This window comes from Hypanus sabinus, assembly GCF_030144855.1.
Source record: "Hypanus sabinus isolate sHypSab1 chromosome X2 unlocalized genomic scaffold, sHypSab1.hap1 SUPER_X2_unloc_12, whole genome shotgun sequence".
NCBI classification, from domain to species: Eukaryota; Metazoa; Chordata; class Chondrichthyes; order Myliobatiformes; family Dasyatidae; genus Hypanus; species Hypanus sabinus.
The window spans coordinates 97,483-169,571 of NW_026778982.1; the positions used below are offsets into that span (position 1 = coordinate 97,483).

Genomic DNA, 72,089 nt, shown 5'->3' on the forward strand with positions numbered 1-72,089 from the left:
AAAATGGGATTCCCTGGGTAAATCACAATATACAGATGACTTAGCTTTATGGATTAGAGGTATTAACTGCAATTTACAATTAATAGATCAAACAGTGGGCAGATTGATGAGGATTGCAAGCTTTCAGTCGTTAAAACACCCTACGTGGTTTACAAACAGCATTAATAGACTTGCGCTTGATTTTAACTTATAGGATTAATGTCTCGAGGAAGTGTCAGTGGTAAGATTTCTCAGTATGTGGATGGATAATAAGCTGACGGGGAAGCACCCATCAGTAAAATAATTGATAAATGTAAAGGAGCTTTAAATCCCCTCAGATATCTATGTGGGTATTCTTGGGTGCAGAACGAAAATCTTTGTTGACAAATTATATTTGTTTAATTTGATCTGTTCTTGATTATGTCTGTGTGGCTTGTGGATCACCTTCATCTTCAAATTAAAAGTGTTTGTATGTGATACAATTACAGACTTTTAGATTGTCTTCTGGTGCGGTAATGTTGTCTCCTGTTTTGGCGTTACTGATTGCAATGGGACAATTGCCCTCAAAGTAACAGAGGTTCAAGTTGTTGTCAACATACTGGATTAATTTGCGGGTCAAGGAAATGATCATCCTGTTAAAGGTGCGCTGGAGGACGGTTGGGGACATCACTAGAAGAGTGTTTTTTGTTTTGGGTGGCTGGGTTCTTACCACGCTGCGAATATGGGTGTATTTGATGATACAACATGTCCCACTGTAGCGTACTCTGTAACCCCACATTGCTTTTTCCAATGACTTCAGTTGATTTTAGTTTTTACACGATCAGATTCGGTTCTGCCTGAGAGTCTGTTGGTCATCAGTATATTAATGAAAGTTATTATCATACAGTAACCATTTTTACAGATGAATCAAAAGATAATTTAATTGGGGATGTTGGTGTGGCTGTTTTTGTGTGCCTGAATTGCAGGTAATGATAAAGAAATTACTTATAGCCATTTATCAGCATAGAAGGCTGAATTCTTTGCCAACAGTTTAGGCTTACAGTGGATGGAAGAAATTGGTCCTTATAATTTGCTCAGAATATATTTTGGTTTTGATGAGTCTTAAACAGGTCATTCTGGCAGTAGGTCAGATTGACTGTTGGAAACTTGTCAAACGGTATTTCATATATAAAGTTTGATTTATATGTCTGCACATGATGGGCCCTTCATATCACACTGTTGAGGGAAATGATGATGTTGACTGTTTAGCTCCAAAAGCTGTTAAATGTTAAGCTGTGGATATAGACCTTCCACATAGCAAATTAGAAGCTAAAAGGTTGGTAGTGTTAAGAATTAGGGGCTTATGGCAAGACGTAGGATAATGGACGTAAAGACAGACACCTTTCCAGAATACATAAACCTGTTGGGTTTATAGAAGAAGGGCTTAAAACAAGTGAAGGAATGATATTCACATGACAGAAATATCCACACTATGCTTACTTATGCCTTGTAACTAATTGGAAAACTTCATTCTGTGTCGTGTACATTTTGTCATTATGAAACCGTCGAAACACATACTATTTCAATGTGAAGCGTACAAGGCTGAAGAAAAATCAAATGCAGTCTTCAGTACAATCTTTGCGAGGGTAGATAGTTTTCAAATAAAAGCTATTAAATTATGGGACTGACTTTAAATCAATTCACAGTTTGAGCTGGAAAAGGCACGTAATAATTGTGTTAAACGTAAGGAAATAACATAAAGGGTAGCAAAGGTGAGTGGGCTGTTGGATTACTGAGATGCTCTTTTTATTTATTTATTATTTTTTTAGAAAATTACAAAGAATAAACGTAATGAAAAATTAGTAAGTAAAAGAAAAATAATATTAATCCTCCCCCTCCCCACCTTAACCCTTATCTAAAGAAAGAAATAAAGAAGAAAATTGTCTCGATATTGGAGGATACCCTCATGATCCATGGAGTTCAAAATAATTTTAATATTTATTCTTACTTTCCCCAATTGCATTATAATTTTATCTTCAAAGGACCTATATATTTAATCCCATCTTTTGTAAATATGGGAGCCAAATTTTGAAAAATATATCATATTCATTTCTTAGATTATATGTAATTTTTTCAAGTGGAATACAACTATATTTCATTATTCCAATAATCCATAGTTAAATATAACTCAGATTTCCAAGCAATTGCGATAACTTTTTTAGCTACTGCCAATGCAATATTTATAAACTTTTTCTGATACTTATTCAATTTAATTTTCGGTATTGTCCCTTCAATATCTCCTAATAAAAATAATATTGGACTATTTGGGAGTTGAACTCCAGTACTTTGTTCCAATAAAAGTCAGATATATCGAAAATGGTTGAATTTTAAAACAAGACCAAGTAGAATGTAAAAAAGTACCAATTTCTTGATTACATCGAAAGCATTGGTCAGACATATTTGAATTTAATCTATTTATTTTCTGTGGTGTTATATATAATTGATGTAAAAATTATATTGTATTAATCTAATTAGAACATTTATTGTATTTATCATACTATCAGAACATAATCTTGACCATCTTTTTCCAACAATTTTAACATTCAAATCGGTTTCCCATTTTTGTCTTGATTTATGAATTCCAGATTCAGTCTGTTTTTGAATCAAATTGTACATACAAGATGTATTTTTTAAAATTTTTCCTTTTTGAATTAATATTTCTATTTCACTTGGTTTTGGCATCAACATTGTTTGACCCAGCTTTTCTCGTAAATTGACCTTTAATTGAAAATAAGAGAAAAGAGTGTTGTTTGATATTTTATATTTATTTTTTCATTGATCAAACGACATCAATATACCTCCTTCAAAACAATTACGTATATATTTAATCCCCTTTTGGAACCAATTATGTAAAAGTTTATTATCCATTGTAAAAGGAATAAGCCTATTTTAAATTAAAGTTTGTTTTTGCTAATAAAGATCTCTTTATCTTATCATCCATATTTACCTTATTCCATAAATCAATCAAGTGTCTTAATATAGGAGATTCTTTTTTTTTCCCGTATCAATTTGGATTCCCATTTATATGTAAAATCTTCTGGTATGTTTTCTCCTATCTTATCTAATTTTATTCTAATCCATGCCAGTTTTTTTTTCATCAAAAAAAGATGCAATAAATCTAAGTTCATTTGCTTTATCATAATTCCTAAAATTTGGAAGTTGTAACCCTCCTAAATCAAATTTACATCTCAATTTTTCCAATGATATTCTTGACATCTTTCCTTTCCAAAGAAATTTCCTTACATATTTATTTAGTTCTTGAAAAAACTTCTGCGGTAATTGTATTGGTTAGGTTTGGAATAAATATTGCAATCTATGGAATATATTCATTTTTAAAGCATTAGCTCTACCTATTAATGTTATTGGTAACATCATCCATTTATCAAGATCCTCTTTTATTTTTTTTAATAAGGGCAAATAATGTTATTTATATAAATTTTTTACATCATTGTCAACTCTGATACCTAAATATTTTATCCCATTTATTGAGCATCGAAATTGAGTTACTAATCGACATTGATTATAATTTCCTTTGGTAAGGGGTAAAATTTCACTTTTATCCCAATTTAATTTATACCCTGATACTTTCCCGTATTCTTCCAATTTAAAAGATAATCTTTGCAAAGATTGTAATGGGTTTGTTAAATAAATCAAAACATCATCAGCAAATAAATTAATCTTATATACTTCTTGATTAACTCTAAAACCGCCAATATCTGAATCTGTTCTAATTAATTCAGCTAATGGTTCTTTTGCCAATACAAATAAAGCAGGTGATAACGGGCAGCCTTGTCTAGTTGACCTCGTTAAGCAAAATGGTGTTGAAATCTGAGCATTTGTAACTACTTTAGCTTGAGGATTAGTATTTAAGGTTTTAATCCATTGTATAAAAGATTTTCCCAGCTCATATTTTTCCAATACCTTAAACAAAAAATCCCATTCCAATTTATCAAATGCTTTTTCTGCATCCAAAGCAAATGCCACACTCATTTCCTCTCTTTTTTGTGCCAGATGAATTATACTAAGTAAGCAGGTTAGATTATCCATTGATTGTCTGTTTTTAATAAAATCTGTTTGATCCATATGTATTAATTTTGGTAAACATTTAGATATTCTATTAGATAAAATTTTTGCTATTATCTTATAATCTGTATTCAACAAAGAAATAGGCCTATATGATGTTGGTTTTAGAGGATCTCTTTTTTTGGCAATACAGTTATGATCGCTGTTAAAAAAGATTGTGGGAGTTTATGCATTCTTTCCACTTGGTAGATTAATTCCATAAAGGGAGGAATTAATATATCTTTAAATTTTTTTTATAAAATTCAGGAGGAAAACCATCTTCTTCTGGGGATTTGTTACTCTGAAGTGATCCTAAAGCTTCTTCAACCTCTTTTAATGTAAGGGGCATATCTAATCCTTTCTGTTCTTCCAAATTAAATTTTGGAAGGGTTATTTGTGATAAAAATTTATCTATCTCAGTAATCTTATTTTGTGATTCTGATTGATATAGTTCAGTATAAAAAAAATTAAAGTTTCATTAATTTCTAAAGGTTTATCAGCAACCTTATTTACACTTGTTCTAATTGCATTTATTGTTTTAAAAGCCTGTTCTGTTTTCAACTGCAAAGCAAGAATTTTATGTGATCTTTCACCTAATTCGTAATATTTCTGTTTAGTTCTCATAATTACATTTTTGTACGATACGTCTGGAGGGTATTATATTGTAGTTTTTTATTAACAAGTTGTCTTTGTTTTTCTTCTGTCATATATCTTTGAGATTCTTTTTCTAACTTTATGATATCTTTTCCCAATTTTCCTTCTTAATTTTAGATGTATAACTTATAATCTGACCCCTTAAATATGCTTTCATCGCTTCCTATAATACAATTTTATCCTCAACTGAATGTAAATTTGTATCCAAAAAAAATTGAATCTGTTTTTTCATAAAATCACAAAAATCTTGACGTTTTAATAAAATTGTATTAAATCTCCATCTAAGTTTTATGTCTATTTGAATAAAATGAATAATCTCTTTCTCTTGGATTAATTTTTCTCCATATATCAATCAGGTTTAAATCTTTCATTAATGATAAAGTTAGTTTTATTACTTTTAATTTTGTAACATCTGTAGTTGACCTTTCCAAAACTGGATCTTAACAAAAATTAAAATCTCCGCCTATTAATATTTTATCATTTGCGTCAGCCAAGTTCAAAAAATCTTCTTGTATGAATTTTGCATCATTTTCATTTGGTGCATCAATATTCATAAAAGTCCATAATTCTGAAAAAAATTCACAATGTAAAATCACATATCTCCCCACAGAATCAATTATTACATTTTGTATTTTAATTGGTAAAGATTTATTAACCGAAATTGCAACTCCTCTCGATTTTGAATTAAATGAAGTTGCTATAACATTTCCAACCCAATCTCTATTTAATTTCTTATGCCTGTGAACTTACTGAACACATCCTTGCCAGAAAAAAAACTTATCCCAATCCACTCTTCCTGGATCCTTTTTCATTTCCACAAAATTGGCCGTTCTCCAATTTTACCAGAACATTAAGCTGCCAGTTCTGCCCCTCACTAATAGCAGTAATGACGTTATCCCACGTGTCAACCCAAGCCCTAAACTCATCTGTTTTACCGACAATACTCCGTGCATTGAAATAGATGTACCTGAGAATATGTATATCATCCGCTTTTTTTTCATTTCCGTTTATACATGCAGTCCTCTCATGTTCCTTATCCTCCTGCACCTCACTATCTGCTCTAACACTCTGGTTCCCCTCCCTCTGCAAATCTAGATTAAATTCCCCGGAGCAGCACTGGCAAATCTACCCGCAAGAATGTTATTACCCCCCCCCCCCCCGCCCAGTTTAGGGGCAAACCGTCCCGTCTGAACAGGCCCCACCTTCCCGGGAACAAAGCCCAATTGTCCTCCTGCACCATCCCCTTAGCCACGTATTTAGCTGCACTCTCCGCACATTTATATTTACAGGGACTTTACTCCTGGCGCCGGTCCCGGGACCCGACCCGTTTACAGACCTGGAGCGGAACCGGAGCAGATTCTCAGCCACTGATTTACACCCCAGGTCCGGAAGAAAGGATAAAGTTTCCCCGTGAATTTATTCCCAGTGAATGTGTGGAGATGGGACTTGGTCTCCGCGTTGTAAAATGAAACTGTCCCGTACTCGTAACTGAGATAAACTCCCACCCTCCCGGGGATGGGACCGGCAGCGAGACGGGACTCGGGGGAGGGGGGACCACCGAACACGTCACAATCCCGATATAACACGTCATAATCCCGCCCGATAACCCAGAATCCGGTCTCCGGTCTCAGTCTGACCGGTCCCTTCCTCTCCACAGACTCTGCGGCGACTCCCAGACACCAGCGCCGAATCCCCGTCACCTCCACCTCCCAGTAATGTCTCCCCGATGTGAATCCCTCCGATCCCAGCACACAAGGCCAGTCTGTGAATCTCTTCCCGGTGTCAGGGAGATCCCTCCGGTTCCGGGTCCGTCTCACACTCTTCCGATCCTCAGACACCTCGAGCCGAGGATTCGCCGTTTCCACATCCAGGGTGACAGAGACTGGGGGGGGGGGGAGAAGCAGAGAATTAGAGAGACCCCGGGGATCGGGGGGAGAAGCAAAGAATTAGAGATTCCCCGGGGATCGGGGGGAGACTCGGACAGCGCGGCCCCGGGGATCGGGGGGAGACTGGGACAGCGCGACCCCGGGGATCGGGGGAGACTCGGACAGCGCGGTCCCGGGGATCGGGGGAGACTCGGACAGCGCGGTCCCGGGGATCGGGGGAGACTCGGACAGCGCGGTCCCGGGGATCGGGGGAGACTCGGACAGCGCGGTCCCGGGGATCGGGGGAGACTCGGACAGCGCGGTCCCGGGGATCGGGGGGAGACTCGGACAGCGCGGTCCCGGGGATCGGGGGGAGACTCGGGCAGCGGGGCCCCGGGGATCAGGGGAGACTCGGACAGCGCGACACCGGGGAGCGGGGGGAGACTCGGACAGCGCGTCCCCGGGGATCGGGGGTGGGGGCGGACTCGGACAGCGCGGCCCCGGGGATCGGGGGGAGACTCGGACAGCGCGACCCCGGGGATCGGGGGGAGACTCGGACCGCGCGGCCCCGGGGATCAGGGGAGACTCGGACAGCGCGACACCGGGGAGCGGGGGGAGACTCGGACAGCGCGGCCCCGGGGATCGGGGGAGACTCGGACAGCGCGTCCCCGGGGATCGGGGGTGGGGGCGGACTCGGACAGCGCGGCCCCGGGGATCGGGGGGAGACTCGGACAGCGCGACCCCGGGGATCGGGGGGAGACTCGGACCGCGCGGCCCCGGGGATCAGGGGAGACTCAGACAGCGCGACACCGGGGAGCGGGGGGAGACTCGGACAGCGCGGCCCCGGGGATCGGGGGAGACTCGGACAGCGCGACCCCGGGGATCGGGGGGAGACTCGGGCAGCGCGGCCTCGGGGATCAGGGGGAGACTCGGGCAGCGCGGCCCCGGGGATCGGGGGGAGACTCGGACTGCGGGGCCCCGGGGATCCGGTGGAGACTCGGGCAGCGCGGTCCCCGGGGATCGGGGGGAGAGTCGGATAGCGCGGTCCCGGGGATCGGGGGGAGACTTGGACAGCGCGGCCACGGGGATCAGGGGGAGACTCGGGCAGCGCGGCCCCGGGGATCGGGGGGAGACTCGGACAGCGCGGCCCCGGGGATCGGGTGAGACTCGGACAGCGCGGCCCCGGGGATCGGGGGGAGACTCGGAAAGCGCGGCCACGGGGATCGGGGGGAGACTCGGACAGCGGGGTCCCGGGGATCGGGGGGAGACTCGGACAGAGGGGTCGCGGGGATCGGGGGGAGACTCGGACAGCGGGGCCCCGGGGATCGGGGGAGTCTCGGACAGCGGGGCCCCGGGGATCGGGGGGGGGGGGAGACGCGGACAGCGCGGCCCCGGGGATCGGGGGGAGACTCGGTCAGCGCGGCCCCGGGGATCGGTGGTAGACTCGGACAGCGCGGCCCCGGGGATCGGGGGGAGACTCGGACAGCGCGACCCCAGGGTTCGGGGGGAGACTCGGACAGCGCTGCCCCGGGGATCGGGGGAGACTCGGACAGAGGGGCCCCGGGGATCGGGGGGAGACTCGGACAGCGCGTCCCCGGGGATCGGGGGTGGGGGCGGACTCGGACAGCGCGGCCCCGGGGATCGGGGGGAGACTCGGACAGCGCGACCCCGGGGATCGGGGGGAGACTCGGACCGCGCGGCCCCGGGGATCGGGTGGAGACTCGGACAGCGCGGCCCCGGTGATCGGGGGGGGAGACTCGGACAGCGCGGTCCCGGGGATCGGGGGGAGACTCGGACAGCGCGGTCCCGGGGATCGGGGGGAGACTCGGGCAGCGGGGCCCCGGGGATCAGGGGAGACTCGGACAGCGCGACACCGGGGAGCGGGGGGAGACTCGGGCAGCGCGGTCCCCGGGGATCGGGGGGAGAGTCGGACAGCGCGGTCCCGGGGATCGGGGGGAGACTCGGACAGCGCGACAACGGGGATCAGGGGGAGACTCGGGCAGCGCGGCCCCGGGGATCGGGGGGAGACTCGGACATCGGGGCCCCGGGGATCGGGGGGAGACACGGACAGCGCGGCCCCGGGGGGTCGGGGGAGTCTCGGACAGCGCGGCCCCGGGGATCGGGGGGAGACTCGGTCAGCGCGGCCCCGGGGATCGGGGGTAGACTCGGACAGCGCGGCCCCGGGGATCGGGGGGAGACTCGGACAGCGCGACCCCAGGGTTCGGGGGGAGACTCGGACAGCGCGACCGCGGGGATCGGGGGGAGACTCGGACAGCGCGGCCTCAGAGATCGGGGGGAGACTCGGGCAGCGCGGCCCCGGGGATCGGGGTGGAGACTCGGGCAGCGCGGCCCCGGGTATCGTGCGGAGACTCGAGCAACGCGGCACCGGGGATCGGGGGGGAGATTCTGACCGCGCGGCCCCGGGGATCAGGGGAGACTCGGACAGCGCGACACCGGGGAGCGGGGGGAGACTCGGACAGCGCGGCCCCGGGGATCGGGGGAGACTCGGACAGCGCGACCCCGGGGATCGGGGGGAGACTCGGGCAGCGCGGCCTCGGGGATCAGGGGGAGACTCGGGCAGCGCGGCCCCGGGGATCGGGGGGAGACTCGGACTGCGGGGCCCCGGGGATCCGGTGGAGACTCGGGCAGCGCGGTCCCCGGGGATCGGGGGGAGAGTCGGACAGCGCGGTCCCGGGGATCGGGGGGAGACTTGGACAGCGCGGCCACGGGGATCAGGGGGAGACTCGGGCAGCGCGGCCCCGGGGATCGGGGGGAGACTCGGACAGCGCGGCCCCGGGGTGGAGACTCGGGCAGCGCGGCCCCGGGGATCGGGGGGAGACTCGGACAGCGCGGCCCCGGGTATCGTGCGGAGACTCGGACAGCGCGACCCCGGGGATCGGGGGGAGACTCGGACCGCGCGGCCCCGGGGATCAGGGGAGACTCGGACAGCGCGACACCGGGGAGCGGGGGGAGACTCGGACAGCGCGGCCCCGGGGATCGGGGGAGACTCGGACAGCGCGACCCCGGGGATCGGGTGGAGACTCGGGCAGCGCGGCCTCGGGGATCAGGGGGAGACTCGGGCAGCGCGGCCCCGGGGATCGGGGGGAGACTCGGGCAGTGCGGCCCCGGGGATAATAAATCAGCCATTCTTCTGAACTCCGGTGAGTACAGGCCCAGAACCATCAAACACCCCTCATATGTTAACTCTTTCATTCCTGGAATTATTCTTGTGAATCATCTGCACCCCCTCCAATGCCAGCACATGATTTCCGATAGAAGGGACCCAAAACTGCTCACAATACTCCCAGTGTGGTCTGACCAACGCCTTATAAAACCTCAGAATTACATCCTTGCTCTTGTACTCTAATCCTCTCGAAATGAAAGCAAACATTGAGTTTGCCAATCTTACCACTGACACAAACAGCAAGTTAACCTTCAGGGAATCCTGCACAAGGACACCCAAGTCCGTTTGCACCTCTGATTTTTGTATTTCGCCCTGTTTACAGAATTGTCTATGCCTTTATTCCTTCGATCAAAGTCGTACCTGCCTATGTTTGTACCTGTCAAACTCTACCTGTACTACAAGATCCCTATTCCGTATACTGGTGCATTCAAATAAGACCATAAGACAAAGCAGCAGAAGCCGGCCATTCGGCCCTTCGAATCTCCTCCGCCATTTTATCATAAGCTGATCCATTCTCTCATTTAGTGCCACTCCCCCACCCACTCACCATGACCTTTGATGCCCTGGCTACACAGATACTGATCAATCTCTGCCTTAAATACACCCAATGACCTGGACTCCACTGCCGCAACAAATTCACAGATTCACCACCCTCTGGCTAAAAAAATTTCTTTGCATCTCCGTTCTGAGTGGGCGCCCTTCAATCCTTAAGTCATGCTCTCTCGTACTAGACTCCCCCACCATGGGAAACAACTTTGCCACATCCACTCTGTCCATGCCTTTTAAAATTCGACATGTTTCCGTGAGGTTCCTCCTCATTCTTCTAAACTGCATGGAGTTCAGTCCAAGAGTGATCAAATGTTCCTCACATGTTAACCCTCTCATTCCCGGAATCATTCTGGTGAATCTGCTCTGAACCCTCTCCAATGTCAGAACATCCCTTCTTAAATAAGGAGCCCAAATCTGCACACAGTATTCCAAGTGAGGTCTTACCACTGCCTTATAGAGCCTCAACATCACATCCCTGCTCTTATATTTTATTCCTCTAGAAATGAATGTCAACATTGTATTCACCTTCTTCACCACCGACTCAACCTGGAGGTTAACCTTAAGGGTATCCTGCACGAGCACCCTCAAGTCCCGTTGCATCTCAGAACTTTGAATTCTCTCTCCACTTAAATAATAATCTGCCCGTTTATTTCTTCTGCCAACGTGCATGACCATACACTTTTCAACATTGTATTTCATTTGCCACTTCTTTGACCATTCTCCAAATCTATCCAAGTCTCTCTGCAAACTCTCTGTTTCCTCAGGTGGGGGAGTTTCCACCTACCTTTGTATCATCAGCAAACTTAGCCACAAAGCCATCTTTTCCATAATCCAAATCGTTGATATACAACGTAAAAAGAAGTGGCCCCAACACGGACCCCTCTGGAACACCACTTTTAACTGGCAGACAACCAGAATGGGATCCATTATTCCCACTCTCTGTTTCCTCCCAATCAGCCAACGCTCTATCGACATATGTAACTTTCCCGTAATTCCATGGGCTCTTATCTTGTTTAGTAACCTCATGTGTGGCACCTTGTCAAAGGCCTTCTGAAAATCCAAATACACAACATCCACTGCATCTCCCTTGTCCAGCCTAATTGTAATCTCCTCAAAAGATTTCCATGGGTTTGTCAGGCAGGATTTTCCTTTAAGGCAACCATGCTGAGTTTGGCCTATCTTGCCATATGCCTCCAGGTACTCCGTAACCTCATCCTTGACAATTGACTCCCACCGATGTCAAGCTCACAGGTCTATAATTTACTTTTTGCTTCCTTGCCCCTTTCTTAAATACCAGAGTGGCATTTACAATCTTCCACTCCTCCGGAACCATGTCAGAATCTATTGACTTTTGAAAGATCATTGCTAATGCCTCTGCGATCTCCACAGCTACTTCCTTCAAAACACAAGGGTGAATTCCATCTGGTCCTGGAGATTTATCTACCCTGAGACTATCCAGCTTCCTGAGTACTTTCTCTGTCGTAATTGTGACTGCGCACACTTCTCTTCCCTGACACCCTTGAGTGTCCGGTATACTGCTGATATCTTCCTCAGTGAGGACTGATGAAAATACTCGTTCAGTTCCTCAGCCATCTCCTTATCTCCCATTACTTTTTCTCCAGCATCATTTTCTATCAGTCCTATATCCACTCTCACCGGTTTTTTACTCTTTATATACTTGAAAAAGCTTTTGGTATCTTCTTTGATATTATTTGCTAGCTTTCTTTCATAGTTCATCTTTTCCCTCTTAATGGCCTTCTTAGTTTCCTTTTGTAAGCTTTTAAAAACTTTCCAATACTCTGTCTTCCCAGTAATTTTTGCTTCCTTGAATGCCCTCTCCTTTGCTTTTACTTTGGCTTTCACTTCTCTTGTCAGCCACGGTTGCATCTTTTTCCATTCGAAAATTACTTCTTTTTTGGAATATATCTGTCTTGCACCTTCCTCACTTCTCGCATAAACTCCAGCCACTGCTGCTCTGCTGTCCTTCCGCTAGTGTCCCTTTCCAGTCAAATTTGGCCAGTTCCTCTCTCATGCCACTGTATTTTCCTTTACTCCACTGCAATACCGACACATCGGATTTCTGCTTCTCTTTCTCAAATTTCACAGTGCACTCAATCATGTTACGATCACTGCCTCCTAACAGTTCCTTCACCTCAATCTCTCTAATTACCTCTGGGTCATTACACAATATCCAATCCAGTTCCTCTGATCTCCTAGTGGGCTCAACAACAAACTGTTCTGAAAAGTCATCTCGCAGACATTCTTCAAATTCTCTGTCTTGAGATCCAGTGTCGATCTGATTTTCCCAATCCACTCGCATGTTAAAATCCCCCACAATTATCATAACACTGCCCTTCTGGCAAGCCTTTTCTATTTCCTGTTGTAATTTGTAATCCACATCGCTGCAGCTGTTAGGAGGTTGGTAGATAACTGCCATCAGGGTCCTTTTACCCCTGCGATTTCTTAGCTCAACCCATAAAGATTCTGCACCTTCCGATCCTATGTCACCTTTTTCCCATCCCCCTGCCAAATTAGTTTAAACCCTCCCTAACAACTCTGTTAAACATTTCTGCTATGATATTGATCCCCTTCGGGTTCAGGTGTAACCCATCCTTTTTGAACAGTTAATACTTCCCCCAGAAGAGATCCCAATGATCCAAGAATCTGAAGCCCTGCCCCCTGCACCAGTCTCTCAGCCACACATTCATCAGCCTGATCCTACTATTCTTGCCCTCGCTAGCACGTGGCACAGGTAGCAATTCTGAGATTACTACCCTGGAGGTCCTGCTTCTCAGCTTCATTCCTAACTCCCAGACATCTCTCTTCAGGACCTCCTCCCTTTTCCTCTCTATGTCATTGGTACCGACATGTACCAAGACAGATGGCTGCTCGCCCTCTCCCTTCAGAATATTCTGGACCCGATCCGAGACATCCCGTACCCTGGCACCTGGGAGGCAGCACACCATGCGGGTATCTCTACCAGGCAAACAGAATCTCCTGTCTGTTCCCCTGACTATGGAATCCCCTATGACTACCGCATTCCTCTTCTCCCTCCTTCCCTCCTGCACAACAGCGCCAGGCTCAGTGTCAGAGACCCGGTCATTGTGGCCGTCCCCTGTCAGGTCATCCACCTCAACAGCATCCAAAACGATATACTTGTTGCTGAGGGGGGCAGACACAGGGTGCTCTCCACTACCCTGCCATTTCCCTTCCCTCTCCTGACAGTCACCCAGTTTTCTGACCCCTGTAGCCTAGGGATGACTACCTCTCTGTAGCTCCCGTCTATCACCACTTCATTTTCTCTAATACGCAGTAGGTCATCAAGCTGCTGCTCCAGATCCCTAACACGGTCTCCGAGAAGCTGAATCTCGGTTCACCTGGTGCAGATGTGGCTATCAGGGAGGCTGGAGGTCTCCCAGGATTCCCACACCTGACACCCTGAACAAAGCACTAACCCTGCAGACATGCTACCTAATTCTACAGGAATGAAACAAAGAAAGATAGGTCTACTGACCCACTTACTTCGCCAAGCACACAAACTTTTTAAACGGTTAACTAATGTGCCCTGCTGTTCCCCCGTCCGTCCAGGCCGATTTGCCAAGGGGAGAAAAAGAGTCGGTTCCTCGCTCTCGCCTCTTTCCGTTACCGCTTAAGCCCGTTGAGCCAAAGCCCTACACTCTGCTGCCACCCACTCCGCTGCCCGCGGTATAGGGTGGTCATCTTTTTAAACTCTCCGCGCTGCCCTGCGCAGTCCCGCCGTCCTTGTACACAAAGTTTTTTTTTAAACGGTCTTCCTTCAGAATTTAGCTCCCACACCGCCCTTCTTGTACCAATCTCAAAAAAACACCTTCAGTCCTGTATTCATCAGCCTATTCCACACTGTCCACATGAACTTAAGCAAGGCCTTTGATGTCGATGATAGACCACACTTGGAGTATTGTCTGCATTTCCGGTTCCCGAATATGGGGAGGATGTCATTACGCTGGACGGGGGGCTTCAGGAGGATGTTACCAGGACTGGGGGCTTGAGTTAAAAGCAAAGAGTGAGTAAGCTTGGGCTATTCAGCTGTAGTGTAGGATGTTCAGGTATGACCCCTTATCAAGGTAAATAATTCTAAGGAGCTTAAATAACGTTCTTTTTCCAAGAAATGGGAGTACAGAACCAAAGGCCTCAGATTGAAAGTGAGATGGGAAATCGGGTAACATTCTCAGAGAGAGGGAGGTTGGTGAACGGAATTTGCCCTCAGACGCTGTAGAAACAGGTAAAAATAACATATTTTAAAATAAATACACAGATGGGAAATGGTTAGAGGGATGGGGGGGGGGGCAAACACACACAAATGGGCCATGCTCAAGAAGACATCTTAGTCTTGCAGATTGATGAAGTGGGCCGTGAGTTCAACATCCATCAAACCCTCCCAGATCATCCTCCTGAGGAATCTCACCCTGGAGTCTGTCTGTGAAGTGTTGATGTGACGTCACGTCAGAGGGCAGCTCAGTGACACAGAACAAACAGACTGGGTAAGGACGGCAGATTTCAATCCTAAATGGGAATTTGTGCCTGTTTCTGTGGCTGTGTGTCACACTCTGATAGTATATCGTGTGTGTGTGTGTGTGTGTGTGTGTGTGTGTGTGTGTGTGTGTGTGTGTGTGTGTGTGTGTGTGTGTGTGTGTGTGTGTGTGTGTGTGTGTGTGTATACACATTGAAGGAGAGTGTGCACATTGAAGAATTTGTATGTTTCAGTGTGTCATCACATGTCTGGTGTGTGTTGACAATGTGTCACACGTGATTGAGTTGTTTAAATGAATAAATGACTGTCTCTGAAGAGACTGGTTTCCAGGTTACTGAGGGAAATAACAACGTACATTGCTGAGGCTCTGACTACAATCTGCCTGTCCTTCCTGTGTATGTGTGTGAGGGAGCTTTGCCAGGCCGGTTATGCTGTGTGTGCTTCTCCCGAGATGAAATCTTGACCCATGTCAATGCTTGTTGGTGTGTCCGAGCTCATTCTCACAATGCTTCAATGTAGTGGTCAGATCACCATGAGACATAGGAGCAGAATTAGGCCATTTGCCTATCGAGTCTGCTCCACCATTCAATCATGGCTGATCCTTATTTTCCCTCCTCAGCCCCACTCCCTGGTCTTCTTCCCGTAACCTTTGATGCTGTGTCCAATCTAGAACCTATCATGCTCTGCCTTAAATACGCCCAACAGATTTCACAAATTCAACAGCTGCTGGCACAAATTTCTCCACATGTTTTAAATAGATTCCCCCTCTGTCTTGAAGCTGTGCCCTCTTGTCCTAAACTCCACCACCATGGGAAACATCCTTTCCACATCTACTCTGTCTAGGACTTTCAACATTCGAAAGGTTTCTAGGACTTTCAACATTTGAAAGGTTTCAATGAGATTCCCCCTCATCTTTCTAAATCCCAGCGAGTACAGACACAGAGCTATCAAACGTTCCTCGTATGATAACCCTTTCATTCCTGGAGTCATCCTTATGAAATGAACCTTCTGCAATGCCAGCACATCTTTTCTTAGACGAGGAGCCCAAAATTGTTCACAATACTCAAGGTGAGTCTTCACCAGTGCCTTATAAATCCTCAGCATCACATCCCTGCTCTTGAAATGAATGCTATTTAAACCGATTGAATTCAATGCTAACATTGGATTTGCCTTCCTCACCACTGACTCTACCTGCAAGTTACCATTTAGGAAGTTCTGCAGAATGACTGCTAAGTCCAATTTCGTCTCAGATTTTTTTGATTTTTCTCCCCATTTGAAAATCTGCACATTATTTCTACGACCAAAGTGCAGGACCATGTATTTTCCAACATTGTATATAATTTGCCAATTTCTTTCCCTTTCTCCTCATCCAAGTCCTTGTCAGGACTAACTGTTTCCTCAACACTACCGGCCCCACCGCCAATCTTCGTATCATCTGCAAAGCCTGGAAACAAAGCCATCTACTCTAGGACAAGAGGGTATGACTTCAGGATTGAAGGACGTCCTTTTAGAACTCAGATGCAGAGAAATTACTTTAGTCAGTGTGTGTGGAGAATCTGTGGAATTTGTTGCGACATGTGGCTGTGGAGGCCAAGGCATATTTAAGGCAGAGATGTACCGGTTCTCATTTAGCCAGGGCATCAAATGGTATGGGGTGAAAGCAGGGGAGTGGGGATGACCGGAAGAATTGGGTCTTCCCATGACTGAATATTGGAGCAAACTCAATGGGCCGAATGGCCTATTTCTGCTCCTATATCTTATTGTCTATTCCATCAGCTAATTCTTGATATACAGCATAAAATGAAGGTGTCCTAACACCTGTGTCCCTGTGGAACAGGACTCACTGGCAGCCAACCAGGAAAGGTTCTGTTTACTCCCATTCGCTGTTTCCTACCAATCAGCCAATGTTCTAACCATGCCTGTAACTGTTCTGTAATACCATGGCCTCTTAACCTGGTTACCACCTTCATGTGTGGCACTTTGTCAAAGGCCTTCCGAGATTCCAAATATACAACATCCACTGCATCCCCTTTATCGATCCTGCTTGTAATCTCCTCAAAGAATCCCAACAGGTTTGTCAGGCAGGATATTCCCTAACGAAGCCAAGCTGACTTGTCCTATCTTGTCCAGTGTCACCAAGTATTCCATAACCTCATACTTAACAACTGACTCCAATTTCTTCCCAACCACAGATGTGAGGCAAACTGGTCAATAATTTCCTTTCTGCTGCCTTCCTCCTTACTTAAAGAGTCAAGTGACATTTGCCATTTTCCAGTCCTCTGGCACCATGCCAGGGTCCAATGATTTTGAAAGATCATTTGGAATGCCTCCATAATTTCTACTGCGACCTCTTTCAGAACACGGGTGCAGTTCATCTGGTCTGGGTGACTTATGTATCTTTAGGGCTTTCAGCTTTTTGAGCAGCTTCTCCCTTGTAACAGTAACTGCACTCACTTCTCTTCCCTCGCACTCTTCAACACCGGGCACAGTGCTGGTGTCTTCCACGGTGAATACTGGTGCAAAATATTTGGCTTATCTGCCATCTCTTTATCCTCTGTTATTATCCATCCAGCCTCATTTTCTAGCTGTCCTACATCCACTCTCATCTCTGTTTTATTTTTTCACAATACTTGAAAAATAATTTGATATTGTTTGCTATCTTGTTTTCCAAAGATAGGTGTGTAAAAAGGGCCAGAAGGATCATTGGATACCAGAGTCACCCCAACCACAAACTGTACCAGTTACTACCATCCGGGATACGGTACCGCAGCATAAAAGCCGGGAGCAACAGGCTCCGGGACAGCTTCTTCAACCAGGCCAGTTCAATTCAAATCAATTTCTTGTTTATTTTTTCCCACCCAATCATCCTTTTAGTTCCCCTCTGTAGATATTTAAAAGCTTCCCAATCCTCTCCCTTCCGAATAATTTTTGTTTAGTTGTATGCCCTCTCCTTTGCCTTTACATTAACTTTTCTTCTCTTGTCAGCCATGGTTGTACTATTTCGCCATTTGAGTATTTATTTATTTTTGGAGTACATCTATCCTCATTTTCCCAGAAACTGACACCATTTCTGCTCTGCACTCATCCCTGCCAGCATCTCTTTCCAATTTGCTTTGACCAACTCCTTTCTCAGACCACTGTAATTTCTTTCATTTCTCTGAAATACTACAATGTCAGGCTTTACTGTCTCCTTACCAGATTTCAAGTTGAACTCGGTCATGTTGTGAGCTCTGCCTCCTAAGGTTTCTTTTAACTGCTCCCCTCTGGTTCAATACATAACACCCAATCCATTAGAGCTGTTCCCCGAGTAGGCTCAATGGCAAACTGCTCTAGAAAGCCATCACATTGCATTCAACAAACTCACTCTCTTGAAATCCTTTACCAACCTGATTTCCCCAATTGCCCTGCATGTTGAAATCTCCCATGATTATCATAACATTGTCCTTTTCATCAGCCTTTCCTATTTCCAGTTGTAATCTGTGGGCCTCAACCCACTGACTGTTGGGAGGCCTGTATATGACTGGTGTCAGTGTCATTTTTACTTTTGCAGTTCCTTACCTCAACCCACAAGATTCAACATCTTCCAATCCTATGTCACATCTTGCTACTGATTTACCAGCAGAGCCACACCACCCCCTCACCCGACCTTCCTATACCACCAATACATTGTGTAACCTTGGACATTCAGATCCCAACTACAACCATGATTCCGCGATGGCCACAACAACATCACAACACCAGTTCCTCTGGTTGGATCCAAACTTATGCACTGGTGTGTTAGTGCATTCGCCTGGGATTGGAACACAGTGGTTCATCCGCCAGTCCCGTGTATTGGTTGTATTGTGACCCTGTGCTGGTGTGTCCAGGGGTCTGACATCTCCAGCTGACCATGTGACAGTGATGCCTCTCAGTCAGTGGGGTTGATGTGGAATAAACTTCAGTTCCCCTGCACCCCAGTATTGCAGACAATCTTTGCCTCAAATTGGAACTAAATTGATCTTCATAAACAAGGAGAAATGAATCTTTGTAAGTTTTACCTCGATTAATAGCATCAAGCATTTCTCTCAGCACTGTGTTCAACAAATAGAGGTGATCGTATTTTTCAACCGGTAGGGTCTCATCTGTCACTGACAATTCCTGGACATCGTCATTAATCCTGTAAATATTAAACTGCTGGTTATAAATTGCTATTCTGAACTATTTTCAAATCCATTCAGGGTTTCAGTAAAGAGCCTGTCCTACCTTCTGTTCCGACGAGCTTCTTCCTGAAATAAATAAAACACAAATCTGATTAGACTTGCACTTACTGTCCACATCCTGAACTTCATCCAAATCATTACAAGGAGTTGAAAATTCCAACTCCCACAGTCACTCACACACACGGACAATACAGAACCATGGGGTAAATTACAGGGAAAGTTTCTGAATGTGAAACCATTACTGAGAGGAAGAAACTTACAGGGAAGACAGGACAGGCTGTGCATTTTCATCTGGATATGACGTCAGTGTGATAGGATGGAGGAATTTAAGATCAGTGATCTATGTGATTATGTGCGGGTGGAGGAAGTATCTCTATTTATGGGGAGACTCGTGGGGAGATGTAATTCCAGATGGATTTTAACAAATTCCACAAGAAATTTAGTGAGGAGGATGTGAAACTTGCTGCCACAGGAGTGGATGAAATGGAACAGCAGAGTGACTGTAATGGGGAGGCTGGATAAACACGTGAGGGACCAGGGAGTTCAGGGCACTGTTGCTGGCTGCGGTGAGTAGGTGGCAGGAGGATTGTGAAGCAGGGATACTGATAGAAGATGGACCTAATGGCCTGTTTATGATAGAGAATGGGATATAATCCCATGCAAAATATATCCAAAAAATAAAGAGACATTGAAAGTTTCCATAATCTGATGGAAACCGGATATGGAGGATAAGTCTGAGTTGTGGGTCAAATTCTTTGTTCTCACTGATTGACAGAGAGACCCTCACACCAACTGCAACAGACACACTCACAGCCTGTGACTGGAACCGGGTGTTAATGGGAGTTTCAGAGGATATTTAATGCGGTAAATAAGGAAACAGTCAGCAGCTCTGTGTTATGATCGGAGTAAATAATTTCAGAGAGATTTGCATTTTGTCCTGGGGTGTACAGAAGTTGTGGAAGCCCAGTTTTAGGACAATAGACAACAGACAATAGGTGCAGCAGTAGGCCATTCGGCCCTTCTAGCCAGCACAGCCATTCACTGTGATCATGGCTGATCATACACAATCAGTACCCCGTTCCTGCCCTCTCCCCAAATCCCTTGACCCCGCTATCTATAAGAGCTCTATCTAACTCTCTCTTGAATGCATCCAGAAACTTGGCCTCCACTGCCTTCTGGGGCAGAGCATTCCACATATCCACCACTCTCTGGGTGAAAAAGTTTTTCCGCATCACTGTTCTAAATGGGCTACCCCTTATTCTTAAACTGTGGCCTATAGTTCTGGACTCACCCATCAGCGGGAACATGCTTCCTGCCTCCAGCGTGTCCAATCCCTTAATAATCTTATTATTATGGGACAACAACAACCCTGAATAGATGCAACAATTGTCTGGTGAGAAACAGTTTACTGCCATTTGTAAATGCTGTGTGTAGGAGCAACACGTCTGTTTTCTGTCTGCATTGTATTCTGTGTTACGTGTTTATTATGGTAACTCGTCACCATTGGGGACGTGGTAAAAGCGAAGGGAAAAGGTTACGTATCTGTACATTGTTCTGGGCAGTTTTGAGCTGGGGACGGGCGGATGTCATTCTGTTCTTGACCGCTGTGTTGCATCTTACTTTACAATGAATTACCCTGAAGTTTCATCGCTTCAAGATTGTATTTTACTAATGAAGGACTGAAAGCGTATCTTCGACATTTTGAAATGTCATTATTGGAGTGATGGCAGGGCGCGTCATGCAAGTATAACAACTTGTGTGAGGTCGCCAGCAGCGGCAATTGATTTGTTAGAATTGGCCTTGGTGCTGTGTTTATTTCAAATATACCACTGTTCATTTCGTGCCCTTTGACAGAAACAAATTGAAATATAATCCCTCACCTTCAGAAATATCACACCATCTTTCTGATCCATCTGTTCCTTTAACTTAGTGATTTCCTCCTGAATACTCCTTATATTCTCTTGAAGTGCTAGAAGATTTTTCTCCTTTGGGTTGAGAATCCTCTTCTCTTCTTCCCTGAGATCCCTGAGTAAGCTCTGCTCTTTCTCAGTGATAATCTGGCGCAGTTCAGCAAACTGGGATGTGATGTGGGACTGAACACTGTGTGACTGTTCCTGTCGAAGGAAAGGTGAAGATTAATATACTGCATTGCTGTGCTCTGTTTCCTTTTGTCGTTCAGTTCGGTCTATTGGAGTCCATGCTACTTCTGAGAGCATTCCCGTCAACACCATTCCCTCACGTTTTCCTGAAACCTACTCTCACATATTGAACCATAAACTCCCATCTGATTCACACACACCTTCCCCACCTTTTCAGGGTTAACGGTAATTAGCCATTCATCCAGCATGTCCCTGGGATGTGTCGGAGTCTCTCGTGGTCACAGGGAGAGCATGCAAACTCCACACAGACAGCAGCAGAGGTTAGGATCGAACCCAGGTCACTGGAGCTGCGATACTCGGCTATTCTGCATTAAATGGAGCAAAACTCGACAGTAATATCAGAAATTCCGCTCAGGAAGCCTCACCCGAACTCCGGAAATCTTCTCTTTCTGTTGCTGCTCCTTTTCCTGGAAGTCTGATTTCTTTTTTGTGAGAGAGTCTAAGGAAGATTTTAGCTGATCCTGGAAGTCAGAGAGTGAAGGAAATAGAAACAAAGATGCATCAAAAGAAACAGGTGATCAAACCCGATTATCACACAAAATGACGGAGGAACTCAGTGAGTCAGGCAGCATCTATTCAGGGGAAATAAACAGTCGGTGTTCCGGGATGAGACCCTTCTTTGGGACTGGGAAGGAATGGGAGAGAAGCCAGAATAAAAAGGTTGGGGATGAGAACCAGCTGACAGGTGACGGGTGAGACAACGTGAGGGGGAACGTGGGGGAGGGTGATGAAGTGAGAAGCTGAGAGGGGACAGGTGGAAGAGGTAAAGGGCTGGAGAAGAAGGAATCTAATACGAGAGGACAATCGACCGTGGAAGAAACGGGAGGAACTAGGCTGTTTGCGGCCCTGAATGGCGACAAGGGGGTGGTTAGGAGTCAGGTGTTGCAAAGGACAAAGGAAATGTGTTAAGTGTTAAATTAACGTTAGTTTTTACCTTATAGTTTTTAACAGCCTCTTTAATCAGCACAAATCGATGCTCTCTGTGTTCCTGCGCAGCTGCACAGATCACACAGATCAGTGTCTTGTCCGTTTCACAAAACAGCTTCAGTTCTTCCTCATGTTCCTCGCAGTGACGTTTACTTTCCTTCCCTTTCGGATTCAGGTTTAGATTTCGAGCTTTTTCAGCCAGATTTGCTAAGGCCCGATTCACCCTGAGGGTGCGGTCAGTAAACTCCTCTCGACATTCCGGGCAGGAGTTTTTCTGCTCCCTTTCCCAACACTGTGTGATACAAGAGCGACAGAAGTTGTGTCCACACTCCAGTATAACCGGATCGGTGAAGAAATCCAGGCAGATGGGACAAATTACCTCCTCGGTCCAACTCTCGGCCGGTCCTTTCGAAGCCATGTTAACTCCAGCACTTCCTGATTCAGAATGCTTTCACTTTCGGAGAGCTGCTGATCCCCTGCAGTACCGGGATTGTCCACTACGCGCGCTACAGACTCGGGGAATCACACAACACACACACAATGCTGGTGGAACACAGCAGGCCAGGCAGCATCTGTAGTGAGAAGCACTGTCGACGTTTCGGGCCGAGACCCTTCGTCAGGACAGCTGGTGTGGTATAGTGCGTCCGGTTCTCCCGGTGTGGCCTTTTGTATATTGGTGAGACCCGACGCAGACTGGGAGACCGTTTCGCTGAACACCTACGCTCTGTCCGCCAGAGAAAGCTGGATTTCCCAGTGGCCACACATTTTAATTCAACGTCCCAGTCCCATTCTGATATGTCTATCCATGGACTCCTCTACTGTCAAGATGAAGCCAAGAGAAACAACGCCTGGGTAGCCTCCAACCTGATGGCATGAACATTGACTTCTCTCACTTCCGTTAATGCCCCTCCTTCCCTTCTTACCCCATCCCTGACATATTTAGTTGTTCGTCTTTTTTTTTCTCTCTCCCTCTCCCCATCACTGCCTGTTCTCCATCTCTTTCCAGTGCTCCCTTCCCCTTTCGTTCTGCCTAGGCCTCCCGTCCCATGATCCTTTCCCTTCCCCAGCTCTGTATCCCTGTGGCCAATCACCTTTCCAGCTCTTAGCTTCATCCCACCCCCTCCGGTCTTCTCCTATCATTTCGCATTTCCGCCTCCCCCTCCTACTTTCAAATCTCTTAATATCTTTCCTTTCGGTTAGTCCTGACGAAATGTCTCGGCCCGAAACGTCGACAGTTCTTCTTCCTATAGATGCTGCCTGGCCTGCTGCGTTCCACTAGCATTTTGTGTGTGTTGCTTGAATTTCAGCATCTGCAGACTTCCTCATGTTTGCTCAGGGAATCAACGTGGTTTTGCTGGATGTGTTCAGTGGAAATTCTGGCCTTTTCTATGTTGAGTGTGGGATCAAAAACACATTAAACAGACAACAGATACGAAAACGCATCCATGGACTGTCTAAGCCCGGCTACGAGCGGAGGACGGTTGGCCGTATGGCTGGCAACCCCATCTTGTAAAATTCCAGTGCGACAAAAACGTCAGCTGAATCTCCATAGGCCTCATCCATGCGGTCGGAAGGACATTCCCCTGGAAGACGGTTGAAGTCCTGAGATGAAAGGAGAAGCCATGTGCCCCCTGGGGTGGTTCACTACTACCATAACTGTGAGGCTTCCTCAGCCAACCCGGCCTCTCCCTGTCCAGTGTAGAGGACCCCTGTAGTTCCAATGGTGTCCCTGACGTCTGGAATGTGTCAGTAGGCAGCATTCCTGTACGACTGGGCTTCGCAAACTTTTTTTAATGCCAAGGACCAATACCAGTAACCGTGGATCTCAGGTTGGGAACCGCTGCTCTCCAGACATCTCGATGTGATGGCAGGCCAACAAGTTTCGGGCGTCTTTCCCCGAGTTGATGATCTTCCAGCAGCATTCGCTGTCTATTTTCCAGAGCATCCTGGGAACAGCCCAAGGATCAGTGGGCCTTCTGTCACACACAAACACACACAGCTGGGCTCAGACATACAACACTCTCACATTCCTCCCTTTGTGACACCCTACTTGCTCCGTAGCCCCCGGTATGAAGCTCAAACTGTTGCAACACCTGCCCTTTAAATTCATGGCTGAGGCTGTGTTGTGTCTGTTCACTGTTTGAGTTTGATATTAAATGAAGAGCATTGAATGGGAAGGAAGGTTTGAATAGAAGAATAAAGATCTCCTCTGAAGGTATATGGGGTCCTGGTGAGAGCGTACATGGAACACTGTGCACAGGTCTGGTCTCCCTCCCGGAGTCAGCCTGTGGGATGAAGAGAAGGTTTCAGAGATTGATTTGGGGGGTGCGGTAGTGTCCTCAGAGAGATTACATTGACTGGGCCTGTCTCAAAATTGGAGAAATAAGAGGTGGTCTGAGTGAGACAGACACAGTCTGACAGGGTATTGACAGGGTGGGGCAGGAATGGCGTTTTTCTTCACTGGGTGTTGAATAAGGTCACAGACTCAGAATCCGATGTCGCCTGACAGGTCGCAGATGAGGAGTGCAGCGAATCTTTGGATTTTTTTCCCCACAAGGTTTCTAAATTCACAAGGAATATTGAAGGGCGGAGCGAAGATGGGAACATTGCAAGAAAGTGTCCCTGAGGTCAAAGATCAGCCATTATCGGAGTGAAAGGCCGAACTGGCGCAACGGGCCGAAAGGCAACCCCTGCTCCTGTTTCTTATTTCCTAAATCACGAGTTTACCTTTGCGCCTTGTTCTCCCTTGGCCTTCAGCCTGTCGGATTGCACAGGGGAGCGGTGAGAGCTCCGGAGATCCACCAACAGCCGCTGCGGTTATTTCATGCTGTTGTTATTTTATCGGTGTTTCTCTGTTTTTGCACAGTTTGTTACCTTCAGCACTCTGGCTGATCTTTCACTGCCTGCTTCTGTTATGGTTACTATTCTATACTTTTTCTAAGTATGTCCGCAGGAAAATGCTTCTCCGGGTGGAACGTAGTGATTTATCTGGACTCTGATAATAAAAATTACTTTGAAATTTGAGTTTCGGGGATTTTCCTTTAATTCTGTGAACAAACTGTGACTACATCTCCAGCTCCCATCAGCAACCCGTCCTCTCACACACACAGCCAATCAGCGATCTCCGCTGGGAGAGGGATGCTCTCATTGGCTGAGGGGTGGCAGTGGGCGGGACGCTGTTTGGGTCCGGGACCGAGTGGGCCGGAGACCGGGAGCTGCGCCTCGGGTTTCGGCTGCACCACCAGCGGGTCGTGAATCCTTTCGAAGGCAGAGCTGAAGCGACCGGCGGAGATTCCGTGAGATGTTTCAGCTGCACGGAGGGCGCCCGGCCTTTCCCCGTCGAGGATCGGGGCACGTTGTCTGGAGTTGTCTCCCAGCCCCGTCCCTTCCTGCTGGGAGACGGGAGCTGCCCCGCAGCGGCTGCCGGTGGATCTCCGGAGCTCTCACCGCTCCCCTGTGCAATCCGAACGGCTGAAAACCAAGGGAGAACAAGGCGCAAAGGTAAACACGTGCTTTAGAAAATTACGAACAGGAGCATGTCTGGCCATTCGGCCCGTTGCGCCTATTCCACCCTTTCCTCAGAGTAGTCCTTTTTAAATCTTTTTATTGAGTTTAAACAAACATAAATGAAACACGAATACAAAGAGCTTGAGAGTACATAATTAATAGGTTAAGGTATAAATACAAATAGATGATAATAACCTCCCAAACTCATAGGTGTTACAAAAAATGGAGAAAATAAATGAAACAAATCCTAACCGACATGGGCCATTGCATTATATCAATTATACACAGTAACGTCAATAACTCCGCACCTCCAACCAAATAATTAAGGATATTAAAAGTAAAGTTTTGGAAAAGTAAATTTAGCTCATATGAAAATGTTGAATAAATGGTCTCCAAATTTCTTGAAAATTAACTGAAGGGTCAAAGACAACACTTCGAATTTTTTTCTAAACTCAAACAAGAAATAGTTTGAGAAAACCACTGAAATATAGTTGGAGGATTAATTTCTTTCCAGTTAAATAGGATAGATCATCTAGCCATTAATGTAACAAATGCAATCATCCGCCGGGCTGAGGGGGGAATAAATGACTATTATCCACCATTGGTAAACTGAAAGTTGCAGAAATAGGATGCGGTTGCAATTTGATATTCAGAACTGTTGAAATAATACCAAAAACATCTTTCCAATAATTTTCCAAACGGGCAAGACTAGAACATGTGGGTCAATGAAGCAACTTCAGAATGACATCTGTCACTGGTTGGATTAACATAAGAATAAAATCAAGCGAGTTTATCCTTGGACATGTGAGCCCTATGAACATCCTTAAATGGTATCAGGCATGTTTAGCACAAATAGAAGAAAAATTGATTAATTGTAAAATGTTCTCCCACTGCCCTGTGGGTATAAGAAAATGAAGTTCTTTTTCCCATTCCTTCTTAATTTTTTCTCATAGTCCTGGCTGTATTTTCATGATCGTATTATAAATGATGGCTACTAAACCCTTCTGGCAAGGATTCAGAGCCAGATTTTTTTCTGTAATGTCCATTGGACATAATTTCAGAAAAGACTAACATTCAAGAAATTTCTAACTTGCAAGTATCTAAAAAAAAAGAGTTTTAGGCTGGATAGCTGTTCAAAGGACATAAAACTGTTATCCAAAAATAGATCACGAAAACATGTTATACCTTTTGTTTTCCATAACACAAAGGCTGGGTCCATAAAAGAGGGCTGGAAAAAAAAGTTAGATATCAGAGGGCTTGATAAGATAAACTTATTCAAGCCGAAGAATTTACGAAATTGAAACCATATTCTTAATGTATGTAGATTAGTTATTTGTTTATTTTGTTTAGATAAAGCAAAAGGAGGCAAAAATCCTAAAATAGAAAACAATGAGAAGCCTTGTACAGATTTACACTCCAAATTTACCCATTGTGGGCAAGGTACTACGACCAATTCTCGTGTCCAAAATATTAACTATCGGATGTTAACTGCCCAGTAGTAAAATCTTAGGTTTGGCAAAGCCAAACCACCTTCCTACTTAGTCTTCTGTAAATATTTCTTACTTAATGTAGGATTTTTATTCTGCCACATGTATTAAGATATTTTGCAATCAATAATATCAAAAAAAGTTTTAGGAACAAAAATTGGTAATGCATGGATTAAATATAAAAAATTGGGTAATACTATCATCTTGTTAGTATTAATTCGACCAACCAATGACAGAGATAATGGGGACCACCTGGTAACAAGTTGCTTGATTTGGTCAATTAAAGGTAAAAAAATAACTTTAAATAAACCCTTATGTTTCTTGGTAATTTTAATACCCAAATAAGTAAAATGATCCGTGACAACTTTAAATGGTAAGTGTTTATAAATTGGAACTAGCATATTTAATGAAAATAATTCACTCTTATTAAAATTCAGTTTGTAGCCAGAAAAGCTACTAAACTGAGCAAGCAAGGATGAAATAGCAGGAATAGATCTCTCAGGGTCAGATATGTATAGTAGCAAATCATCAGCATATAATAATAACTTATGTATCTTACCCACGGGTAATACCAAAAATATTAGGTGATTCATAAATGGCAACGGCTAAAGTTTCCAAAGCAATGCCAAATAATAGAGGACTTAAAGGGCAGCCTTGCCTCGTACCAGGGGACAACTGATAAAAAGATCTTTGATTATTGGTAAGAACCGAAGCCAAAGGTTTATAATACATTAATATAATCAATGATATAAATTTCAAGCTGAAATTAAAATTCTGCAACGTATTAAATAAATATAATCATTCAACTCTATCGAACGCTTTTTCAGCATCTACGGAAATGACATTCTGGTATTTTAGATGAAGAAGTACAAATTATATTAATTTATTTTCTAATGTTAAAAGATGAATAACAGGTTTTAATAAATCCGGTCTGATCTTCAGAGATAATTTGAGGTAATACATTTTCTCATGTAGTGGCCACAATTTTGGAAAAAATCGTAGAATCCGCATTCAGCAAGGATATTGGCCGATAGGATGCACATTCTCCCACTTTACATAATTACTGGAAGGACATATTTACTACTATTTCCTCAATTTGGAATATAGATTTACAACCTCATTTTATTACTGCAATTTTTGGCATACCAAATGAAGAGGGTAATCAGTTTTCCCCTTCAATCAGACAAATGATTGCTTTTGTAACATTAATGGCCAGAAGGTCTATATTACAAAATTGGAAAGAAGTAAATCCTCCTACCACGTTTCAATGGCTTTCTCAAACTATTTCTTATCTGAGCCTGGAAAAAATTAGAAGCACTATTTTTGACTCATCAATTAAATTTGAAGAAACTTGGAGACCGTTTATTCGACATTTTCATATGAATTAATTTGGCCCTTTCCAGACCTACTTTCTGCTTATTCACGTTCTGGTATGGAGTTCCGGAGTTTGTTGACACTATCATATACTTATAAACTGTTATTATTGCCCATGTTAGTTTAGTTTAGAGTTTTATTTTTCTTAATATATACTTTTTTTTCACATATTTTCAAATTTTTTTTCTTTTTTTTAATCGTTATTTTTGTTTTTTTTTTCCATATATAATCATATGGACTTGATTGATTAAGGTATTTTCTTCTGTTGATGTTTAATAGGATATTGTTATCTTATTATCAACGTGATTTCAAGTTTATTGTATTCATAATTTACTCATTATTATGTTATGCTTTTTTGTGTATATGTGAAAATCAATAAAAAGATTGAAAAAGAAAGAAAAAGGATGCACATTCAGTGGGGTCTTCAACTTTTTTTAAGAATTGGTGAAATGGAGGCATCATAAAAAGATTGTGGTTATTTACTTACAGTTAACGCATCTTTAAAAATTTTACAAAGCCAAGGAGTGAATGTAGAAGAAAAGGATTTTAAAAATTCAGCAGTATAACAGTCTGGACCAGTGGCTTTAACTGAATTCATTGAAAAAGGGAGTGGGTTCCCTTTTCCAGACCCTGCCCGGGGACGTGCCTCTCCTCAGGGTTATATTTTGAACCTCTCGGACAGGGACAGGGACTGGGTTCCCCTTTCTAGACCCTGCCCGGGGACTTGTGCCACTCCTCAGGGTTATATGTGGAACCTCTCAGGCAGGGACAGGGAGTGGGTTCCCCTTTCTAGACCCTACCCAGGGACTCGTGCCACTCCTCAGGGTTATATATGGAAGCTCTTGGGCAAAGACAGGGAGTGGGTTCCCCTTTCCAGACCCTGCCCAGGAACTTCCGCCACTCCTCAGGGGTATATATGGAACCTTTCTGACACAGACAGGGAGTGGGTTCCCCTTTCCCAGGCAGATGCCTGAAGGTGACCGGGAGCCACCAGAGGGTCTGATGTAATACAAGCCATGTCATGGTGGGTCGCTGAGGTAAGGGAACCCATTTGAATGACAGCCCGACTGCATGCGGATTTTGAGAATTTATCCGATAGATGCAGAAAAAAGGAGAATCCCTTGCGTACTTTATAGCTCGTTTTAAGGATATGTGAGAGTCCAATGCCGGCAAACCCCTGGACAGATCAGTATGTCCAGCTGGCAGTGCAGACTTTTCTAAACTGTCTCAGGCCGAAGCTGTGTCAGACCTGGCCCCGGGTGACATAAATTCTGATGAATAGGGAGCGCAGTTGACTCTTTAAAGGGACTGTGGAAAAGCGAGAGTGTGCACAGGGAACTGGTAGTGAGGAGATGGAGTTCGGGTACTGGCGAAGAACCCAGAACGGGTGTCAGGATCGTGCGGACGGTGCAGATGAAGAGGACACTTGGCTAAGGACAGAAACGGGGTTTGTAGAAAGAGGGGACATTGGGCCAGAGATTGTCGCACTGCATTCACAGACAAGAATAATAAGCGGCAGGAACAGAGCCTGGATGACAGTGATACTCGACAGAGTACCACATTTACTCTCCACAATCGCTTTGGTCCTGGATAGGACAGGCCAGAGGGGACAGATTACAGTGATACTCGACAGAGTACCACATTTACTCTCCACAATCCCTTAGGTCCCGGATAGGGCAGGCCAGAGGGGACGGTGATACAGGCAGCTGTGATCTGGCTCACCACACAGACAGGCTCTTTTCTTACTGCTGCAATCAGGTAGAAGGTACAAGACACTCAGGACTCGCCCCACCAGGGTCAGGAACGGTTACTACACCTCAACCATCGGGCTGTGGAACAACACAGGATAACTGCACTCACTGGTCCATAGAGAGGCTCCCACAACAAATCATCGTACTGGGACTGTATCAAAATGAGTGAAATTGGAGGTGGTTTGACTGAGACAGATCACATTCCTGTCTCAGAATTAGAGAAATAGAATCTCACAGGATATTTACAGCGGAAGAGCTGGAATGAAGTTTCCCATAAGGTGTGGAACCAGCGCTCGGATTCTGTGACACCGGTTCCTCAGCACAGCCAAAGGAAACATCATTCCTGCCTCTACCCTGTCAATACACTGCGAGACTGTGTCTGTCTCAGTCAGACGGCCTTTTATTTCTCCAATATTGAGAGAGACCCGGTCAGTATAATCTCTCCGAGGACACTACCTCACCTCCTAAATCAATCTGGGAAATCTCTTCATTCCCTTCATCCCACAGGCTGACTCCGGGAGGGAGACCAGACCTGAGCACAGTGTTCTATGTACGCTCTCACCAGGACCCCGAATACCTTCAGAGGAGATCTTTATTCTTGTATTCAACCTTCCTTCCGTTTCAATGTTCTTCATTTAATATCAAACTCAAACAGTGAGCAGACAGAACACAGCCTCAGCCATGAATTTAAAGGGCAGGTGTTGCAACAGTTTGAGCTTCATACCGGGGGCCACGGAGCAAACAGGGTGTCACAAATGGAGGAATGTGGGAGTGTTGTATGTCTGAGCCCAGCCGTGTGTGTTTGTGTATCAGAATCAGTTTTAATATCAGCGGCGTATGTGGTGAAATTTGTCAGCAGCAGATTGCATTATTTAATAGTAAAACCTACGGATTACAATAAGCATGTATAAAATTATATTTAAAGTGTAGTGCAAAAAGCGAGGGAAAATCCTGAGGAAGTGTTTATCGGCTCATTGTCCATTCAGAAATCTGACAGTGGGGAAGAAGCTGTTCCTCAACCGGGGAGTGTGTCTTCAGGGTCCTGTACATACTCCTTGATAGTAGAAATGAGAAGAGGTCATGTCCTGGGTGATTGGGGTCCTTAATGATGGATGTCACCTTTTTGTGGCATCATCTTTTGAATGTGTCCTGGATGCTGTGGAATCCAGTGCCCATGAAGGAGCTGGCTAAGTTTACAACTTTCTGCAGCATTTTCCGATCCTGTGCAGTGGCCTCTCCACACCAGGCAGTGATGCAACCAGTTAGAATGCTCTCCACAGTACATCTGTAGAAATGTGCAAGTGTCTTTAGTGACAGACCGATTCCCCTCAGTCTCCGAATGAAATATAGCCGATGTTGTGCCTTCATTGTAACTACATCAATATGTTGGGCCCAGGATAGTTCCTCAGAGATGTTGACAGGCAGGAAATGGAAACTGCTCACCCTTTTCACTTCTGATCCCTCGATGAGGACTGGTGTGTGTTCCCTCGACTTCCCCTTCCTGAATCCACAATCAATTCCTTTGTCTTCATGATGCTGAGTGCAAGGTTGTTGCTGTGACACCACTCAACTTGCTGATCTATCTCACTCCTGTACTCCTCCTCGTCACCGTCTGAAATTCCACCAACAATAGTTGGGTTGTCAGCATTCGGCCCCTCGAGTCTGCACCGCCATTCTGAGATCATGGCTGATCATTCACTATCAATACCCAGTCCCTGCCTTGTCCCCATATCCCTTGATTCCCCTATCCATCAGATATCTATCTAGCTCCTTCTTGAAAGCTTCCAGAGAATTGGCCTCCACCGTCTTCCGAGGCAGTGCATTCCACACCTCCACAACTCTCTGGGAGAAGAAGCCCTTCCTCAACTCTGTTTTAAATAACTGACCTCTTATTCTCAATCCATGCCCTCTGGTACTGGATTCTCCCAACATCTGGAACATATTTCCTGCCTCAATCCTATCAAATCCTTTAATTATCTTAAATGTTTCAATCAGATCCCCTCTCAATCTCCTCAATTCCAGCGTGTACAAGCCCGATCTCTCCAATCTCTCTGCGTAAGACAGCCCTGCCATCCCAGGAATCAACCTAGTGAATCAACGCTGCACTTCCTCAATTGCCAGAATGTCCTTCCTTAAACCTGGAGACAAAACTGTACACAATATTCCAGGTGTGGTCTCACCAGGGCCCTGTACAAATGCAAACGGACATCCTTGCTCTTGTAATAAAGGCCAACATTCCATTTGCCCTCTTCACTGCCTGTTGCACTTGCTCATTCACCTTCATTGACTGATGAACTAGGACTCCTGGTCTCTTTGCATTTCTCCCTTACCTAACTCGACACCGTTCAGACAATACTCTGCCCTCTTGTTCCTGCTTCCAAAGTGGATAACTTCACATTTACTCACATTGAATGACATCTGCCAAGTATCTGCCCACTCACCCAGCCTATCCAAGTCTCCCTGTATTCTCCTAACGTCCTCTTCTCATGTCACACTGCCACGCAGTTTAGTATCGTCTGCAAACTTGCTGATATAGTTTTCAATGCTCTCATCTAAATCGTTGACATAAATGGTAAAGAGCTGTGGTCCCAATACAGAGCCCTGTGGTACCCGACTAGTCACCTCCAGCCAGTCCGAGAAACACCCATTCACTGCTACCCTTTGCTTTCTATCTGCCAACCAGTTTTCTATCCATGTTGAAACCCTGCCCCCAATGCCATGAGCTCTGATTTTACTCACCAATCTCCTATGTGGCACCTTATCGAATGCCTTCTGAAAATCTAGGTACACAATATCCACTGGTTTACCCTCATCTAACATCCCTGTTACACCCTCAAAAAACTCCAACAGATTAGTCAAGCATGATTTGCCCTTGGTAAATCCATGCTGGCTCGGCCTAATCCTATTACTGCCATCAAGATGTGCCACTATTTTGTCCTTAATAATGGACTCAAGCATCTTCCCCACGACTGACGTTAGGCTAACAGGGCGATAGTTCTCCGTTTTCGCCTTCCCTCCCTTCTTGAAAAGTGGGATAACATTAACACTCTCCAATCTTCAGGAACTGATCCTGAATCTAAGGAACATTGGAAAATGATTACCAATGCATCTGCAATTTCCTGAGCCACCTCTTTTAGAGCCCTCGGATGCAGACCATCTGGACCAGGGGATTTATTAGCCTTCAGTCCTACCAGTCTACTCATCACAGTTTCTTTCCTAATGTCAATCTATCTCAATTCCTCTGATAACTTATGACCCTGGCCCATCCATACAACTGGGAGATTGCTTGTGTCCTCCCTGATGAAGACAGATCTAAAGTACGCATTAAATTCTGTTGCCATTTCCCTGTTTCCCATAACAATTTCTCCCAATTCATTCTTCAAGGGGCCAACATTGTTCTTAACTATCTTCTTTCTCTTTACATAGCTAAAAAAGCTTTTGCTATCCCCTTTTATATTCCTGGCTAGACTGAGCTCATACCTGATGTTTTCTCTCCGTATTGCTTTTTTAGTTAAGATCTGCTGTTCCTTAAAACTTTCCCAATCATCTGTATTCCCACTCATTTAGCCCTGTCATACTTCTTTTTCTTTAATGCTATACAATCTCTGACTTCCTTTCTCAACCACTGTGGCCCCTTGCACCTCTTTGAATCCTTCCTTCTCTTTGGAATGAACTGCTTTTGCATCTTTTGTATTATCCCCAAGAATATCTGCCACTGCTGATCCACTGTCTTTCCTGCCAGGGCATCCGCCCATTTAACTTTGGCCAGCTCTTCCCTCATGGCTCCGTAGTCTCCTTTATTTACTTGCAACACTGACACCTCTGATCTGCCCTTATCCCTCTCAAATTGTAGATAAAAACTTATCATGTTATGATCACTACTTCCTAATGTCTCCTTTACTTCAAGATCACTTATCAATTCCTGTTCATTACACATCACCAAGTCCAAAATAGCCTCGTTCCTGGTTGGCTCAAGCACAGGCTGTTCCAAAAATACATCCCTCAGACACTCCACAAACTCCACAAAGTCCTCCTGGTGAGGATCCAGTGGCAGAAGGAGGTACAGAGGCCCAAGTTTTGGAGCTTGTTGATTACAATTGAGGGTCTGACTGTGTTGAATGCTGAGCTGTAATCATCAGCCTATCTTGTGTATTGCTATTGTCCGGGTGATCTGATGCTGATTGTGAGCCAGTGAGAATTGTTGACCGATTGTAGCGATTGGCAAATTGCAGTGGATCCCTGCACACAGACAGGAATTGATTGACCATGACCAACCCCTCAAAGCACTTCATCACAGTAGTGAGCGTCACTGGGCGATGGTTGTTGAGGCAGGTCACCCAGGTATTTTGGGGCACTGGTATAATTGTTGACGTTCTGAAACGCGCCCGTGTGTGTGTGTGTGTGTATGTCTACGTGTGTTTGCATGCTTGAGCAGAGAGACAGAGTACTTGAGGCTTTCCAGTTCGATGCAGGAATATTTCCAGTAATTGGTGTGCCTTGAAAGACGGGTCACAGTGTTGGGCCGACTATTCAGATCAGAACAAAATCATTTACCCAGCAGACTGAGCTCTCAGCCCGCTCTTGTGTTTCAGAGTTATTTACAAATTGAAATGTAAAATTTAAAATGTGCAAAGTAAATTTATTATCAAAGTATAGGCACATCACCATGTATAATCCTGGGATTTGATTATGTTGTAAATTCAGTGAACTCAGGAACCATTATAAAATGAATGAAAGATCGCCCCCAACAGGACAAACAAAATAACCATGTGCAGAAGACAACAAAATTCAAATACAAAAGAAATAAAACCAAAAAATAACCCAGAAATAAACATCAAAGACATGAGATGAAGAGCTGTTGATTGTGTCCATTCGTTGTGGGAATAGCAAAGTTTAGGGATCTGGTCTCAATTTAGAATTTTTTTTGGTTTAGCGAATTTTTCATTATCATCTCCCAATCTCCTTAATTATTTTTTTTAATCCCTTCCATGACTGACAAAGTCTTTAAGGATTGGATGAACTAGGTATTAAGTGTTTTTGGGACTTGTTTATCTCAGGATCTCTTGCATCATTTGACCAATTGTCAAATCAATTTGCTCTCCCAAAATCACATTTTTCCAGATACCTTCAAATTAGAGATTTTCTACGTTTCCAATTAGCTACTTATCCTATAGGTCCTGATAAAAATTTACTGGAAGATCTTTAAATTTAACACCTTTTGTTAATGGTTCTATTACCAGTATCTATAACTTGTTGATTGATTCTAGACAAGACTTTTTAGATAAAATAAAAAAAACGCTTGGGAGGATGACCTAAATTGTCAGATTTCTGATGATAGATGGAATATAATTTTTAAACAGGTTAATAAATCATCTTTCTGTGCTCGTCATTCTCTTCTACAATTTAAAGTGGTTCATAGAGCTTACATTTCTAAACAGAAGCTGTCCAGTTTTTACCCGAATGTTTCCCCACTTTCTAATAAATGCAACTCTGCTGATGCCTCTTTAATTCATATGTTTTGGTTTTGCCTTACAATTGAAAAGATTTGGCGGGAAGTATTTCATACCTTCTCCCAACTTTTTAGGATCCAATTTGACCCAAATCCCCTTACTTCCTTGTTTGGTATTATTGCAAATGAAGACATAACTTTAAATACTCCTAACCTACAGGTTTTAGTTTTTACCTCTCTTTTAGCAAGAAGAGCAATCTTGCTTAAATGGAAGGAGTCTACCCGTCCTACACATCTTCAAAGGCTACGTAATATTATGTCGTATTTAAATTTAGAAAAGATCCGCTGCTCAGTCTTAAATTCGAAACAATCTTTTTATGATATTTTGGGACCTTTCCTAAATAACGTTTCCAATTTATAAAGTTTAACAGTGCACAGACTTTGATGTATATTTTTATCTTCTCTTCTTAAGTGAATATGTTTTTTTTTCTAATCCATTGTCATCCATCAGCTTTTCTCTTTGGTAGTTGGTAGGGGGTTGACTTTTTATATATATATATATTTATTTTATGATTTGATCTGTCTTTAAATTTTTGATTACCGAGTGCTATACCTTTATGTGTTATGCTATAACATCTTGATCAATATTATTACAATATATGAATGTACACAAGTTATGATGAGATGTATCTATGTGTTGCACTCTGTAAATCTTTTTTTTTCTTCTGAATAAAAATATTGTAAAAAGAAAGCAGGACCCGTTGGTTGAGTGTAATAACTGTTCCTGAACCTGGGGTTGATGCTCCTGAGACTCATGCACCTTCTTCCTGATGGCAGCATTGAGAAGAGAGCATGGCCTGGGTGGTGGGGGTCCTTGATGATGGATGCTGATTTCCTGCGACAGCACTCCACAGAGATGTGCTCAGTCGTGAGCAGAGTTTTACCTGTGATGTGCTGGGCCACATCCACTATGATGTGCTGGGCCGTACTACTGAGGACAGAGAGTTCCTGCTTTCTTGTAATTGCACTTGTGTCCCGGGCTCGGGACAGATCCTCTGAAATGTTCACACTGTGGAATTTAAAGTTGCTGAACGTCTCCACCTTTGAGCCCCGATGAGGATTGCCTCATGGGTTCCTGTTTCCTCCTCCAAAGTCCAGAACCAGCTCATTGCTCTTGCTCTCATTGAATGAGAGGCTGCTCTTGGACCATAAGAAGCAGAATTACGCCATTTGGCCCATCAAAACTGCTCTGCCGCTTCGTCATGGTAAATCCATTATTCCTCCCAGCCCCATTTTCCTGCCTTCGCCGCTTATCCTTTCATGCCCTGACCGATCGAAAGTCCATCAACGTCTGCCTTAGCAAAAGGAAAAGCAGCATCCGTCATCAAGGCAAGATGAGATGAGGCACCTCCCACTACATACCCATCCATTTCTGTCCCTCCGCCCTCCCCACTCTCTTGCCTACAAAGCTCACTTTCACTCCTTACCATTACCTACCCAGGACAGTTTACAGTGCAGGCATTACAATAAATAATAAACAGGACAGTAGGGCAAGGGGTCAGTCCAGGCTCTGGCTATTGAGGAGTCTGATAGCTTGAGGGAAGAAACTGTTACATAGTCTGGTCGTGAGAGCCCAAATGCTTCGGAGCCTTTTCCCAGACGGCAGGAAGGAGAAGAGTTTGTATGAGGGGTGCATGGGGTCCTTCATAATGCTGTTTGCTTTGCGGATGCAGTGTGTAGTATAAATGTCTGTAATGACGGGAAGAGAGACCCCGATGATCTTCTCAGCTGACCTCACTATCCGCTGCCGGGTCTTGCGATCCAAGATGGTGCAATTGCCGAACCAGGCAGTGATGCAGCTGCTCGGGATGCTATCAATACAACTTCTGTAGAATATGATGAGGATTGGGGGGGGGGGGGGGGTGGTGATGGACTTTCCTCAGCATCCGGAGAAAGCAGAGACGCTGCTGGGCTTTCTTTGCTTTGGAACTGCTGTTGAGGGTCCAGGTGAGATTCTCCGTCAAGAAATTTGGTGCTCTTAACGATCTCCTCTGAGGAGCCGTCGATGCTCAGCGGGGAGTGGTCGCTCCGTGCCCTCCTGAAGACAACATCCATCTCTTTCGCTTTGCTCACATTCAGAGGCAGGTTGTTGGCTCTGCACCAGTCCGTTAGCCGCTGCACCTCCTCTCTGTAAGCTGACTCGTTGTTCTTGCTGATGAGACCCACCACGGTTGTGTCATCGGTGAACTTGATGACGTGGTTCGATCTGTGTGTTGCAGCACAGTCGTGGGGCAGCAGAGTGAACAGCAGGCTCAGCTACTGTATGAGGTTGGTGGTGGTGCTGGGAGATCCCCAGAGTCAAGATGGTTGGTGATGGTGTGGGAGACGATGTCCTGGTGTTCCTTACTGGGGTCCAGTTCGAGGGGTAAGTAGGAGGAGGTGTCTGAGAGTTGGCGATGGGCCTCTGCAAGGAAGGGGTCAGTCCGACAGACTACTACAGCACCTCCGCTATCTGCAGGTTTGATGGTGAGTTTAGGATCAGTGAAGTGGGGGTGGAGAGTCCAACGTTCAGACGGAGTGAGGCTGGAATTGGAGAGAGGACGTTGAAGTCCAGACGGTTAATGTCCCGTCAAAAGACTTAGTGGGGTCCTGTTCAAATTCCTGTGGCTTCTTTATGCCCCTTCCGATGTCAGCACATCTTTTCTTAGACATGGGGCCGGAAACTGCTCACAATGCTCCACGTGAGGCCTCTTTGTAAAGCCTCACCAATGCGTCCTTGCTTTTCCTCTCGAAGTGAATGTCAACATCACAGAGAACTTCCTCAACATCGACTCAACCTGCAAATTATCCTTCAGGGAATCCTACACGAGGATTCAGAAGTCCCTTTAATTTTTTATGTTTAACTTTACCTCCCTTAATCGAAGGATTCTGCAGAGAGTGGTGTGGACAGCCCAGCGCATCTGTAGGTGTGAACTTCTCATGATTCAGGAAATTTACAAAGACAGGCGGATAAAAAGGGTCCGCAGGATCATGGGGCACCCGAGTCACTACAATCAAGATCTATTCCAGCTGCTACCATCCGGGCAACGCTACCGCAGTATAAAAGCCAGGACCAACAGGCTCCAGGACAGCTTCTTCCACTATGCCATCAGACTGCTTAACTCACACTGATTTGAGTGTAATTCTACGTTACGCTGACTGCTCTGTTTATTATAAATTACTATGATTGCACATGGCACATTTCGACGGAGGCATAACGTAAACATTTTGTGAATGATGTGAGGAATAAAGTCATTTCAATGCACCTTTCTGCGACAGATCATAGTTCAATAGATTCTGCAATATTGCTTTATACATTATTATTGCTCATTGATACAGTATCATTGTGTATAATATTATTCTCTGCTTTATTTTTAGCAGAGTCTGCACACTGCTAAGTGTGATTTAAAATAATGCTACTGTAACGAAAAATTTCCCACAGGATCAATGGTTACTATTGTTATTATTATTATTATTATTATTATTCCCCAGCCCTATATCTTTCACCAATCAGCTTCACAACTCTTGACTTTACTCCTCCCCCTCTCCCGTTTTCACCTATCACCTCGTCTCCCCCCACATTCTGAATCCCTCTCTTCCTGTCCAGTCCTGAAGAAGGCTCTCTGTCTGAAACGCCGACTGTTCACTCCTCTCCATAGTCGCTGCCTGACCCCGGGTTCCTCCAGCATGTTGTCTGTGTTGCTTTGGGTTTCCGTATCTGCAGAGTCACACCATAAACCAATGCGCATGCGTGGTCGGTGCGGCCGATTCCCGAATATCGCGCATGCGCTAAGTAGACGAGAGGCGCTGAACTAACGGACGCAGGTAAGAGCAAACTCCGGGTGAACTTATTCACCGGCGTCTGAAACGCGACCAAAGTACAATTACTGTGATTTCCAGCCACACTAGTGCTGCACCCCACGACAGTCCTGGTCCTCTCCCTCTCTCTGAGCCCCATGATCCGTACCCGGCCCCAGAGAGCTTTCGACTCGTGGGCGACGCCGCCGCCAGTTTTGCGGCGCATGCGCATTCCTGGATCTTTCGATGGCGGACAGGGAGGTTTCTCTACGTGAGGGCTTCTGGGTAAAGAGGCAGCCATGGCCGTTGGTACCAGTGTTGCCTCGTACAGTCGAAGGAAGTGTGAGCGAATGTATCTCCCAAACACTACCGAGCTCCAGCTATATAAATTCGAGGATTATGAACTCTGAACAAAAATATAGTTACCAGTTTATCTCAGTTAAAGAGTTTACCTTCCATTTAGATTCAGATTCAGTTTATTGTCATTTAGAAACCACAAATGCAATGCAGTTAAAAATGAGACAACGTTTTGTGAGATATCACAAAAGCACATTACAGAACAAACTACACCAGAAAATCCACGTAACGTTTGGCAATCCCCAATCCAGAGTCCGGAGAGGATGCTGCTTATTAATATCGCGCTCAGATCTTAGCACGTTCCCCGGAAAGTAGCTCCAAATCACCAGACAAAACAAGACCAAAAACCTAAAGATACAAGACCTGCACAAAACCACATAATTACAACATATATTTACAACAGAGCAAACAATAGCATAATTGATTAAAAAAAACAGACCATGGGCACAGTTAAAATAGTCCAAAGATGTTAAAAGACTATAAATTCGAAAAGAAACCAGCACACAGTTTCCACAAGTCCTCAGGGTCCCGACAGCCTTGCCATCCCACGCAGGCGGCAGAAGGGAATACCTCCGCTATACTTCCACAGCGCCGCCCGACTCAGCCTCGCAGATGCAGCACACAATGAAAATGCTCCAACCGCTGCGGACTCCGAGTCCGTTGAACTAGTGAAAATGTCAATTCGTGCTGTATGGAAATAAAACCTTCCGTCAGATTCAGTTCACTCTGGGTTGATAACGATATGAAACACCTTTGCCTCGACGACAAGTGACTTCTGGCTTTCAGATCACAAAGGTGCCGCACTCCAATGAGAATAACCACTGCCCTCCACTATATATTCATTGGCATTGCCATCGATGGGTTCATCACTGTCAATCAGCAGATGGGGGGGGGTGGGGGGGCAATCCAAGTAATTAGTAAATCTCCAGGATCGTACATGTAGTAAAATGTTATCTTTGTCGTCTTGTGCATCATGACCAGAACTTGAAATAATGTCAAAGGACAAATTGAGCCAAGTCATAGATTGATTGAAGTCAGAAACAGCCCAATCTCACACAGACAGGAATACAGTCCGAGAATTTGATGGTCAGTCAGAGTGCCTGTTCCGTGCCTTGTTAGAAGATGGAAGTGTCCCTGCTTCCCACACCCCACCAGAGGAGCTATCTGCTACCCCGTCTGTAATCTCTGCTGTTCTCACTAAGCAACTGAAAAGAAGGGGGCAAAAAAATCTCTACCTTCAGCTTAATTATACCTTCTCTGACTGAAGGCTCCTATCACTGACAGCTGAAGCCTCAAAATCTCCACTCCGACTCTATTCACTCTGACACTGACCGCTCCACTCGCTCCTGCCCAACTTTCAGTTCTTGCTGAGCAAACCCAAATGCTGACTAGCCGCGGCTCAAAGGTCCAACGGAAAAAAAAAACTGCTGCGAGGCTCTGCCTTTAATCCTTGACTGAAGACCATATGCCATTGAATCATAGAAAACCTACAGCACAATACAGGCCGTTCAGCCCACAAAGCAGTGACAAACATGCCCTTACCTCAGAAATTACCTAGGGTTACCCATCGCCCTCTATTTTTCTTCGAGCCTCCTATGTCTCAAAATCAGCAAAGTTTCCTGAAGGGAATATCTTGCCTGACAAATCTGTTGGCATTCTTGGAAGAACCACAAGCAGGATCGACAAAGGAGAATTTGTTTCCTCAAGTGAAACTCGTGCTGGAAAAGCAACACGAATGAAGAAATAGATGTTGTATACTTGGATTTTCAGAAGGCCTTTGACAAGGTGCACCACACTAGGCTGTTGAATAAACCCACGGTATTACAGTGGAGACTCCAGCATGGGTTAAACAGTGGCTGTGCCATAAGGTGGGCGTTGGGAACAGACCCAAATGCAAGACACAGACACTGAAGTGCTAGGGGGAGGACTAGGTGTATCAAGCAAGAAGTGGGGAAGAAACGACACTGGACAAGACTAGGCATTGGCTAGGACAAGGGTAGGAAGGTGAGGCCTGGACGAGGAACTAAGAACTGGGAACGAGGAACCTGGACAAGGATTCCGAGCCAGAGATTGGACAGGGACCCGGATCCTGGGTCTTGACTCGGGCTCGGACTCCGGATCCAGACGAGGACTGGACGTGGCAAGGTAACAGGACTGGGAACCTCCTCGGAGCCTCGAACATGGAGTGGAAACCTCCTTGGAGACTTTGACCCGGACTGGACTTGACTCGAAGCCTGAGACTTGGACTGGACTTGGGACACGGAACGACAAACAACAACAGTCCACTCGAGTAGCAGCAAACAGTCTTCCTACTGAGCCTTGGACTCAAGCAGAGGAACACAGAACACAGAGTCAGGACCCCTCCTTGGGGATAGGACGTAGGGCCGGGGCTTTACACAGAGTCAGGACCCCTCCATGGGGACAGGACGTAGGGCCGGGGCTTTACATAGTCAGGACCCCTCCTTGGGGACAGGACGTAGGGCCGGGGCTTTACATAAAGTCAGGACCCCTCCTTGGAGACAGCACGTAGGGCCGGGGCTTTACATAGAGTCAGGACCCCTCCTTGGGGACAGGACGTAGGGCCGGGGCTTTACATAGAGTCAGGACCCCTCCTTGGGGACTGGACGTAGGGCCGGGGCTTTACATAGAGTCAGGAACCCTCCTTGGGGAAAGGACGTAGGGCCGGGGCTTTACATAGAGTCAGGAACCCTCCTTGGGGAAAGGACGTAGGGCCGGGGCTTTACATAGAGTCAGGACCCCTCCTTGGGGACAGGACGTAGGGCCGGGGCTTTACATAAAGTCAGGACCCCTCCTTGGAGACAGCACGTAGGGCCGGGGCTTTACATAGAGTCAGGACCCCTCCTTGGGGACAGGACGTAGGGCCGGGGCTTTACATAGAGTCAGGACCCCTCCTTGGGGACTGGACGTAGGGCCGGGGCTTTACATAGAGTCAGGAACCCTCCTTGGGGAAAGGACGTAGGGCCGGGGCTTTACATAGAGTCAGGACCCCTCCTTGGGGACAGGACGTAGGGCCGGGGCTTTACATAGAGTCAGGACCCCTCCTTAGGGACAGGACGTAGGTCCGGGGCTTTACATAGAGTCAGGACCCCTCCTTGGGGACAGGACGTAGGGTCGGGACTCATACACGGACACTAAACACGGGGACACAAAGAGACAGTTCCAAGCTCATCGATAAACAGTTCCTTCTGTTGGCATGACAAGGCTCCAGTCTCACTCTAGCGGTTAAACTTGATGGTGATTCAGGCGATGACACAGGCGAGGTTGCAGGCAAGGCTTCAGGAGTGGGTTGCTGAAAGAAGGGGAAGGGATGTAAGGGAAGGGAAGGGAACAGTCCAGGGAAGGGTAACGGCAAAGCCGGCCTGTCTTACCCAACGGAGGCGAGGACAGGGAGGGACAGAATCAACCGCAGGGCAATGGGAAAGACGGCCTGACCTACCCCACAGTGGCGAGGACAGGATACTGACAAGACCAACCCGAACCTACAGTCGAACCCAGGGCCACTGATATTCCAGCCCCAATTTGAGAATCAGTGCCTGTGATTAAACAATGAAACAATGGACAGCCAGAAGACCCGGAGTCCAGAGTCCACGGACCGGACCGTGAACCAGAACGCAGACGTCATGGACTGGACCATGACAAGCTGAATGGTAGGAGGCAAAGACTGGGAATAAAGGGAGCCATCTCTGGTTGGCTGCCAGTCACTAGTGGTGTTCCTCAGGGCTCTGTGTTCGGACTGGTGATTTTTGTAATATTCCAATAGTTTGGAAGACAGAATTGCTGGCTTTGTTACAAGGTTTGCAGATGATATGAAGACATGAGGAGGGGCAGGTAGTTTTCGGTAGAGAGGGTGCAGAAGGACTGAGATAGATTTAGAGAATGGGAAAAAAAAACAGCAGATGGGATACAGTGCCGGGAAGTGTATGTTCATGCATTTTGGTAGAAGAAATGAAAGTGTTAACTTCTTCGAAATGGACAGAAAATACCGAACAACTGAGGTGCAAAGGGTCACGGGGAGTCCATGTTCAGGATTCCCTGAAGGTTAATTTGCAGGTCGAGTCTGTGGTGTGGAAGGCAAATGCAACGTCAGCATTCATTTCGAGAGATCTACAATATATCAGCGAGGATGTAATTTGGGAATTTGGTCATCACTGGTGAGGCCACACTCGGAGGACAGGTCTGGGCCCCTGATCTTGGAAACGATGTGCCGAAACTGGAGAAGGTTCAGAGTATGTTCACAAAAACAGATTCCAGGATTGAATGGATTGTCATATGAAGAGCGTTCAATGGGCCTGAGCCTGGATCAGCAGAGGAATTAGGGCTGACCTCATGGAAACTTATCAAACTGTGGAAGGGCTTGATAGAGTGGATGTGGAAAGGATGCTTCCTGTGGTGGAAGAGTCTGCGACCAGGGAACAGAGCTTCAGAATAGAGGGGTGTCCTTTTAGAACGGAGATGACAGAGAACAGACTGAGAGTGGTGAATCTGGGGAATTCCGTGCCACAGACAGCTGTAGAGGCCAATTCTTTATGTACATTTAGGGCAGAGGTGGATAGAATCTTGATTGATCCGGGCATGAAGTGATACAGGGACAAGACAGGAGATTGGAGTGGAGAGCAAATTTGGATCAGCCATGATAAAATGACAGAACAGACTCGATGGGGTAAACAGCCTTATTCTGGTCTTAAGTCTTATAGTCTGACGGTCTGTCCCCAGTGTGAACTCGCTGATGTAGCTTCAAGTCAGATGACTAAGTGAATCCCTTCCCACAATCTGAGAAAGTGAATGGTTTCTCCCCAGTATGAACTAACTGGTGTCTCTGTAGCTTGGATGACCGAGTGAATCCCTTCCCACATTCAGGGCCTCTCCCCAGTGTGGATTCGCTGGTGTGACAAAAGGGTGGATGAGTGAGCGAATGCCTTCCCACAATCTGAGCAGATGAACGGCCTCTCCCCAGTGTGGATTCGCTGGTGTGACAAAAGGTTGGATGACTGAGTGAATCCCTTCCCACATTCAGAACAAGTGAATGGCCTCTCCCCAGTGTGAACCAGCTGGTGTCTCTGTAGGGTGGATGAGTGAGTGAATCCCTTCCCACACACAGAGCAGGTGAACGGCCTCTCCCCAATGTGAACTCGCAGATGTATTTTCAAATCCGATGACCCAGCAAACTCCTTTCCACAGTCTGAGCAGGTGAACGGCCTCTCCCCAGTGTGAACTCGCTGATGTATTTTCAAGCCAGATGATCGAGCGAACTCCTTTCCACAGTCTGAGCAGATGAACGGTTTCTCCCCAGTGTGAACTAACTGGTGCCTCAGTAGGCGAAATGACAGAGTGAATCTTTTCCCACAGTCTGAGCAAATGAACGGTTTCTCCCCAGTGTGAAAGCACTGATGTGTGTTCAGTTGAGATGACCGAATGAATCGCTTCCCACAGTGCGAGCAGGTGAATGGCCTCTCCCCAGTGTGAACTCGCTGATGTACTTTCAAGTCAGATGACAGAGTGAATCTCTTCCCACATTCAGAGCAGCTGAACGGTTTCTCCCCGGTGTGAAATCGTTGATGGACGCTCAGCTGAGCTGCACGAGCGAACTCCTTCCCACAGTCTGAGCAGGTGAACGGTTTCTCCCCAGTGTGAACTCGCCGATGTTCCTTCAGTTGAGATGACCGTGTGAATCCTTTCTCACATACTGAGCAGGCAAACGGTTTCTCCCCAGTGTGAACCAGCCAGTGTGTCTGTAGTTTGGATGACTGAGTGAATCCCTTCCCACACTCAGAGCAGGTGAATGGCCTCTCCCCAGTGTGAACCAGCAAGTGTCTCCGTAGTTTGGATGAGTGCATGAAACCTTTCCCACATTCAGAGCAGGTGAACGGACTCACCCCAGAATGAACTTGCTGATGTACCTTCAGGTCAGATGACCGAGTGAATCCCTTCCCACAGTCTGAGCAGGTGAACGGTTTCTCCCCAGTGTGAACCAGCTGGTGTCTCAGTAGGTGAGATGACCGAGTGAATGCCTCTCCACATTCAGAGCAGGTGAACGGACTCATCCCAGTGTGAACTCGCCGATGTACCCTCAGTTGAGATGACGAAGTGAACTCCTTCCCACAGTCTGAGCAGGTGAGCGGCATCTTCTCAGTGTGAACTGGTGACGTTCGTTCATTTGAGATGACTAAATGAATCTGTTTCGACATTCAGAGGTGGGGAAAGGCCATGGCACCATGTGAATTTGCTGGTGTCTCTGTAGTGTGGTTGATAGTGTCAGTGCCTTCCTGCACTCTGAGAAACGTCTCCTCACTGGTGAATTTTTGGATATATCTTCAGCATCAATGACAGAATGAATTGCTTCCCGCAGTCAGAACAGGTGGAGCATCTCACTGTGGTGTGAACTTGCTGATGTATCTTCAGGCTGGTTGACTGAGTAGTTCCCCTCCCTCACACAGAGCAGGTGAATGGCCTCTCCCCACTGTGAACTCACTGGCGTGTCTGTGGGTAGGCTGTGAGTGAATCCTTTCCCACACTGAGAGAAGGAGAATGATATCTCACTGCGATCAATCATCTGGCAATTCAGACAGTCAGATGTTTGAATCCCTTGTACAATCAATGAGTTGAAGAACTGATCTCCAGTGAACAAATGCTGGTATGTTCTCAGCACCCCGGTTCCTGTGGATAACACGGAGTTACAAAAGAAAATTTCCCTTCAGACACAGATACAACTCCAACTGGATCAACAACAATGCAAAATACATCAATGGGAGAAGGACAATATCCATCTGACCTTATCTCAAACACATTTACTGATGTCGCCTTCACTGCTTCATTAGGCAGAGAAATCCACAGATTCACCACGCTCAGGGAAAAGCAGTTCCTCCTCATCTCCGTCCCACATCCCCTAATCTTGAGGCAATGTCCTCTCGTACTAAGCCTCACCTGCCAGTGGAAGCAACTTTCCTGCCTCTGGCTTATCTACCCCTTTCATAACTTTACATGTTTCTGTAAGATCTCCTCTCAATGTGAGCGCTGGAATCACAATTTTACCCAATTCAACTCAAGCTGGAGCAACACAACCTGAGATATACAGTGGGAAGCGAGGGAGGAGATTGCTGAGCCTCTGGCAATGACCTTTGTATTACCACTCAGGAAGGGAGATGTACCAGAGGATTGGAAGACCTTGTCCCCTTGTTAGGGAATGGAGTAGAGGGAACCCAGGAATTATAGACCAGTGAGTGGAGAGTGCCCCAGTGGCCATCTCCCTCAGTAATTGTTACCTCACTTTGGATGCGGTTGAGGGGATGACCTGACAGAGGACGACCACGACGATCGGGTCTCTGGCACTGACCCTGGTTCCGTGGTGCAGAAGGGAAAGAGGAAGTTGAGGAATGCAGTAGTCATAGGATTCAATAGTGAGGGGAATGGACAGGAGGTTCTGCACGCCTGATAGAGATACGTGTGTGATGTGTTGCCTCCCAGGTGCCAGGGTACGGGATCTCTCAGATCGGGTGCAAGGTATTCTGAAGGGAGCGGGTGACCAGCCAGAAGTCTTGGTACACGTTGGTATATATGACACAGGTAGACAAAGAGAGGAGGGCGTGAGGAGAGAATTCAGGGAGTTCGGTAGGAAGCTGAAAGGCAGGACATCTAGGGTAGTAACCTCGGGATTGCTGCCTGTGCCACGTGCTGGTGAGAGCAATACTAGCATGATTAGGTATATTAATGTGTGGCTGAGGGACTGGTGTAGGGGGCAGGGCTTTAGATTCCTGGATCATTGGGATCTCCTCTGGGGGAGGTATGACCTGTACAAAAAGGACGGGTTACACCTGAACCCAAAGGGGTCCAATATCCTAGCCAGCACATTTAATAGAGCTGTTAGGGAGGGTTTAAACTGATCTGGCGTGGGGATGGGAATCAGAGTGATGGGGCTGAGGAAACGGGAAACAGAAATAAATCGAAGATATTGTGCAACAGGGCAACAGAGATGTGGGGCAGTGAAAATAGAAAGCAACAAATCCTGGGCTGAGAGTGTTATTTGAATGTACAGAGCATGAGGATTAAAATGGACGATCTTGAAATTCAGCTGCAAATTGGCAAATTGGAGAATCTCTGAAACTTGGATAAAAGGTGGCTGCCGATGGGAGTTGAATGTCCAAGAATACACGGTGTATCAGAATGATAGGTGACTGGGCAGAGAGGGTGGTGTGGCTCTCTGGATAAAAAAATATTAAATCATTGGAAAGAGATGACATAGGATTGTAAGGTGTGACCGTCTAACCATATAACAATTACAGCACGGAAACAGGCCATCTCGGCCCTTCTAGTCCATGCGAACGCTTACACTCACCTAGTCCCACTGGCCCGCACTCAGCCCATAACCCTCCATTCCTTTCCTGTCCATATACCTATCCAATTTTACTTTAAATGACAATACCGAACCTACCTCTACCACTTCTACTGGAAGCTCATTCCACACAGCTACCACTCTCTGAGTAAAGACGTTCCCTCCTTAAGCTTTTGCCCCCAACTCTCAAATCATGTCCACTTGTTTGAATCTCCCCTATTCACAATGGAAAAAGCCTATCCATGTCAACTCAATATATCCCCCTCATTATTTTAAATACCTCTATCAAGTCCCCCCTCAACCTTCTATGCTCCAAAGAATAAAGACCTAACTTGTTCAGCCTTTCCCTATGACTTAGGTGCTGAAACCCAGGTAACATTCTAGTAAATCTTCTCTGTACTCTCTCTATTTTGTTGATATCGTTCCTATAATTCAGTGACCGGAACTGTACACAATACTCCAAATTCAGCCTTACGAATGCCATGTACAGTTTTAACACTACATCCCAACTCCTATACTCAATGCTCTTATTTATAAAGGCCAGCATAACAAAAGCTTTCTTCACCACCCTATCCACATGATGGGGTCATGAGTCTCTACCGGTTGAGTTACGAAATGGGGAGGGGAGTGGCAGTTGTATACAGATCTCCATACAGCAGTCGGGATGTGGATTACAAATTACAGCAGGAGATAGAAAAGGCCTGTCAGAAAGGCAATGATAACATTGATAATCATTGGCAATTTTAACATGAAAGTGAATTGGGAGGACCTCGAGAGAAAGAATTTGTAGAATACCTAAGAAATTGCTTTTTAGAACAGCTGGTTGTTGAGCCCACGAGGGGATCGGCTATGCTGGACTGGGTGATCCCAATATGATCAAATTCACATTGAAATTTGAGAGGGAAAAAATAAAACCAATGTGTCAGTATTTCAGTGGAATAAAGGAAATTGCAATGGATGAGAGGGGAACTGGCTGAAGTCGACTGAAAAGGGACATTTGCAGGAAGGACAGCAGAGCAGAATGGGTGGATTTTCTGCAAATAATGAGGGAAATACAAGACAGATATATTCCAAATAAGAAGAGATGTTCAAAGGGAAGAAGGACACTACTGTGGCTGACAAGTGAAGTCAGAGCCAAAGTAAAAGCAAAAGAGAGGGCAAACAAGGAAGTTGGAGCTAGTGGGAAGACAGCTTCACCAGCTTTTTAAAACTTGCAAAAGAAAACTCAGAAGGTCATTCGGAAGGAAAAGATGAATTATGAGAGGAAGCTGGTGACTAATATCAAAGAAGATACTGAAAGCTTTTTTAAATATATATATATATAAAGGGTAAAAAGAGTCGAGGGTAGATTTAGGACCAATACAATATATCGCTGGACTTATTGTAATGAGAGTTGCTGAGAAGTAAGAGGAACTGAATGCGTACCAGACATTCAGGGAAGTGAAGTTTGTGCACTGACAATTACGACTCAGAAGGTGCTCTGGAAGTTTAATGGTCTGAGGGTGGATAAATCTCCAGGACCTGATGCAATGCACCCTCCGGTTCTGAAGAAAATAGCTGGAAAGATTGTGGAGGCATTAACAATGATCTTTGAAGAATCAATAAATTCTGGCATTGTACCAGATGACTGGAAAATAGCAAATGTTACTCCGCTATTTAAGAAGGGTCAGAGGCAACAGAAAGGGAACTATAGACCTGTTAGCATGACATCAATGGTTGGCGGTTGATGGAATCGATTGTTAGGGATGAGATTATGGAGTACCTGGAGGCGCATGACAAGATAGGCCAAAGCCAGCATGGTTTCTTGAAAGGAAAATCCTGCCTGACAAAACTACTGCAATTCTTTGAGGAAATTACAAGCAGGGTAGACAAAGGAGATGCAGTAGACGTGGTGTACTTGGATGTTCAGAAGGCCTTTGACAATGTGCTGCACATGAGGCTGTTTAGCAAGATAAAAGCCCATGGTATGACAGGGAAGTTATTAAAGTGGGTGGAGCATTGGCTGGTCGGCAGAAAACAGAGAGTGGGAATAATGGGATCCTATTCTGGCTGGCTTCCTGCTACCAGTGGAGTTCCACAGGGGTCAGAGTTGGGACCACTGCTTTTTACAATACCTGTCAATGATTTTGACTATGATATGAAAGGATTTATGGCTAAATTTGCCGATGATAAAAAAATAGGTGGAGGAGCGGGTAGTGTTGAGGAAACAGAGAGCCTGCAAAGAGACATAGATAGTTTAGGGGAATAGCAAAGAAGTGGTAAATGTAATACAATGTTGGAAAGTGTGTGGTGATGCAATCTGGTGGAAGAAATAAGTGGACAGACTATGATTTCAATGGGGAGAGAATTCAAAATGCAGAAATGCAAAGAGACTTGGGAATCCTTGTGCTAGATGCACTAAAGGTGAACCTCCAGGTTGAGCCGGTTGTGAATAAGGGAAAATTCTAGAGGTATAGGATATAAGAGCAGTGATGTGATGTTGTGGCTTTATAAGGCACTCGGGAGACCACACTTGGAGTATTGTGTACAGGTTTGGGCTACTCATTTTGGGAAGGATATATTGACATTGGTGAATGCTCAGCGAAGATTCACGAGAATGATCCCAGGTATGAAATGGTTATTGCGATGAAATCTTAAGTTTTATTCATTATGGACTGTGCCTTTAAGAATCACGCCTGTAAGAGAGAGAGAGAGAAGTACAGTGCAAGTAGAGGGAGAGGGAGTGAGGAGGAGAGAGAGGGGGAAAGGGGAGAGAGAGGGAGTGATGAAGGTAGAGCATTGGATGCAGTGGACGTGGCTTTCAGTAAGACTTTCAATAAGGTTCCTCAAGCAAAGCTCATTGAGAAATTAATGAGGCAAGGATCCAAGGTGACCTTGCTTTGTGGATCCAGAATTGGCTTGCCCACAGAAGGCAAAGGGTGGATGTAGATGCTGTATGAAGGATGATGACCAGTGCAGTTCAGCAGGGATCTTTTCCGGGACCCCTCCTCTTTGTAACTTTTACAAATGACCTTGATGAGGAAGTAGTGTATAAGATGATGAGAGGCATGATAGTGTGGATAGTCAGAGGCTTTTACCCAGGTCGGAAATGGTTGCCACAAGAGGACACAGGTCTAAGGTGCTGGGGAGTAGGTACAGAGGAGTTGTCAGTCGTAAAGTCTTTTACTCAGAGAGTAGTGAGTGTGTGGAATGGGCTGCTGGCAACGGTGGTGAAGGCAGATATGATAGTGTCTTTTAAGAGACTTTTGGATAGGTACATGGAGCTTAGTAAAATAGAGGGCTAAGTGGGCCGAATGCCTGTATCGTGCTGTAGGTTTCCTACGTTTCTAGAAGGGTGGGTTTGTAAGTTTGTCGATTACACAAATGTTGAGGTTGTTGTGGATAGTCTGGAGGTTACCGCCGGACATCAATAGGATGCAGAACTGGGCTGAGAAGTGACAGATCGAGTTCAACCCAGTGGCTCCTTTCAGTAGGTAACATTTGAAGACAGAATACAACAATAATGTTAGGACTCTTGACAGGGTGGAGGATCAGTGAGATCTTGGGGTCTGTGTCAATCGTGCACACAAAGCTGCTGGGTAGGTTGACAGTGTTGCTAAGAAGGCCTTCATCAACAATGAGACCGAGTTCAAATGCCAGAGGTAACTTTACAGATATAAGGACATAGTTGGACCTCACTTTTGGTACAGTGTTCAGTTCTGGTCCCCTCAATACAGGAAGGAAGTGGATACTATAGACAGAGGGCAGAGGAGATTTACAGATATAAGGCCTTAGTTAGACCTCACTTTTGGTACTGTGTTCAGTTCTGGTCCCCTCAATACAGGAAGGACGTGGATACTATAGACAGAGGGCAGAGGAGATTTACAGATATAAGGCCTTAGTTAGACCTCACTTTTGGTACTGTGTTCAGTTCTGGTCCCCTCAATACAGGAAGGATGTGGATACTACAGACAGAGGAGATTTACAGATATAAGGACTTAGTTAGACCTCACTTTTGCTGCTGTGTTCAGTTCTGGTCCCTCAATACAGGAAGGACGTGGATACTATAGACAGAGGGCAGAGGAGATTTACAAGGATGTTGCATGGATTGGAGAATATGCCTCATGTGAATAGGTTGAGTGAACTTCGGAGCGAAGGAAGATGAGAGGTGACCTGATAGAGGTGAATAAGATGATGAGGGGCATTGATCGTGTGGATAGCAAGAAGCTTTTTCCCAAGAGTGAAATGGCTGACATGGGTGGGGGGCATAGTTTTATGGTGCTTGGAAGTAGGTACAAGGGTGATGTCAGAGGTATGTTTTTCACACAAAGGGTGGGTACAATAGGAACTTTTCAGAGACTTTTAGATAGGTACATGGGCGATGTGGTAGGGAAATTGTAATTACACTGTGGATTTCTGTCTCTATATGAACTCCTCATCTTCTAACAAGGCACGGATCAGTTATCCTGGCTGACCATTAAATTCTCTGTATTCCTGTCTGTACGAGGATGTTTCTGTGTTCAATCAACCTATGACTTGGCTCAATTTGTCTCTGTCCTTTGGGATTATTTCAAGTTCTGGCCATGCTCCACAACACTACCAAGATCACTTGTCACAACATATAGAATCCCAGAGATTACCTAATTACTCAGATCCCCACCCCAGCTGATTGATAGTGATGAATCCATTAATGTCAATGCCAGCAATCCTGAATGGGAGGGCAGCAGTTATTCTCATTGGAGTGTGGCACTTTTGTGATGTGAAAGCCACAAGTCACTTGTCCTCGAGGACAAAGGGGTTACTTACCCAGAGGGAACTAAATCTGACGGAAGGATTTTTTTTTGCCATACAGCACTAATTGACAATTTAATTGATTGGAAGGCAGGCTTTTCATCCAAGATTAACTAGAAAACATATTTTTGTTCCGAATTACTAATCCTTGCATGTATACAGCTGGACCTCGGCAGAGTTTGAGAGAGACATTCGCTCTCATTTCCTCCGACTGTACTGGGACAACGCTGGCAGAGTCACGCATGGCTGCCGCTTTACCCAGAAGGCCGCACGAACGAGAAACCGGTCTGTCAGCCACCGAACGTTCTCGCGATGCGCATGCGCCGCAGAGATGGCGGCGGCTCCAGCGCTCGTCAGCTCCCCGAGGCCCGGGTACGGATCGTGGGGCTGAGGAAGAGGGACCGGACCGGGGCTGTCCTGGGGTGCAGGACCAGTGCGGCAAGAGCTCACAGTAATAGCCCTTCAATCGCGTTTCAGACACGATTAATTCCCTCCCGGAGACCCTCCTACCTGCAGCCGGTCCTTGTGAGCCTCACGCCGACTGAGCGCATGCGCGATAGGTCGTACCGCCTCAGACCTCTGCGCATGCGCATTTGAGCAAACGAGAAAATCTGCAGATGCGGAAATCCAAAGCAAAAGAGAGGAAATACTGGAGGAAATTCAAAGGGGCCGGCAGCAACTATGGAGAGGAGAGAACAGTCGGCGTTTCAGACCGAGACCCTTCTTCAGGACTGGAAAGGAAGGGAGGGAGTAAGAATCTGGGGGAAGGTGAGGTGATAGGGTAAACAGGGAGACGGGGAGGAGTGAAGAGCTGAGAAGTTGATTGGTGAGAGTGATAAAGGGGTGGAGAATTATTATTATTAAATACTATTAATCCAGAGTGGGGAATTCTTTCGTTACAGCAGCAACATTTAAAAACATACTTAGCACTGTGCAGACTTTACTAAAAATAAAGATTTACAATATACACAATAATTATATATTAAATAATAACGCAGAGACTATTGAACTACGATGTGTGTTCTCCTGTTGCAGTAAATGAACGGTTGTATTCTGATTACATTTGGTGGGAAAGAGTTTCTGTAACAATCCTTGTGATGTCGTGGTTTTTCGTGCCTCACAAGTGACCAGGAGACGCAGAAGATTCTTCAAGAAGGGTTAAACTTTAATTTGCAAATCAAAACTGAGACAGTCATTGAGCTAGTCGCTGATTGCCCACCGATCCCCGGACACAGCATTTTTATATCAATCCCCTGGTCCAGTTTCACACGTACTAAACGTACGTCCCATTGACCCAATCGTGTTCTAATCTACATCTCTTAGCTGCCTCTCGTTAACACACCATTGTCTTCTACATTCTTAAGATTTCATTCTCCTACTAAATTGGGTACATGTATAGCAAATAGCAAACTCAGAACGGACCAATGTTCTAATCTACATCTCTTTAGCTACCTCTCATTAACACACCATTGTCTTCTGCATTTTTAGGATACATGCATAGCAATTAGTCGTCCTAGGATTATGTGACTTAATTATGTTCGAATCTACATCTCTTTAGCTACTTCTCATTAACACACCATTGTCTTCTACATACTTAAGATTTCATTCTACTAGGAGAATAGCAAATAGCAAGTTTCAAAACTGACTTCATAGTTTTGGTTACACAGCAAAATTTATACTTTTATACTCCAATAGTGACATCGGAGCTCAGTACATGTACCCAATTTAGTAGGAGAATGAAATCTTAAGAATGTAGAAGACAATGGTGTGTTAATGAGAGGCGAGCTAAGAGATGTAGCTTAGAACATGATTAAATCAATGGGTAGAAACAATAGTGGTGGACGTACTTGTGATACGCAACTGTAGACCGATCGGATATGCTAATGCAACTAAACCAAGAGATTGCTATAAAAATGTTATGTACAAGGATCGGTGGGCAATCAGCGACTAGCTCAATGACTGTCTCAGCTTTGATTTGCAAATTAAAGTTTAACCCTTCTTGAAGAATCTTCTGCGTCTCTTGGTCATTTCTGGGGCAGGAGAAACCACGAAATCTCCTACCCTGAGCTGCGGTCACTGTCAGATGGGTCAGTAGATGTAGTCTCTCCGGCTGTCTCCTACCCTGACCTGCGGTCACTGTCAGACGGGTCAGCAGATGTGGTCTCTCCGGCTGTCTCCTACCCTGACCAGTCACTGTCAGACGGGTCAGCAGATGTAGTCTCTCCGGCTGTCTCCTACCCTGACCAGTCACTGTCAGACGGGTCAGCAGATGTAGTCTCTCCGGCTGTCTCCTACCCTGACCAGTCACTGTCAGACGGGTCAGCAGATGTAGCCTCTCCGGATGTCTCCTACCCTGACCAGTCACTGTCAGACGGGTCAGCAGATGTAGTCTCTCCGGCTGTCCCCTACCCTGACCAGTCACTGCCAGACGGGTCAGCAGATGTAGTCTCTCCGGCTGTCTCCTACCCTGACCTGCGGTCACTGTCAGACGGGACAGCAGATGTAGTCTCTCCGGCTGTCTCCTACCCTGACCAGTCACTGTCAGACGGGTCAGCAGATGTAGTCTCTCCGGCTGTCTCCTACCCTGACCAGTCACTGTCAGACGGGTCAGCAGATGTAGTCTCTCCGTCTGTCTCCTACCCTGACCAGTCACTGTCAGACGGGTCAGCAGATGTAGTCTCTCCGGCTGTCTCCTACCCTGACCAGTCACTGTCAGACGGGACAGCAGATGTAGTCTCTCCGGCTGTCTCCTACCCTGACCAGTCACTGTCAGACGGGTCAGCAGATGTAGTCTCTCCGGATGTCTCCTACCCTGACCGGTCACTGTCAGACGGGTCAGCAGATGTAGTCTCTCCGGCTGTCTCCTACTCTGACCAGTCACTGTCAGACGGGTCAGCAGGTGTAGTCTCTCCGGCTGTCTCCTACCCTGACCAGTCACTGTCAGACGGGTCAGCAGGTGTAGTCTCTCCGGCTGTCTCCTACCCTGACCAGTCACTGTCAGACGGGTCAGCAGGTGTAGTCTCTCCGGCTGTCTCCTACCCTGACCAGTCACTGTCAGACGGGTCAGCAGGTGTAGTCTCTCCGGCTGTCTCCTACCCTGACCAGTCACTGTCAGACGGGACACTCCAGGCTACTCACACTCTAAGATGGCGCTGCGCTTGTGACAGCTCGTTGCTGCAGCTCCTACGTTTCGCCGTTTTTTTCTGTGTTCTGTGAGTCATTCTGGATTACTGTGTGTCAGGAGTGGACAATCCCATGTGCTGGAGCTTTTGGAAAGCATCTGTTGGATAAGTCACCGGCACCCAATGGGATGTACCCCAGGACACTGTGGGAAGTGAGGGAGGAGATTGCTGAGCCTCTGGCGATGATCTTTACATCATCAATGAGGACGGGAGACGTTTCAGACGATTGGAGGGATGCAGATGCTGTTCCCTTTTCCAAGAAAGAGAGTGGAGATCGCCCTGGAATGTCACAGCTTACAACGGGACATTGATCGGATGCAAAACTGGGCTGAGAAGAGGCAGATGCAGTTCAACCCAGAGAAGTGTGAGGTAGTTCATCTGGTAGGTCAAATATGATGGCAGAACGTAGAATCAATGGTAAGACTCTAGGCAGTGTGGAGGATCAGACGGATCTTGGGATCCGGGTCCACGGGACACTCAAAGCTGCTACACAAGTTGAATTTGTGGTAAAGAAGGCACGCGGTGCATGAGTTTAAGAGCTGAGAGGTAATGCTGCACCTATATATGACCCTGGTCAGACCTCACTCTGATTACTCTGCTCATTTCTGGTCGCCTCACTACAGGAAGGATGTGAAAACCATAGACAGGGTGCAGAGGAGATTTACAAGGATGTTGCCTGGATTGGGGAGCATGCCTTATGAGAATCGGTTGAGTGAACCTGGCTTTTCTCCTTGGAGCGACGGAGGATGAGAGGTGACCTGATGGAGGTGTACAAGATAATGAGAGGCATTGATCATGTGGATAGTCAGAGGCTTTTCCCCAGGGCTGAACTGGCGAGCACGAATGGAGGTATTCTGAAGGTGCTTGGAAGTAGATACAGAGGAGATGTCAGGGACCTGTGTTTTTTTACGCAGAGAGTGGTGAGTGCGTGGAATGGGCTACCGGCGACCGTGGTGGAGGTGGAAACGGTAGGGTCTTTTCAGAGACTCCTGGACCGGTACATGGAGCTATGGGCAAGCCTAGGCAGTTCTACGATAAGGACATGTTGGGCTCAGCTTTGTGGGCCGGAGGGCCTGTGTTGTGCTGCAGATTCTCTTTGGTTCTGTGTTCTGTCATCCACCTGTTGCTGTGAGCTTACTCCCACCGGAATGATGCTGGTGGCATTGTGAGAATCATAATTTTAAATCGCTCTAGTGCCTTCAGTGTAATCCATCCAGTCTTCTGAGCAAGAAATTGCAAAGAATGGGTGTACACAAATCCACTCTCTCCTGGATCACTGCCTTCCTGGCAGACAGACCCCAGTTTGTACCGCTGGGTGTTCTGTGCCTGAGGTGGAGGTGAGTGTCACTGGAGCCCCACAAGGGACTGTCCTGTCTCCTTTTCTGTACACACTGCACTCCTCAGACTTTCAGTCCAACTCTGAGTCTGGCCAGTTGCAGAAGTTCTCTGATGACTCTGCGGTAGTTGGGTGCATCAGAGATGGGCAGGAGTCGGAGAACAGAGGACTGGTGGACAGGATTGTGGAATAATGAGGGAGGAATCACCTGCTCCTGAATGTGGCCGAAACCAGGGAAATGGTGATTGATTTTAGGGGGAAGAGGACAGTGACGAGTCCTGTACACATTCTGGGAAAAGAGGTCACTGTGTTGGAGGACAATTAGTTGGGTGTTCACCTCGGGTAAAGACATGACTGAAAAACCAACAGAAAGGTTGTTTTGAAGAAGGGGATGAGTAGACTTTGTCTTCTATGAAGCCGAGATGCTTTAATGTGTGAGGCAGGTTGGTGCAGATCTTTTACCAGTCTTTTGTAGCGAGTGCAGTCTTCTTTGCTGCTTTCTGTTGGGGGAGCAGCATCGGTGCAAAATGACAAAATAAACTCATCAGGAGACATGGATCCATTCTTTGATAAACTTACCGATTATGGACAATCTGTCATATCCTCTCCATCACCTACCCGACAGGCAGCAGATTCCCCATCCCTCTTTCTAACAGACTCACTCAACCCCGCCCTCTCAAGCATAGTTACAGAAATTGTTTCTTACCAAATGCAAGAGTTCATCTTTCTGCGATAGGTGAACACACATCTTAGTTCAATAATCCCTGCATTATTATTTTATACAATATTATTGCACATTGGTACAGTATTACTGTGTATATTATTATTTTCTACTTTCTTATTAGTAAACTCTGCACACTGTTAAGTGTGTTTCTAAATGTCGCTGCTGTAACGGAATGAATTTCCCACTCAGGATCAATAAAATATTATTGTTCTCCAGCCCTTTATCTCTCTCACTCATTAACTTCTCAGCTCTTTACTCTTCCCGTCTCCCGGTTTACCCTATCACTTCATCTCCCCCCACATACTGACTCCCTACCTTCCTTTCCAGTCCTGAAGAAGGGTGTGGGTCTGAAACGCCTACTGTTCTCTCCTCTCCATAGTTGCTTTCTGCCCCCCTGAGTTCCTCCAGGTGTTGCTTTGGATTTCCGCGTCTGCAGATTTTTTATCCTGTTTAAACCAATGCGCATGCGTGGGCGGCACAGCCCGTCGTGAACATTGCGCATGCGCTCAGCAGACGCGAGGCTCTCGGGGATCGGACGCAGGTAGGAGCGGGGCCGCGGGTGGGAACTTAATCACCGGCGTCTGAACCGCGATTGAAGAAAAATTACTATAAGCTCCGTCCACACTGGTCCCGCACCTCAGGACAGTCCCAGTCCTTTCCGTCTCTCTCAGCCCCACGATTTACCCGAGCCACGGGGAGTTTACGGCGGTTGAGAGCCATTTCTCCGGCGCATGCGCATCGCTGGGTCCTTCGATGGCTGATGGACAGGTTTCTCCGCCGTGGTGTCTTCTGGGTAAGGAGGCAGCCATGGTTGACAGGCCAGCGTTGTCCCCATAGAGATTGTCCCTAACGCAGCGACTTCCAGCCATGCAAATCCGAGGATCAGAACCTCGGAACAAAAATATAGTGTCCAGTTACTCTCAGATAAAGAGTCTACCTCCCAGTCAGTGAGAATGTCAATTACTATTGTATAGCATAAAAAATCCACCGGTCAGCTTTAGTTCTCTCTGGGTAAATAACGATATGAAACACCTTTGTCCTCGATGACAGGTGACTTGTAGCTTTCACATCACAAAAGTGCCACACTCCAATAAGAGTAACTACTGCCCACCCCTTCATAGTCATTGGCATTGCCATCGATGGGTTCATCACTGTCACTCAGCTGGGGGGAGGGGATCCCAGTAATTAGAAAATCTCCAGGATCAGACATGTAGTAACAAGTTCACTTTGTCGTGTTGTGGAACATGAACTTGAAATAATACCAAAGGACAGAGACAGACTGAGCCAAGTCATAGGTTGATTGAAGGCAGAAGTAGAGCCCTTTCTCATACAGACAGGAATACAATCAGAGATTTTGTTGGTCAGTCAAGATACTTGATCCATGCCTTGTTAGAAGATGGGGAGTTCACATAGAAACACAGAAACATAAGTCTGCAATTCATTACAGGCCCTTCGGATGACAACCTCATGCCGACGATATAACCAACATCTAGAATCTGCCTAGAGTTTCACTACCAAATATCCCTCTATTATTCCCAGCTCCACGTACCTACTGAACAGTCTCTGAAAAGACCCTTATTGTATCCACCTTTTCCACCGTCGCTGGCAGTGCATTCCATGTACCTGACACTCTCTGTGTGAAAAGAGAGTGAAAAAAAAGCTTACCTCTGGTATCCCCCTTGTACCTACTTCCAAGCACCTTAAAACTATGCCCCCTCATGTTGGCTCGTTCAGCCCTGGGGAGAAACCTCTGGCTATCCACACGATCAATGCCTCTCATCATCTTATACAACTCTCTCAGGTCCCCTCTCATCTTCCATCGCTCCAAAGTTTACTCAGCCTACTCCTGTAAGGCATGCTCTCCAATTCAAGCAACATCCTTGTCAAACTCCTCTGCACCCTATTTAGAGTGTTTTTTCCTGTAGTGAGGTAATCAGAATTGAACACAGTGCTAAAAGTAGGGCCTAACGAAGGCCTTTTATATCTGTAGTAGTACCTCACCACTTTTGAATTCAGTCCCATGGCTGATGAAGGCCTTCTTAAAAACATTGTCCAGCTGCGTAGCAGCTTTGCATGAACTATTGACACAGATCCCACGATCTAGCTGCTCCTCGAAACTGCCAAGAGTCCTATCATTAATATTGTATTCTGTCTTCAAATTGGACCTACCGAAATGAACCACCAGGTTGAACTCCATCTGCTTCCCACAGTCACCTGTGGTATATCTCAACATGAGATGAACTGGGTGATATTCTGATGCCAGAGCTCACATTGAGAGATGATCTTATAGAAACATGCAAAATTATGATTCAGATAGTTAAGGTAGAGGTAGAAAAGTTGTTTCCACTGGTAGTTGAGAGTAGAACTAGAGGACATCACTTTAACTTTCGGGGCATTTGGGATGGAGATGAAGATTTCCCCCAAGAGTTGGGAATCTATAGATTTCTCCGCCCAATGAAGCAGTGGAGGCTACCTCAGTAAATGCATTTGAGACGAGGTTGGATAGATGTTTGCAAAGAAGGGGAATGAAGGGCGATGGGGAAAAGGCAGGTTGGTGGAGACGGGCCAGATGATGTTCTCCTGCTCCTTTTTCTTATGTTCTCACCACAGACCAAAATCTCACCTGAAAAACTGTCCTTCACCTATTGATGTCCTTTCAAATATTTTTACAGGTTTGAAATGGCAGAACACTTGTGCATGGGCTGTCTATTTACGGATATATAAGGATTGGCCAAATATTTTCTTTGCAAGACCGACACATCTATTGTCAATCCTTGGAGATGAAGAATTATCTCATCCCAGCTGGAAATGTGTTTTGTGTCTGAAATGAAGTTTTCTGTTGTAACTCAGTGTTATCCACAGGAACCGGGGTGCTGAGAACACACCAGCATTTGCTCACTGGAGATCAGTTCTTCAACCCATTGATTGTAGAAGGGATTCAAACATCTGACTGTCTGAATTGCCAGATGATTGATCGCAGTGAGATATCGTTCTCCTTCTCTCAGTGTGGGAAGGGATTCACTCACAGCCTAACCGCGGACACGCTGGTGAGTTCACAGTGAGGAGAGGCCATTCACCTGCTCTGTGTGAGGGAGGGGATTCACTCACAGCCTACCCACAGACACGCCAGTGAGTTCACAGTGGGGAGAGGCCATTCACCTGCTCTGTGTGAGGGAGGGGAACTACTCAGTCAACCAGCCTGAAGATACATCAGCAAGTTCACACCACAGTGAGATGCTCCACCTGTTCTGACAGCAGGAAGCAATTCATTCTGTCGTCGGTGCTAAATATACATCTGAAAATTCCCCAGTGAGAAGACAGTAACCTGTTTACATGGTGGGAAGGTATTCACACACTAAACCATGCCACAGTGACACCAGCAAGTTCATAACGGGGAGAGGCCAATCACCTGCTCTGTGTGCGAAAGGATTCACTGAATCATCTCAACTGAATGAACACCAGTGAGTTCACACTGAAAAGATGTTGTTCACCTGCTTAGACTGTGGGAAGGGATTCACTCGTTCATCCACACTACAGAGACACCAGCGAGTTCACACCGGGGAGAGGCCATTCACTTGCTCTGAATGTGGGAAGGGATTCAGTGACTCATCCAAACTTGTGAGACACTACCGAGTTCACACTGGGGAGAGGCCGTTCACTTGCTCTGAATGTGGGAAAGGATTTGCTCGGTCATCTCAACTGACTGAACATCAGCGAGTTCACACTGGGGAGAAACCGTTCAGCTGCTTTCAATGTGGCAAGGGGTTCACCCAATCAACTCATCTGAAAGTACATCAGCGAATTCACACTGGGGAGAAACCGTTCAGCTGCTCTGAATGTGGGAAGGGATTCACTGATTCATTCTCCCTTGTGAAGCACTGCCGAATTCACACTGGGGAGAAGCCATTCACGTGCTGTGAATGTGGGAAGGGATTCACTGACTCATCCCACCTTGTGAAGCACTGCCGAATTCACACTGGGGAGAAGCCATTCACATGCTCTGAATGTGGGAAGGGATTCACTCAGTCGTCTCATCTGAATGTACATCAGCGAATTCACACTGGGGAGAAACCGTTCAGCTGCTCTGAATGTAGGAAGGGATTCGCTGATTCATACTCCCTTGTGAAGCACTGCTGAATTCACACTGGGGAGAAGCCATTCACGTGCTGTGAATGTGGGAAGGGATTCACTGACTCATCCCACCTTGTGAAGCACTGCCGAATTCACACTGGGGAGAAGCCGTTCACGTGCTGTGAATGTGGGAAGGGGTTCACTGCGTCATCCAACCTGGTGAGGCACTGCCGAACTCACACTGGGGAGAAACCGTTCACCTGCTCAGATTGTGGAAAGGGATTCACTCGGTCATCAGGCTTCAAAGTCCATCAGCGAGTTCACACTGGGCGATGCCAGTCACCTGTTCTGATTGTGGGAATGAATTCGCTCAGACATCTCAACTGACTGAACATCAACTGCTCAGAGTGTGGGAAGGCATTCACACAGTTATCCACACTGCAGAGACAGTGGTGGGTTCACACTGTGGGGAGGGTGGTCACCTGCTCAGACTGTGGGAAGGCATTCACACACTGATCCACACTGCAGAGACAGTGGTGGGTTCACACTGTGGGGAGGGTGGTCACCTGCTCAGACTGTGGGAAGGCATTCACACACTGATCCACACTGCAGAGACAGTGGTGGGTTCACACTGTGGTGAGGGTGGTCACCTGCTCTGACTGGGATGGGTTTCAATCAGTCATTCATCCTTGTGTCCCCGTACCGAGCTTTGACCCAACGTGAATTGGAGAGATCAGAAGCTTGAGAGGACGCAATTCACTCAGGTTCACCAATGGTGTATTAAAGGCAGTGGTTCAGGGCAGGTTATTTTTGAGCTTTCAACAGTGGCCACTCCACAGTCAGGATGGATTATCAAGGAAACCTTTATTAGCAGGAGCAAGTGGAGCGGTCACTGATGGAGTGGACAGAGTTGGAGCGGAGACTTTGAGGCTTTAATTCTTTAATTCAGTGGGGAGAGCAGTCAGTCAGAGAAGGCAAAATCATGATGGAGGTAGAATTATTTTTGCCCCTTTACATTTTCTTAGTTGAAACAGTGGAGATGACAGGCAGGGTGCTGGAAAGCTGCTTCGTGGGATGTGGGAAGGCCGGGGACCCTCCTGTGTCCCTGATAACTACACCTGTGAGAAGGGCATCCAGCTTCAGCTCCGAACAATCCACATTACGGAGTTGCAGCTGGAACTGGATGAACTCCAGATCATTCAGGAGGCTGAAGGGGTGATAGGTAGGACATTTGAGAGGTATTTGCACCCAAGGTGCACGGCACAGGGAACTGGGTGACAGTGAGGAAGAAACTGGACTCTCTGTTTCCCCCTGTGCCCATCCCTCTGAACAACACAGGTATCACTTTAGGTACAGTCGGGGATGGTGGGATGACCTGGCAAAGAAAAGTCACAGCAATAGGGTCTCTGGCACTGAGCATGGCTCTGAGACTGAGAAGGGAAGGGAGGAGAAGAGGCGAGCTGTGTTGATACGTGGCTTGTTAGCTCAGGGAACTGACAGGATGTACTGTAGGTGAGAATGAAATTCCAGGATGGTGTGTTCCCTCCTGCATGCTGGCATCTGGGTCATCTCAGGTTGAGTGCTCAGCATTCCTCAGGAGGGTGGACAGTGAAGGTCGTGGTCCATGTGGGTAACAATGATATGGTCTGGTAGAGTAACGAGGTTCTGTAAAGGGAGTTGAGGGAGTGAGTTGCTAATTGAAAGGGCAGCTCCTCCAGGCCAGTGATTTCAGGACTGCCATCAGTGTGATGTGGCAGGGATCAGAAGATTATACAGTTTAACACGTTGCTAAAGAGTTGGTTCAGGAGGGAGGGGATAAGATTTTTGGATCATTTGAGCTTGTGAGGATTGCTGTGTACAGAGGAGTGAGGAGTGTGAGTAGGGACAGCACATCACTAACGGAATGTGACTGGGCACACAGGTCTCTCTGTCTCTCACAAACACATCAGTGGAGTGGGAGGGAGGGGAGTGAGAAGGGGAAGGGGAATGAGGAGGATGGAGTTAGGACTCCTTCACAAAGTCTCACACTCACCCAACCCTCCCCCTCTGGAATTGGTCCCATTCCCTCCCCCAGGCTGGGGGTGAGCATTGAGTTACCTTGCCAACAAGAAAAGGAATTGTTCGATAACTTCTGCTTAACACGTTTTGATAACGAATTTACATTGAACTTGAACATTGAAATGTACTGTTGGTAAAACATGTACTGATGGGAAATGGTCTCAGTGAAGGTCCGAGAGTGGAAAACGAACCGGTGTTCAGCCCCACTGCTCCGTGCCAGACAAGAGCCCCTAAATGAGTCTGTCCGAATGTCTTTTATTTCCCTTCTCAACCCCATTCCCTGCCCTCTCCCCATGACCTTTGATGCCTTTACTAATCAAGCACCGATCAACCTCTGCTTTAAATAATGACTTGGCATCTGTGCCGTCACTGGCAAAAAATTCCACAGGCCCCTCATCTACTTAAATGCATGCTGTCTGGTATCGGGTATTTTGACCCGAATATTTAAAATGGCAGCTATCTACTCTATCTATATCTCTTTTAATCTTATCAAGCTGTATCAGGTCACCCTGAGCCTCCTCCACGTCAGAGAAGCAGCCCAAGTTTGTCCGAACTCTCCTTACACAGCAGCTCATGTCTCTAATCCAGACAACATCCTGGTGAACCTCTTCATTGCTGTCCTAAACCCAGCGGAGTAATGGGCTTTAAGTAAATAAATGGTGGGTTGTTGATTAATAAGAGTGTCAAAGGTGACGGGGCAAAGGCAGCAGAATGGGGTTTAGAGGGATAATCCAACAGTCGTGATCGAATGGTGGAGAAGACTCAATGGACGGAATGAGTATTTCAGTTCCTATGACTTGTGGTATTGTGGTGAGATGGCGAAGCGGTGGGGAGTAAGGTGAGTGTCAAGTCAAACTTGAGTTGCTAGAAAGCATTGGGACCCAGAGGCAAAAGAAAATAATATTTATATGGTTAAAAGCAAGAACAAGAATTTACTGATAGACCAGACATAACCTACTGCCTGAAACAGTTTGGCGGACCCTGCATCATCACGCCGGCAGTCCGAGAGCAGCGTTGGAATCTGCGGTAAGATGCCGAACTTTAAATAACTTGAGCCCGTTTCATGGAGAAGAGCACCGCTGTCACTGCGTTTGAGGTAACTCCGATACGGGGCCCACCGCGCGCAGGCGCTTCTTGGAGATGACGTGGGGCTTAAGAGCTCGCGAACCTTCGAGAGAGTTCGCCCGGTCGGAGGCCATCCATAACGGTTCAGTAGAGAAACCGAGGTGCAGGTCCGAATTCGTCTTCAAAATCCGAGAGGCAGCCAGTTTTTCACCTTCACCTTAACCTTAACCTAATTACAACTTATGACTGATTACTTATGATATTTTTTATGACTTATGACTAAGTACAAACGGAACTATAAAACTGCCGCAGTTGCGAAAAATATAAGGAAAAGTTGTTTGGTCATTGAGTGGAATCCGGTTAAAAACCTTTAGCTAGGCGCATTCAATCTCTTTCAAGTGGGGAGGCTGCACATGTTCAAACAACAGAACAAGAACTCCGACTTGACAGTGAAAAACTGGTTGACAGTGAAAAGGCAAACTCGAGGAAATCCCCAGATGCTGGAAATTTAAGCAACACACACAACGCTTCTCCTTATAGTTGCTGCCAGGCCTGCTGCGTTCCACCAGCGTTTTGTGTGTGTTGACGGTGAAAACACTGCTTTACAGTGAAAATGCTGCTTGACAGTGGCGGAAAAAAACCTTTTTGACCGGGAAACTGGAGGACCAGGAAACAGAAATCTGGGAGCCTTGAGCTGGAGCAGTAGGAGCAATAACTTGGAATCCTTAAAAAGGAAGAAAATTATATTAAGATAAAACAACATCAAAGCACCATTAAAAAGTTGTACTTGCCCTTTCACCTGTGAACAGCCTGTAGGCGGAATCAAACATGGCTGATCAGGCTATTGGGAAATCAGTTGAACAACTCGAGGTAAAGCGAACGACAGCAAAATGATTACTTTCTCGTCTGGCCAACAGTATTACCAGGGTCGATCAAAACATGTCTGAAGAGGATCTCAGAGTCAGTTTCAATAAACTCACAACAGAAGCCGAGAAAGTCATGGAACCCAATGATGATGTGGAGGCCGGATTCATTGCGGAACGGGAGGCGGAGCTGAACGCAGAGATAGTAGCCGTGTTCACTGAACAGCAAAAAGCCGACCTGGCAAAGACGGCAAATGAGTGTGAGTTGAAACTGAAGGAGATCAGAAGCCTAATCCAGGAGACTCTTTGGAACAACTTTGGAAATGTTGAGCTGGAGAGGATGAATCTGAAAACGTCGCTGTTGTACAACCCGATGTCCACCAGGAGGCGTATGACTTCATGCTTAACCACCTGCAAGGACTGGTACAGACAGCGAAGGAGGTGCATGGTCGGTGGAAATGATGGATCCCGCCAGGTGATCGGAAGCACCTTCTGAGTCGCCTAAAGGGGCTCGAACTCCACATCCCCAAGGAGTTTTCCAAGAAAGAAAGGAGTATGCTGAAAGACTAACCCCAACGGCGTTGGGCCTTTCCTCCTATTTTCCCACGCCAGCCATCAGACTGAAACCGACGGCCCTTTCCAAGTTTACTGGGAGAAAACATGATTTTCACAGATGGAGAAAGGGCTGGGAAGCACTCCAGAGGCAGGGAGAGCCGACCTGTCCAAGAGAGGTGATAGAGATTCAACCACCGGACAGTCTTGACCACAAAATCAGAAGAGACCTTCGCTTCTCTACTTCTCACACTGCAGATGACATCTTCCGTGTTCTCGAAAACCGCTATGGGAATCGAACGAGCATTGCTGTTGAAATTGTGGAGGAGATACAGAAAATGCCAGAAATCGTCAGCCACGGAAAATATTGGAATTAATTCAAACAGTGGAGAAGGCACGTCAAGACTTGAGTGGCCTTGGAGACACGGGTGCTATCAAAAATCCGCTGGTGACAAGTTCAATTGAAAGTAAACTTACAGAAACTCTCAAAAAGGAATGGCTGGTCTATGTCGCTGACAGGGGGAATGCTGTGGCACCAGATAATCGGTTTAACAGTCTCTTGGGATTCCTCAAAGAGCAAGAGAGCGTATATGAGCAGCTCGAGCAACTGAGGGTTGAAGAGCCGTGTAGAAGAGGAACCAGGGCTGAGCCAAGACATGCCAGAGCCAAGTCTACCAAGTCGGGCGACGACCATGCACGGTGTGTCGTCTGCGGTGATGGAAAGCACAAAAGGAAGCTCCACTTTTGCAAACGGTTTCGAGCGCCAAAGCTACGAGAGAAAAAGGCTGCAGTAAGAAAGGTGGCGGCATGCAAGAGGTGTCTCGAGGTTCATGATGACTGTTCATACTGCAAACCCGCCTGTCTGTGTAAAGACCAAGACTGCAAGGATGAGCGTACTCCCGAGCATCATTACTATCTGTGCCCCAATGCTGAAATGAAGAAAAGCAGCGCAGGTCATAAAAAGAGCAGATTCGGTCCAGAGGAAGATAAAGGCAGGAAGAAATATAGAGAGGATCAAGAGGAGTTCTTCAGCAAACTTGCACCGGAATTGGCCAAACAGTGTTGTGATGTATTTTCAAACACCGCATCCTGAGCCTTCAGCACTGTGAAAGATAAGCCGGGCTTTCCGGTGGAAAGTGGATTGTAAGAGATGCCGGTGAATATGATACTTCTCGAAGTCACAGCTAATGCTGGAAAAAAAATCGGGACGTTAATTGACTTGGCTTCAGACAGCAATTATACAACCCAGAAGGCTGCAAGTAGACTGAACCTCAGGAGTGAGGAAATCACTCTCGTCGTCCATGGGGTTGCGGGGATGAAGTTTCAGGTCGAGACAAAGCGGTACCTTCTAAACGTCACTCCCAAGGTCACTCTCAAATCACAGCAATCGGTTTGTTATTGTCTAGACTCCACAAATATCCACAAACATGTGACTCCGAAGCAACTGCAGACATTCTTCCCAGACATACCGCCTGATGAACTTGTGCGACCCAGAGAAATAGATTTACTAATAAGCCATAGAGAAGGACAGCTGGCGTCTCAGAGAGTCAGAGCTGGTGGGGACCTCGTGCTGTGGGACGGACGCCTGGGGAAGATGGCCAGAGGAGCACATCCTGCCCTCTTTGAGGAGCTGTCTGTGTCGGTCCCCATGTCCAAGTCACAGTTTGCAAGGTCAATGAGAGCGGCTGCTGTCCAGTACGAGGAGCTCACCAGCAGAGTCCGAGAGCAACTTCCACCAAACAGACAGGATGGCATCAAGCTCCAGGAGTCAGGTACTTCAACCACCAACCGGGACTTCCTGGAGTGGAGGAAGTGGGATCGTATTGGCGCAGCATGCGAGCCAAAATGCCGGGGTTGCCGCTGCGGAAACCGCCAGCCGGGCGGCAAAAGAATGAATGACTCTTGCTGAAGAGAGGGATCCTGAAGTTGTAAAAAGAGGCCTCACCTATGTCACAGGTGACCGCCACAGCAAGGAACCACATTGCCACGCCAGGTATCCTTGGTTAGAAGATCCAGCTTCCTTGCCAAACAATAAAAGAACAGTCGAAGCTACGTTTCTCAGGACGGAAAAGCAACGAGCCAAAGAACCGATTGGAAACCTGCGTGCACTGCTCAGGTGCGCGACATGGTTGATCGAAGGGTTGAAATGAAATTGTCCGAGGACACGGTGTCAACTGGAACGGGCCAGTTCCAGTCACATTATTGCTCCGAACCCGCCCTCTGTCACGACCCCAGTGAGACTCGTCTGGAACAGCAGCCAAACGTTCAGAGGCGTGAGCTTGAACGACCTGCTAATGAAAGGTCCAGATGTCCTCAACCAGATTCGATCTGTCCGACTCGGATTTAGGGCTGGAATATACGCTGCTCTGGGTGAAATTAAAAAGATGTACAATTCGGTTTGGTTGGAAGACCGGGAAGTGCACCTGCATAGATTCCTCTGGTGAGACTCCGAGGACGAGGAGCTGGGAGATATGCAATCACAAGAGTGAGCATCTGAGACAAACCAGCAGGGGGCATTGCGCAGCTAGCAATGCGCGAAACTGCTAACCTCCCTACTTTCACCCACCTCAAGGAGGAGCGGCAGGTGCTCCAACACGACAGAATCGTCAATGACATTCTCACATCCCACAACAACCTTGGCCAGCTAAAATCCATGACGGCGAATGTGGAGCAGATCCCGAAGGCCGGAGGGTTGAAGCTCAAGCCTTGGGTCTTTTCTGGGCAAAGTGGGAGGAAAGAGTGCAATGACAAGCTGGGCCAAGGCAGGAACCATGGTCATGTCAAACTTGGAGGCGACGCTACGTTGTATAAAAACCAACAACCCATCTACCAGCAGTGACCACCTCGCGTGGGTTGAGTACGCCCACAACTCTCTGGTTAATGCTGCCTTCGGAAGATCTCCCTTCGCGTGCTCCTTTGGGAAACAACCCCCGCTGTTCCCCGAGCAAGATCGTGGTGCCGTCTGTTCCGGCCCATATCTATAGGTGCCGCGACTTTGGGAGGACACACGCACGACCCTGCTCAGATCAGCCGATCGCAAGAGGAGGATTGTCGATCGATACCGGACTCCTGCGCCTGAGTATCGACCTGGGCAGATGGTGTGGCTTTCATCCAAAGACATCCCTCTCAAAAACGAGGCTAAGAAACTCGCCCCTCGCTTCCTGGAACCTTTAGGAGTCTAAAGTATCATCAACCTCACAGCGGTCCTACTTAAACTACCAAGATCTATGCACCTTTCCCAGTTAAATCCACTTTCCGTCAGCCCCTTGTGTCCTCCGACTGAAACGCCTACACGATCCCGGATCATTGCCAACCATCCGGCGGCTACTAGATGTGAAACGTCGGGACAGGGGTCGACTGGGCCCAGTGTTCCTAGGTTTCCAGTTCCTTTATCCTGGACACTTCCCTCATCCAACACTTCCACCGGGACCATCAGGACAATCATGGAGGAACTTGCCTGGAGGCTTCCGTTGAGGGGAAGGGTACTGTCATTGTTCCTTCGGGTAATTCCCCATCTTGCTACTACCTCCTTAATTGGGCCTGATCGCTATGTATCCGTCTGGGGCGGCCAGAATGAGCATAACACTGACCACGGTCGATGCCCTCTGATCCTTTGTATGGAAGGTTTGAGCACATCCGGTGTGGTGTTCAGTAATAACCAAGATCGCCGTGTTGCTGGAACCAGACTCTATTGATAGGAAATCCATACACACCAGAACAAGTGGCCCCACTCTCTGCAAATGAGATAACGGAATGGGCCTTGTAGGCAGCGTCTTCCTCCGAACACATCGAATGCGCGGTTTACAGTTCTCTTCGACCATAGTTTTCATTCGGGGTCAGTAGAAACGATCCAATCCCTAGATCTTTTCAACCCCCAATTAACCTGAATTATCATCAAGTGACTTCAACACAATACTCGATACTTCCCAGACTGAAGCAACTGGGAACGCGGAGAACTTTCTGGAGCAGACGTGACCCGGCACAGAATCTGGTTCCTCAACTGCCGTTTCGGCCAGTCTCTCCGCAGTAGAGATACGGCAGGGTGTTTCTTCATTTCAGCTTGGGCCATATCCGCTTCCGCAGCAGCCGACCAAACGGTGATTGCACAAGGGTCATCTCGCTGAGCGGAGGTCACTCCCTCTGGAAGCAGCTCAGAGAACTGCTTTGCATCCAGAGTGTTCAGGCTTGTGGAATGGCGCAACCAGAAGTTCCCAAATGACCCACCGCTGAAACCTGCCCCGTGATGGAAAACAGGCACTTTGCTTTAGATCCAGGCTCGGGAACGCCCATCCACTCTCAGTCCATTTCCAGACCTTCATGCACACATGGGAGAAAACAACTGGATCAATGTTCCGGCCGCCCGGCCGGTACTTCAGGCTGAAATCATAGGCAGACAACGCGACGAACCAACGATGAACTTTGGCATCCAACTTTGCCAAGGTCAGGATGTAAGTCAATAGATCGGCTTCACAGACTATCTCAATGTCAGAAACTCTAATTTTTGCGTGAAGCGCCCCCTTTCTGCCCGGGCGTCTCAGGAAACATCTCGCTGGCAGAGCCCCAGTTCAGGACGTGCATGTAAATGAATTTAGGGGTGTCGGTAGATTTGGTTGAGTAACAAATATAAAGGTTGTTTCCTGTACGTTGATAATGAATGTACACAGCTTTTTGAAGGTGGTGGAGGCTATTCTGAGAACTGCTTGAAACCATTCTAATGTGCGTGTCAGATTTTTAGCGGGTTTGTGGTGCCCTTTTGGTGATGTGCACATATTTGAGGGTGCGCACCCACATGTTCGCAGATTTAGTGTGCGTTGTCGAACATGGGAACACGCGGATTTAGTGATGTCCGCTTTCAAATATCGGGGTGCATACGTGGCAGCACGTGATGGTCTTGCACATCAAGATTTCCACACGGGTTTTGGACTGGGTTCGGAGTTTTTACGTCGAGGCAGATTTTCAATGCGACTCATTTTTTGTTCTGAGATAATCTCATGCACATATGGCGTTGTCAGCAGGTCTGTTGTGCGCACTGATTTGGAACGACAATCGTGGTCCTTGGTGGTGCGCATGCATTTAGGGATGCGCACGAGTTCATGGCTGTATTCCCGAACATGTGGGGGCGCACTTACCTGGGGACCAGATTTAGCGGTTTGTCGGCAACTATGGAGGGCACACGGCTTTGGGTGGGGGGATTTGGATTTGGGGGTGCACACGGATTTAAGGTTGCATCCA

At 46.5% G+C, this 72,089-nt stretch overlaps 2 protein-coding genes and 1 pseudogene across 2 annotated transcripts; 1 reads left to right on the top strand and 2 right to left on the bottom strand.

The window, feature by feature from the left end:
• Positions 1 to 5,934: 5,934 nt before the first annotated feature.
• Positions 5,935 to 23,316, bottom strand: LOC132385725 (nuclear factor 7, brain-like). The gene is made up of 6 exons (XM_059957932.1): positions 22,135 to 23,316; positions 21,566 to 21,661; positions 20,922 to 21,155; positions 19,085 to 19,107; positions 18,880 to 18,998; positions 5,935 to 6,616 (listed from the first exon to the last, which is right to left on the bottom strand). Exons 1-6 carry the CDS (start codon positions 22,543 to 22,545, stop codon positions 6,063 to 6,065), a joined length of 1,437 nt encoding a protein of 478 aa, XP_059813915.1. The 5' UTR covers positions 22,546 to 23,316; the 3' UTR covers positions 5,935 to 6,062.
• A 16,674-nt stretch (positions 23,317 to 39,990) lies between these two features.
• Positions 39,991 to 53,544, bottom strand: LOC132385726 (gastrula zinc finger protein XlCGF57.1-like). Its single transcript, XM_059957933.1, has 2 exons — positions 53,517 to 53,544; positions 39,991 to 46,564 (listed from the first exon to the last, which is right to left on the bottom strand). The coding sequence occupies exon 2, from the start codon at positions 46,093 to 46,095 to the stop codon at positions 44,764 to 44,766; it is 1,332 nt and encodes a 443-aa protein (XP_059813916.1). The 5' UTR covers positions 46,096 to 46,564; positions 53,517 to 53,544; the 3' UTR covers positions 39,991 to 44,763.
• A 5,218-nt stretch (positions 53,545 to 58,762) lies between these two features.
• On the top strand, positions 58,763 to 64,751 carry LOC132385732 (gastrula zinc finger protein XlCGF8.2DB-like; annotated as a pseudogene).
• Positions 64,752 to 72,089: the final 7,338 nt, after the last annotated feature.

Excerpts from the sequence above, each read along its gene's own strand:
- LOC132385725 (XM_059957932.1), bottom strand. The coding sequence starts at position 22,545 with ATGGCTTCGAAAGGACCGGCCGAGAGTTGGACCGAGGAGGTAATTTGT. Across the intron at positions 19,108-20,921 it reads ATGGTGTGATATTTCTGAAG|GAAGAAGCTCGTCGGAACAG; the intron begins GTGAGGGATTAT and ends TATTTATTTCAG. Across the intron at positions 6,617-18,879 it reads GCTTGATGCTATTAATCGAG|TCTCTGTCACCCTGGATGTG; the intron begins GTAAAACTTACA and ends CCCCCCCCCCAG.
- LOC132385726 (XM_059957933.1), bottom strand. The coding sequence starts at position 46,095 with ATGTCGAAACAGATTCATTTAGTCATCTCAAATGAACGAACGTCACCA.